This window comes from Helianthus annuus, chromosome 1 (assembly GCF_002127325.2).
Source record: "Helianthus annuus cultivar XRQ/B chromosome 1, HanXRQr2.0-SUNRISE, whole genome shotgun sequence".
Lineage (NCBI taxonomy): Eukaryota > Viridiplantae > Streptophyta > Magnoliopsida > Asterales > Asteraceae > Helianthus > Helianthus annuus.
In genome coordinates, this window is record NC_035433.2 from 53,969,903 (window position 1) to 54,041,991 (window position 72,089).

Here is a 72,089-nt window from a genome sequence, read left to right on the forward strand (position 1 = left end):
CCCCTGAGAAAGCTTCACTTTCTTTTCTTGAACTTTAGGTTCTTGGACCTTCTGTTCTTTGACTTTCTGGTCTGAAACTCTCAGTTCATTTGGCTTGACAGTGACTGGTTTCTTTGCCAATTTCTGAGAATTAACCCTCAATCTTTCACTTGATTTCCTTGGGAAATCTCTGGCAATGTGTCCTTTGATTTGACAATTATAGCATCTTCTTGTCTCAAATATTTGTCTCTAGCAGTTAACAGCAATGTGTCCTTGATAGCCACAATTGTAACACACTCTGTTATCATACCAATCACCATTTTCATACCAAACGCTCAGATCAAAGCACTGTTTGGCTTGGTGATACTCTTTCCTCTTCTTGATTGTTGGATTTGTCTTTTGAGCACTGTGGTCAAACCTGCACCACTTATTACCAACATTTTTTGAGTTTTCATTTTTTACTTTTTGTAATTTTTTATTTTGATTGGATGATCGATCTGATGAACTTTTATTATCTTTTTGTTTCTGTTCCACTTTCTTCTTCAAAGGTCTTTGTTTAGAACATTCACCCTTTTCAGTCGATTGTAGAACAGTTTTCTGAAATTTTTCTTTTAATTTTAAAAACAATTTTTGTTTTTCAATTTTTTCATTTACATCATCAGATTTCTCATCACAATCTTCAACTTTGACATTGCCAAAGTTTGTGACATCGTCACTTATTGGAACAGAATTGATTGGTTTTGGACAGGGAAAATTCAAACTGTCTGATTTAGTCACAAAACCTATCAATTTCTTCTCAAGTTCATCAATTTTGTTCCTCGAATTCTCAGCTTCACTTTCAAGCTGAGATATTCTCCCAAAATGAGACTTGATTGTTTTTTCATTATCATTCTTCAAATTTTCAAGAACAGATTTTTCATTCATCAAAACTTTTATCTGTTCCTGAAATTTTGATTCATTCGCTTTCAGATTCTTGTTTTCAAGCTTAATCCAGAAATCTAAATCTTCTGAAGATTTCTATTTGCTTTCAAGCTCTTTTTCCAACTCTTTGATTTTCTTTTGAGCACATTCACCTTCTTTTTCAAGTTCGATAATTTTCTGAAGATGGGAATTTATAATTTTCTGTTTTTCAATGTTGTTTTTACTGAACACATTTTTCCCATCTTCAAGAATTTTCATTTGCCCTGCCAATTCTTGATTTTTCAAAGTCAAACTGTTAAAATCATTTAACAGTTTGTCATTTTCTGCTTTTAGTTTCTCACAATTTTCATGTAACCAAAGAATCTGGTTTTCAGCAGCGTGCTTCTCGTCTTTCAACTTTTTGACTTCAGATGCCAAACTTGCCATGTCTTTCACAAGTTTGTCATTATCAGTCTTGACGTTATCGCATCTTGAGCACATTGTTTCATTCTTCACCGATTCTTCAGCTTTTGGAGTTTCTTCTTCCTTTGCCCTGAATGTACCTGCACAAAATATTTTAACGAAATCAAGAGGATTTTCATTCTCATCTATATAACAACCTCTCTTGATATCGTATTTCATCACATATTTTGCCCTAACACATTCAACAATCCTTTTGATCATCTCCTCAATCACATCTAAACCCAGATTCAACACATGATTTTCCAACACTTTAATCATATCTTTTCTTTTCTTTTTATTTTCAAATTCATGGGTTTTAAGTTTGCTGATGAATTTGTTTAGGTGTAATTTTGAAAAATTTGAATCCTTCCTTAAATTTTCCAAACATTCACTCCATTCAACAGGTAATGCATCTGCAAACTTTTCTATCTTTTCAGCATCTGACAGAACAATCTCATGATTTTTCAAGTAATTAAGTAAGACGCTATATCGGTTTTCTAGATCTTCCAAAGTTTCATCTTTCAAACATACAAAATATTTAAACCTTTTGACCCATCCATCCTTTTTCACATTTTTATAACTCTCATCTATAAATCCTCGATTCCAATCATTAAATCTCTCAAAATAATAATTTTCTTCTTCATCAAACATTTTGATCTCACTTTCTTTGTTAAGTGACATGATTCAAAAATTGTTTTTCGTTCAAAATTCACACAATTTCAACTTCTAGATATTTACACCTTGTAAAAATCCCTCGAGTCACCTGCAAACACACAATCAAACGATTAGTTTGAAAATATAAAACTCTCAAAAACTCAACAAATTGTGATTAGGCCTTTTGGGCTTCAAAATGGACGGTGATGTTTCAGCCAATCAACACCAACAACACATAAATGGGCGGTGTATTAATGAACTGTTGATTGGGCCGAATAATGCTAACCAATTATCTTAGTGGGGTGGCGCAAGCTTTGTGATTGGATCTAAGTGGGGCGGTGACAACTTTTAAACAAAATTTTGATTTTATATAACCTATAAAGTGGCCGACACTTTCAACTAAGCTACATACAACGTAATTAGGCCAACTTGATAGTGAGGCGGTGAACAAAGTCTATGGTTGGACCGTGAATATCAAACAATAAAGGATCACATGCCCTCTGAAATATCAATTAATGAATCTGATGACTTATCGATTATGTTGGCATTTCAAACCGCATAAAGCACATTCATTTAATCGATACAACCTGACACAATATCACATGAGTTAGGGGCGGCAACAAACAAGCTGATTGGGCTTTGTAGTTGTTGGGTGGTAACTTTATAAAAATGGCCGACAACCTCCTTTTTTCAGAAACTCACATAAAGAAGATGACAAAAGAGCGATCTAAAACTCAAACCTTATAAGCGGACTAGAAACTGACACAAAAGCGGTCCAGAAGATTGTCTTAAGAGCGATCCACAGTAGTGCACAAAAGCGGTTCATACATGTAACTTGGAGCGAACCAACTCAAAACCAAATGAGCGAACTCCTTTTTTAATCCCTATGAGCGAACCTAGTCAATACACTTCGAGCGATCCTCAGTTAAGACCAAAAAAGCGATCCTGAGCTGAAATTTGACGCGAATTCGGACCGAAAAACCGCGATATCTCCAAAACGACTTGGAGTTTCGAGCTGAAACTTGGTAGGGTTGTAGATCGGGTCTATACGCACAACATATCCAAAAATCAGACGAAACGGACCGTATTTACCTGTTCAATTTGATGAAAAACGATGAAAAACGATGAAAAACGTGAAAAGTAGGTAGAAGATGAAGAAATCGATGAAATCGGATCTGAATCGGCTCTGAAATCGCTGAAATCTGTACGAGAACGATGTGTTTGATCAAGCAATCGAGCTCCTAGCTCTGATACCAATTGTAGGACCGGTTTTGGACACCGTTCGATTGCGTAACGAACGTTTCACGTGCGGAATCCGTGAACGTACGTGACCGAACACACAATAACGTACTACTTAACGTGATTCCATTGCTAGATTTGACGTGTACGGTACAAGAATCACAAATACAATACTTTCTCTCTACTTTCTCTCTCTAGAAAGTCTTCTCCTCCAAGTCTCCTCCAAATCTTCTATCAAAATCTAACTAAACTAGTGACATAATCCCCTATTTATATGGTCAAGGCTATTAAATGAAAGTTCACACTAATTACAAGTTTGCCACCTTGCCATTTCTAACTAAATATGACATTATGCGCTTGATTCCTTCCGGCTTTTCACTACGACTCGGATTGACAAAGGCGATAGACAATAAATGCATCAACACTGGACATGTTAGTAATCCACAATGGATCTATCATTCGAAAGTTCTCTGGACTGTCTTGGAATAAGATCACCGCTTCTCCAGTATCTGCATCATAAACCCAGCAACGAAAGTTACCCAGAAAATCTGTCCTCATCTTCAACAACGGTATTTTCTTCATCAACTTCGGAGGATCATAAACCAATCGATAACGAGCAGTATTTGTAGCTGGATCAAGCGTAAACCTGATCTGCTCGTATCGAGGGAACTGCGGCTTATATAGCGGATCCTTCCAACCAATTCTTCATTCCAACCTGATCTTCTTGGCGAACAGATTCACCATTCGGTCTTCGACTCGATTAATAACCCTCAGCTGAGCCAAAACCGCAACATCATAATAAGGAAGTGAAAGAATGCTGAGAAGAGACCTGAAGTACTGAAGGCCGCATTCTCGCTTCACAACCATGCAGTGAAGATCCTTCATGAACATCCAGCTGATAATACGACCCCGAGCCTGATTCCTTTCCAGATTCATGTAGTTGGTCTGATCCAACGGAGCGAGCGGAGGAGGATTCCTAGCTAGGAAATCCGCTCGCCATTCGTTCACGGTCTTCTCACGACTTTCTTGAGCTGTAGGAGAATCTGAAGAAAGATTAGTAAATTCTGCTGTCTTTGCCGCCACAAACTCATCATCAAGCACATTAAACTCCGTATTATCTTGACCAACATAAACAGGACGTTCCGGATCCGAACCGATGAAGATTTCTTCAATCGTAGAGAAATCGGTTTCGTCCGGAACTAACGGAGTAGCATCGATCGTCTTTAAATCAACTTCAGCCAATTTCTTCAGAGCTAATATACGTTCATCAGACATCTCTGTAACGTGTTCTCCCTCTTCTAATAGTTCACCCGTGACTGGATGATACTGTTGAACAGTTGAGGATTCAGGGAGATCGGTAAACGCTTCCGGTTCAAGACTAACATGTTCAAACTCTGCCGAAGCTTCCAACGTTTCAGTCTGCTCAGACGGACCAGTAGTAGCTGTTGGAGGAGCAGTAGGAGCAGCTTGAGACGTACCAGACCCACCTGCAGCACCGGATGCAGTTGCACCGGAACCTGAGGCAGCTGGTTGATCAGGATTTGCTGTATCATCGTCTTTGTCATCGCCACGCTTTGAGGGAACGATGCCTAATGCTTTGCGCCTTTCATTCCAAAGCGTAACTACTTTGTGATCCATTTTCTTGAAATTTGCGTGAACAGGCTTGAAGGCTTCTATTAATCGCTCATCACGATTTTTATAGCGATCCGACAGCTCTTCATGCTTCTGCTCTAACACTTTTGCCTCATGCTCTAACACATTGCTCCGCCCTTTCATTATCTCAACTTCCCTATCACGAGCCCTGTTTGCTTCTTTCAGCCTTTCAATCTCTAGAGCCTGTTCGTTTATCTTAAGATTCTGTTCGTTTATCTTAAGATGCTGAGCATTAACAATTGAGACTAGCTTGTTGTGTGCCTCCACATCCTGTGTTCGCTGTTCACGATACTCTTCAATCTTTCTAGTATGCCGACCGACTAAGTTACCCAATTCACTGACTTGTTCGATCAGGAAGTGAATTCTCTCAGCTTCAGACAAACCAGACAATGTTTCTGCTAGAGTCGGCCGTGAAGGCTCAGGTCCTGAGGAGCCAGACTGACCAGATGGACCGGAAGTACCTGTTGGACCAGTAATAATAAGAGGAGGACGTGCGTGTGTACCTGAGACAGGAGTTGCAGGCGGCTGTTGATCAACAGTCGCCGTGCGTGTCCCAGTAGACGTCTGCGGAGAAGAGACCAGCGCCAGCATCTCTGATGTAGTTAATTGATCACTGACAGGTGGTAGCTGATGCTCTGGAGGCGTTGAATGCTGGATCGAATCAGGTATAGGGACATCACCAGCAATTTCACCCATTGACCCTGATCCGTCCTTTGATTTCTTTGAAGTACGAGTACCCTGTTTTCTTGCTTTCCTCTTCTTTCTAACCAAACCAGGAGCAGCAGGAATATAATCATCATCTTTATCAGATTCTGCGGCACTAACCGGTTTCTCTATACGTTCAATACCACGAAGATTCCCGCGCTGATCATAAACCTTTCGCATCCCTGGTGGAGGAGGATTATCATCCTCAGAAGACGAATCATCATTACCAGAACCTCCTTCATCATCAGAAGACGAACTGCTTTCATCCACCAACCTCCTCGGCTCGTCCACCTTACCTTTACCTTTGTCGGTCGCATCATCCCTGACCGACTTGCAGGACCACCAACATTACCACGTACATCAGATTCGACGAACACTCCTTGAACTTCTTCTGCAACAACATTCACATCAACTTCAACATGTGTTGCAGCACTGGAACTGCCAGCAGACTTCTTGCTCGATGCTTTAACTCCGTGCTTAGCCCCGAGTTGTGTGTTAGCCAACGCGATTAACCTGGGCTCTTCGTCATCAGAATCACTTGCATCTCGACGCCACTTGTGGTTCTGTGGTGCCTCGTAGGTCACATCATCGAGGTGGTCAATAAGCTTTCTGACTGGATTGGATTCCTCATACTTAGACATAGACTTGAAGATCAGCAATGTACGCTCGTTCATCGGATTAACTGGTAGAATATCTGCATCAACCTTGGGAAGATTAGGAATCTGATCATCCATCATCATTTGCAAGAATCTTGGATATAACCGAAACTTGGTTGACGTCCGTTGATTTGCTGACGGAAGTGGCCTGCGGGCATTCTCTTTTAGATTGTCAAAGATGTAACGTGATATGTTGAACGGCTTGTTCAGAATTAAAGCCGTAAACAATCCTGTCAATTCAATAGGCGACAAATCGTATCCAGACCGTTTGTTGCTCAGACAGTGAATAAGAATAAGCAATAAAAACTTGTATCGTAACGGCATGAACCCTTTGTTTATCTGATTTGCTAGCACATTCTCGGTGTAACGTAGCCTCATCAATAAACCACGCTGACACTGTAAATCAATAGAAGTCAAGTCTTCTGGTTGATCTCCCAATTGCAAACGCGCTCTGATGGTGTTCTCGGTGATCACCACGGGTTTCTCAGTAACGAATCCTCTAATCACTTCTTGGTTATTCACTGTATCAACCACAGCAGAATTCCAGAATTCCTTGATCTGGGACTGGTAAACGGTGTGTTGTGTAGTAATGGCATAGTTGATTCGTGCCCGGTGAAGATACTGCATTATCCCATCGTATTCCGGACTAACTTTGTCTTCCGGTTGCAGATACGCGGCCATGTTGTGTCTTGGCTCGGACATAGATTCAACTTCAGACTTTTCTTTCTTAGTTGGTTTTGCCCGTTCCTTCTTCTCTTTCGGTGCCATTTCTGTTCATGAAAACAAGGACACGTAATGAGAAAACAGTCAAACAGTCAACAAAGATTTCACACTTAGAAAGATTTCAGTTTCTTGAAAAATTTCTAAGTGTTGTTTCCTCGAAGGATTCCATTTAGACATCGAAGGATTGACACTTGACTCGAAGGATGACAATTTGATCAAAAGATGTTATTTTCCTCGAAAGATGAAAGGCCTTATCGAAGGATCAACTTACGAAAGATCATTAATTTTGAAAGATATCTTGGTCAATCGAAGGATCTGGTCAAACGAAGGATCTGATCAATCGAAGGATCTGATCAATCGAAGGATGATGTTTGGTTGATCATGGATCCTTCGAAAAGCTTAGTATCCTTAGAGTCTCAGTTCGAAGGATATTTAGCAGTCCATCTTTCGAGGTTAAGAAACATCATCTTTCGTGATCGAAGGATGTTAAACAATTATTCATCTTTCTTTGTTTCTCAGGTGGCACTGTTCATCGGCGTGTTTTCCGGTGATTGTTTTAAGTGTGTTTTAAGTGTGTTTCAAACCATCAACATCAAACCATTTAAAAACATCAACATCCTAGTGTCAAATACATTACATCTGGTGTCCGATTTAAACCAAAATCCCCAAAACAGAACTCTGGTTAACCCAAACCCAAAACCCTTGACATCAGGAACTACCATCCCATGTTTCATCTGAGTATTTCAACCAAAATTGTCATCAACATCAAAACCAACCCCGGACACTAATCCTAACCCGGATACTAACACAGACACAGGTACCGATTAACCCCAAGAACACACAAGACCTTTTCAGACCATTAAAATTCAACACAAACCTCTGTAACACAAAACATCAGTCAAGATAAAAACCTTATGATCATCAAAACCTACCACTAACATATTTACAACACATTCACATTACATATATATCACATTTCATCCCATCATTTTCATAAGTATGAGAACAAGAAAAATAAAATCACATGATCAGATGAGGTGTTCATGTTGTTGTTTGTTAAGTGTATTAGAATTATCCTACCGTGATTGTTGTTGTAATCCTGATAGCCTAACTTTTGTTTCGATTTTGGCAGAGTTTTGGTAGGATCAGAGGTTTTTGTGATGAAATTTGAACTGTTATGTTGAACTGAAGAAGAAGGCCCCCTTTTATACTCTGTCCTCGAAACGCGAACCGCCTCGAAGGATCATTAACCTTTCGAAAGATGAAAAGGTGTTCGAAAGATGAGACTTTGGGTCGAAGGATCCAGATCTGGATCGAAAGATACCAGATATTTGTGGGGACCCTCAACAACTTCGAAAGACGATCCTCGAAGGATATCTTTCGACCTGATCCATCTTTCGAAAAGTCTGATCAGCTCGAAGGATCCAATTGGTCAAATCCTTCGTTGACCAATTCATCTTTCGAGCATCAAGATTGACTTTCATTGACCATCTGATCTTTCGAGGGCCATTGCTTCCTCGAAGGATCAGATTTTCACCAACACTTTGGATTTTGGGAATTTGCAATTCAAACCCTTCAAATTCTTAAAAGTTTTCAGAAACGACCGTTTTGAAAAATTGCCCGTTATGAAGTTCTGTAAAGGTCAGTTTTATGAAGTATCTCGGCTTGCCAGGTATCGGATCGAGCACCAACATCGGTTAATCAAAAATAAGATTAAATTGAAAATCTTTTTGGATTTTGATAAAATAAAAGACAACAATTTTAATATCTTTTGAATGTTATCAAACGACATCACCGCTAATGTCGTGCTGATATGCACCAAACGACAAAACTGTTTAAAATAAGACAATAAAAGTTAAGCAGTAAAGTTAAGCAGTAAATAAATATGTACAAACACAACAATATTTTTGCGAGTTTCTAGCGAAGAGAATCATATCAGTTTGCGGTCTTTTGTCAAAACACATTTCCTTTTAATATTCTTTTACAGATGTGGATAAGTATTCTACCACAATTACCGATATTGTTATCCACTTAAACTCAACGATCAAGTGTAATCATAATACATTGAGATACATTTAAGGTATGATTTATACTTACCGACCTGTGTTCATCCACTCACGACACATTCCCGTATCAAGGTATGCACGAGAGTTCATCTTACTGGCGAGTATACCATTTATCATCCGTTTTTAACGTATATAAAATGTGAACAAGTCACTTATTTGAGTTTGAAAACCAAGCCCTATGTGATGAAATCACTTATTGATGAGGAACTTGATTTTCTATGCATGCATGAATGTGAATAAATTCACTTATTGGGTTGAGAGCAAGTCCGTGAACAGGTCAGTACTTCCGTACAGCAAAGAGACGAACTTGACTCTCGAATGATATGCAATGTGATTCATTGATCACTTATTTGATGGCTGTGATATTTTATCACTTTATTTTTTTTTTTGCCAAATGCAGTATGAGATATGTACACGTATGTATGGTATCATGGAAGAACTAGACTTTGTCTTTTATAGAAACAACCATGATACCCAGATGATAAACAGCATAAACCCCGAATATCTCAGAACCTCGGCAATCTATCAAACGAAATTTCGGTACCAAGACCATATGCCAATGAGCGGTTCCCACGCGGTTTTCAGTTCGTTATGTTTATATCTCCTGCATACTTTAAAATGATCGTGAGTCTACCGGTACATCATTAGTAGAGCTACTTATCATTTTTTTTTTCTTTTGATTTCTAGAAACATGTTTCGACCGACCTCTGATGTAATATCATTTTCTCTTATATTACCAAAAAACTCATTTTTGTTTTTCTATTGTTTTTGTGTTTTTCTGAATTTTCTCCCCCTTAAATGCAGAAAGTAAATAAAGTAAAGACATATTTTTGTTTTTTTTTTTTTTGCGGTTTTTCAATGTTTTTGTATTTTCCTTGAAACTTTCTCCCCCTAAAATTCAAAAATAAAATAAAGTAAAAACATATTTTTGGATTTTTGGTTTTAGAAAAATATTTACAAAAACGATTTCCCGATGTCGGTTACTCTTGCTTCACCTTTATGCCGTTTACCAAAAGTAAATAATCGAATCTTGATTTATCAAATGCTTTGGTAAAAAGGTCGGCACGTTGGTGATCGGTATGAATGTGAACCACATCGATAAGTCTCTTTTCAAAGCAATCACGTATGAAGTGATATTTAATATCGATGTGCTTCGTTTTTGAGTGTTGTACAGGATTTCTAGTGATCTGTAAAGCAGCTTCATTATCAACATAAATAGGAGTAGTTAGGAATTCAAAACCGTAGTCCCGCATCTGTTGTTGGATCCATAGAACCTGGGAGCAGCAACTAGACGCAGCAATGTATTCCGCTTCACATGTAGACGTAGCCACACATGTCTGCTTCTTGCACTGCCAAGTGACTAGGCGATTGCCTAAGAACTGACATCCTGCTGTAGTTGATTTGCCATCTTTCTTGCAGCCGCCGAAATCAGAATCACTGTAAGCCTTGAGATCGAAGTTATCATCCTTAGGGTACCATAACCCGGTGTCAGGGCAACCCTTCAGATAACGAAAAATCCTTTTGACAGCAGCATAGTGAGAGACCTTCGGATTCGCTTGGTATCTGGCGAGAAGGCACGTTGGATACATAATGTCGGGTCTTGATGCGGTTAGATACATTAAAGATCCAATCATAGCACGATAAAGTGAAGAGTCCACAGCTTCCCCTTTTTCATCCGGAGTAATCCCGTGATTCTGCGGAAGAGGAGTAGAAATTGGCTTCGAATCGGACATCTGGAACCGGCTCAAGATGTCTCCGACGTACTTGGTTTGATGGATAAAAATTCCAGATTCGGACTGATTAACTTGCAAACCCAAGAAGAACGTCATTTCACCCATCGCACTCATCTCGAATCGATCTTGCATCACCTTCTCAAATTCCTTGCATAACTTATCATCGGTAGAACCAAAGATAATGTCATCGACGTATACCTGTACCAACAGAAGATCTTCACCTTTTTCCTTGATGAAGAGGGTACAATCGATCAAACCCCGTCTAAACCCGTTGTTCAGCAGGTAGGTAGACAGTGTCTCATACCAGGCTCGGGGTGCTTGATGAAGACCATATAGCGCCTTGTTAAGTAGTAAAACTCTGTCAGGATGTAATGGATCTTCAAACCCCGGTGGTTGCTCGACATATACTTCCTCTTCGACTACTCCGTGAAGAAATGCACTTTTAACATCCATCTGGTACACCTTGAATTTCTTGAAGGATGCGTAGGCTAGAAAGATTCTAATAGCCTCCAGACGTGCAACAGGTGCATACACTTCATTGTAGTCAATACCTTCTATCTGACTGAAGCCTTGAATAACTAACCATGCTTTGTTTCGGACAACAATCCCACGGTCGTCCTTCTTGCACTTAAACACCCAACGAGTTCCGATCTTCTTGTAGTGGTCGGGCCTATCAACCAATTTCCATACGCCCAACTTCTCGAACTGCTGAAGTTCTTCTTGCATGGCTTCCACCCAGGAATCATCTTTCAATGCCTCCTTCCAAGATCTAGGCTCTTCTTGGCTAACATAGCAGGCGAAAGACCAATCATTTTGTTGTCCCGATTCTCGTATCTCAGCATACAAGCCAGCATTTTCGTTATTTCTGATTTGATTCCTTGTCCTTACACCACTGAGAACATCACCTATAATATTCTGCTGAGGATGAATGTTATGAATTCGGGTTTCAGGAACTGGAGGAATTTCAACATTGGTCCTCAAGTTATTGATATTTAAATTCCCGATATCATTCTGAAGCTGTTGAGTTGTAGAAGATGATGCATTTTCTTCTTGGACAATTGGCGCAGACACTGGATCCGTTGCTTCTGAAGTACCTTGAACCGGACGCGGTGCTTCACCATCATTTGCATCAACATACTCCTCATCTTCCGATGACAAATTGTAGTCGACAGCATCATTAAACACCTCATTTGAAACGAGATTGTTGACAGAAGAAGATGCTTGTGAGTCAACAATGATTGGGCGAACTAACTGAGAGCCAGTCGCATTCTCGCTTTCAGACAACATTTGAGCAATTGCATTGTCATCATCAAATGTCGGCAGATTGAATGAGTCGAAAAGACCATCATAATCGAACATCCATGGATCTCCAGAAGGCTTCGGTGGATTAGAATATCTTTGAACTTTTACTTCACCCCACTCTTCAATCTTCTTGGTAGTCAGGTTCCATACTCGCAGATTAGGAGTAGCATACCCAAGAAAGTAACCTTCGATAGCTTTGGCACCAAACTTCCCGTCAGGCTCAATCATGGTACATGGTGCACCAAAAGGTTCTAGATATTCCAAGTCCGGAGTCTTCTTGTGTAGGAGTTCGAAGCACGTTTTGCCATGTCTTTTCACTGTGAGGACCCTGTTTAACGTGTAGCAAGCCGAGGCAACAGCTTCAGTCCAGAATCGAACTGGAAGCTGAGACTCAACCAACATGGTTCTTGCAGTCTCAATTAAGGTTCTGTTCTTTCTTTCAGCGACTCCGTTTTGTTGTGGCGTGTACCGAGTGCTGTATTCATGTAGGATTCCTTTTGCAGTGCAAAATTCATCCATAACCCTGTTTTTGAACTCGGTTCCGTTGTCGCTTCGAATTCGCCTCACCTTTAGATTATAAAGATTTTCTAACAAGGTGATCAAATTCTTTAGAATTTCTAGAGTCTCGCTCTTGTGGACCATGAAAGCAACCCATGAAAATCTTGAATAGTCATCAGTGACTACCAAGCAGAAAACCTCCCCGTGCACACTCTTGTGTTTGATTGGGCCGAAAAGGTCCATATGCAGACGTTCGAGTGGCATGTTTACAGTGTTAACCTTCTTCAATGGATGTGATTTCTTGATCTGCTTCCCTTTCTGACACGGCACACAAACATCTTGAAGTTGAAAATTCTTCACATTGACACCTCTCACCAGATTGTTTTTGACAAGGTGATTCATTTTTCTGAGGTGAATATGACCCATCCGTCTGTGCCAAGAGATCGTCTCCTTTTCAGTGGCTTTTGAAATAAAGCAAGTAACTTGTTTGGACTTAGTTATTGCTTGGCTCATATCGAGGACATACAAATCATTAACTCTTGGTGCTGATAAGAGAATCCATTCTTCGGGAATCTTGAATCCTGGCTTCAGCACATAACAACCGGCATCATCAAAATGCACGGTGAACTTCTTGTCGCAGATCTGAGAAACACTCAGGAGATTGTGATCCAACTGTTGCACATAATTGATTTTGTCGAAACTCACAACTCCATTTGAGATCATTCCCTCGCCGGTGATATACCCTCCTTTGTCTCCAGCAAATGCGACATATCCTCCTCTTATACTTCGCACATCGAAAAGAAGACGATAGTCGCCCGTCATGTGCCTGGAAGCCCCACTATCAACAATCCAATGACTATTAATAGTTCCTCCTAGAGCCGCCTGCACATGCAACTAACTTATCAGTTTGAGAGGGGGACCCAAGCCTTTGTGGACTTGGGTCGTCCTTGATCATCAAGGAAAGTGATTTCAATCACTTGATGATTAGGAAAAAGAACCTGTGGTGCTCCCCCTGATTGAATTACCTGCTTTTGCTTCCAAGCTGTTTGTCTTTTACCAGTATTTGAATTTATTGTTTTAGCATTTACTGGTTTTACAGTTTCAGGTTTTGCTTGTACAGGTTTTTCTTCTTTGACCTCTGATTTTAAGGCCTTTTCAATTACCTTTTGATTCTTTTGCTTTAACTTCTTTTCCCTTTCTTTCAAGACACGTGGGTCTTGTTTCGGGGAAACTGATCGTTTTTGGTAATCGATTTCTTGGGGAGCACTCGTTTTTGACTTCAGCTTTTGCACGTGTGGGCAATATCTTACAATATGCCCAACTGTGCCACATTCAAAACATGTTCTCCGCTCTACAAACTTCGGAGAAACATGTTGATGACCAGACGGAGAACCAGACAATGAACTTTGTGATCTAGACGTGCTTGGACCTAAATCACATCCGTTGGTGTGTTGGGTGTAATTATTCTGATCATTTCGTTTTAAAATTCTAACTTGTTTCACAAAATCAACGTTAGATTTATCCTGAAATGTTTCAAGTTTGTCTGAACCCGTGGATCCAACAAAGTTCATTTTCGGTTCTCGTTTCTTAACAGGAGCTCTTTTGTTTTGCACTTTTGTTGTTGAACCTTAGGTTGCTCAACCTTTGATTGTTGAATTTTAGGTTGTGCAGCCTTAGGTTGAGTAGCCTTAGACTGTTCAACTTTAGGTTGTTGAACCTTTGGTTGTTCAGTCTTAGGCAGCTGAACTTTAGGTGCTTGAACATTCTTGTTCTGAGCCTTCTTTCCCTGTACCTTACCCTTTCCGGAGTTGACTTGTTGTTTTCGCTCAATTGGTAGTTTTTGGTTTCCGTATTGTTTTCTAATTTGTTCACACGGAATTGGATCACATTGAGTGACGGTAACTTTGCCACTTTTGTTCCCCAAAAACTTATCAGTGCATCTTTCAAAAATTTGCTCAATTAAATCTTGATTTACATTTTTAATTGGAAAATCTTTGTTGGGTAGATTTTGCTATCTCCTTTTAGCGTGTACAACAAATTATTCCTTTCAAGGCTAGATACAAGGGACTCCATTGCTTTTGACATTTCAGTCTTACTCGGTTTCACTGGTGGATCACACAGGATGTGATTCTCGATTGGAATATCTGTTGTAACCGAGTGAGACTGTTGTTTCACAATTTCTTCAGATTCATCGTCCGAAGAATCAGCATCCTCAACAATGGGAGGACTCTGTTCCTTAACACACGATGAATCTGTCACATTCTCAGATTCTGATTGACCCGAGGATGATGTACCAGTTGTGAACCCGAGGCCTGCTGCAAAATCATCTAGACCAAGTGGCACAGTAGGTTCAAAACGGGGCATATCCTCGTCATCAGGCAATTTGGAGTAATTGTGATTCATTGGGGGAGGACATGATTTGAATCCAATACATTTTGCATCCCCCTTTTTCTTTTGAACGTCAATGATGTGATCCAATACATAGCGGGAATTGGAATAGCTTTCCAGTTTCTGCTTAATTGTCTCACATTCACATCGAGCTGTTGCTAACTCTACCATTTGCTTTTCAATTGTGTCAATAAGATTATTGTTAGCATGTTGTTTTCGCAAAACAGCCTTTTGTAATTCTGAAACATCATGTCTTAATGACGCAATTGTTGCTTTAAATTCCTTTTCATTTCTGGTTAAAAACAAGTTAGCTTCGGTTGCTTTAGAAAGATCTACAATCAATTCTTGATTGTGTTTGTGTGTGATTTCAAACTGACTTTCCTTTTCAGCATATTTTAAACACTTTGCACATTCAATAGGAACAGAAATAAAGTTAGAATTAGTATCACATACCTGAGAAGTCTGACCTTCTACGTGAGCCATAAAGGCTGTATGAAAAGAAAAAGATCCATCTTCAGAGAAGAACTGAGCAAGCTTCTCGGAAGTTGCAGCAGATTTCTGGCAGAGAATAGATCTCCTCTTGCATAATGCTTCAGCTTCAGCCAAAAGCTCATCAACTTCCAAATCTAAAGCATCACTTGATAAATCACCAGCATCAAGTGATTCCCCATCCATGCTCCCACTATAACCCGAACTATCTTCATCTTCTGAAGATTCACCAGCAGACACGGGTTCTACTACCTTCTCAATCACTTTAGCATAACATGCTGTTCCACCATTTCCTCCTTCTCCAAGCTGAAGGTTCCAGTTGCAGATTTCATCAGCTTGAACAACCAATCCTCTGTGGGGATTAGTGTTTGTGGATCCAGATGCATTTCCTCCAACGGGAACTATTGATCTGACAGAATTGTTGTTCAGTTGTTGTTGTGGCTGTCCTTGATTCCTGAAGGGATTCTGATTTCCTTGCTTAGGTGGCTTCTGACACTCCCGCTTGAAGTGACCCTTTTCACCACAATTGAAGCAAGTGACAGCATTCTTATCAAAACCATACTTGGTGTTGTTGTTGCTATCCAAGTTGGTTCTCCCCGTCCTTTCCATAAACTCCTTTGCTCTTCGAATTGCACTAGCAAGAGCCCATTTGATATCCATCATTTCAAACTCTTCTCTATCCACTTGCTGATAATCTTCATTGGTTAGATTGATATTCCCAATCTGACCTGCGACCAATCCACAATAAGCACTAACCAAGGTGTTCAACATCTCTATATGCTCCTTGGCTATTTCGACACTGACTTTGGAAAAGTTGGAAGTGTCTAATCTGACTGTGTTCGGATTGGAAGTGGCTTGAAAGTTTGAAGAGCTTCCATAAAACCCTTGCTGTTGCGGTTGTTGCTGCTGAGCTCTGCTTGGGTCTAAGAAAGGCGGTGGTGTGAATTGCTGAGCTGTCGGTTGCACATACTGTTGTTGAGAAGAAGAATCTGGTCTTGAATACATCGTGTATGCTGAAGGATCAAACTGATTTGTTGTGGAAGGTCCGGTGTTTGAGATGAAAGCTGTTTGAAGCTTCGCGTGTTGAGAGGCTGGTTTTTCTCCACTGATACCTCCTGCAATCCCATAGTACATCTCTGGATTTTGAGGAGTTAGTGTTCTTTTTGCCTTAAGCTTTTCTTCTACATCCTTGTTCTCCAATTATTGAATTAACTCATAAACGGTGATTGTGTCTAGAACACCATTTTGTTTGAGAATTTCAAGAAAACTGCTCCACTTTGCTGGTAAGCTATCAGCGAATCTCTGCACCATTTCTTGTGGAGTGGCAGTGACTCTAAAAGCAAACATCTCACTCAACAAGTGATGGAACCTTGTAGATAACTCTGCCAAAGTCTCATTCTCCATACACGTGAATCCTTCAAACTCTTTCTTCAGTAATTCTTGCTTGATCTTTCTAGATTGAGCATTTCCTTCACATTGTAACGTGAGCATATCCCACAAGCTTTTAGTAGTCGTGCAGTAAACAAACTGGTGGTAAATGTCTCTGTGAAGAGCTTGTGTGAGAATCATGAATGCTCTCTTTTCTAACTCAAATTTCTTCTTATCATCATCAGACATAGTGCTGTAAGTTGTTGGATTAGATCCTGCAACTTCCAAATCATTGTCAAATGCGGTGAAGAAACACATCCATAGATCTTGACCTTGCCCCTGAACATAAGTTCTCAGCCTTTCTTTCCACCATCCCCAATCATTGATGTGATTTAGCTTTGGTTGTTTTGTGCTTGTACCAGTTTCACTGTCGTTCTGCATCATTGCTTGAATGCTGATGCTTTGATTTGTGACCAATGCCCATTGATTTGCAGTTATCATTGCAGCTTGAGGTGGGGCAATAGCCTGCATCCATGCAGTTTTGTTGAAATCTGACGCAGATTGCGTAGCTGATGATTGTGGAGTCAAAGTTGTTTGAGTCCACGCGGCTGGATTAAAATCTGACGTTGTTGATTGATTTGTTTGATTCGTTTTAATATTCTGTGCCCAATCCCACTGACCGTTTGTTCCCATTTTATAAAAATTAATATATTAAGTGAAAATTGATTTAAAATTTGAAAAACAAGTTTTCCCTTTTTAAAAATTTAATTTTCACAAACTATGTTAATATCTCGAATGATAACAACCAGCCGAAGGATCCCTGATCGAAAGACCTGAAAAACACAAAATTGTTAAACTTAAACAGACTAGGATCGAAGGATCAATACTTGTTCGAAGGATCAACAGTGTTCGACAGATCACTGTTGAATTTCGAACAATGATTTCGAAAGATTCTCCAATCGAAAGATCCTTATCTTTCGAATAAGAACCGTAGATCGAAAGATATATCCTTCGAAAAGATTCCTTGGATCGAAGGATAAGTCACAGACTTCGAAGAATGTTCGAAGGATGATTATCTATCGAACTTCCTTTGATCGAAAGATGATCTTTCGACTTCGAAGGATATCCTTCGATCTGTACTCACACAGCTGACACAGTTGACAAAAAGTGACAGGTTGGTGAAAAGGTGATTGGTTGGTAGAAAGCTTTCGGCAGAAGGTATGTTCAGACCATACTTTTTACCAAACCAGATTTGACCCAATAAAATATTACTTAAAAATGAAGGTTCTTATCCAGAAAACCGGTCACCGGAGTAAGCCGGAATTTGGCCGGAAATTACCAAACTTCTTAAAAACAAGTTTTTAAGTTACCCAACCCGTCCTTTAACACACCCGGTTAGTTTAGAACACATTTTTACGTCTAGAAATGCGAGAAAAACACTAAAAACGGGTGCTAAACCATGTGAGTTTTTGTTCAAACACTCCAAAGTCTTGTATAAACTCGGTTTTTAACAAGGAAAAGAGCCACGGCTCTGATACCACTTGTAGGTCCCCCGGAGGTTGAGGTTAAACCTTATCCTTGTTATGTTTAACACACTAGCAAGTGCGGAATCCAATCTAGAATGCAAACCGGTAGTTTATATGAGAACACAAGCTACAAAGAGAAAGGTAGACACATGAGATATCAAAGTTTTCTCTTGTATTTCAGTGGACACGGTTACAGCCCTTGACCAAACTGAAAATACGCTCTCTACAAGACTAAGTTCACTCACACTCTGAAGTGAACACATTACATGAGTATATATACCCATCACAGTTCGTCTGGTCGAAGGATCAGATAGCCTGATCGAAGGATCATCTATCGATCTGAAACCTATCGAAGGATCCACATATACCTCGAAGGATGATATCCTTCAAGCTCCATCCACATCCATCGAAGGCTTATCCTTCGAGCTCATCGAAGGATCTAAACAATCCTTCGATGATTCATCCTTCGACACAAACATATTACAACCATGTTCCAACTGTTTGGCCAAGTCAAACCAGGAGGATGGTTGACTTGGTCAAACTTACATCAAACACATATATTAACCAACATAAGACGTAAACAAGACTAACAAAAGACATCGTTTTATATCATGACAAAATACAGACAAAGTACAGACACAAGTGCACCAACACTCAAGCCCCAACTCAGCAAAGGAAGTTCGACAACAACAAAGGCCCTCAGCAACAGGGTGGTTACCAAGGAAACCGACCCAAGTGTAACAAATTTCATCGACATCACATTGGGCTGTGTACAAGAAACCCGTGTCAAAGATGCAACAAGATGGGGCATGAGGCCAAAGACTGCAGAAGCCAGCTTCTAGCTAGACAGAACCAACAACAACCACAACAACAGCAGCAACAAGGGAACAACCGTGGATGTTACAAGTGTGGGGCAATGTCTCACATGAAATAGAATTGCCCTCAGCTGAACTAGAACTGCAACAATAACAATCAGAGCGCTGGAAACAACAACAACAATGGTGACAACGACGCAAGGGGAATGGTCTTTGTGATTGGAGCTGAAGAAGCGAGGAATGACCCCAACATTGTAGCGAGTAAGTTCCTACTTGATGATCGTTATGTTTCCGTACTATTTGATTCTAGAGCCGATGCTAACTATGTATCCCTACGTATTAGTAAGAAGCATAAGCCTACGCCTACACAGTTAAACTCTAAGCGCGTCATCGAATTAGCTAATGGTAGAAACATCTAGGCCTCACACGTTTTCAACAACTGCAAACTCGTGCTATCTGGTCAGACTTTTCTCGTCAATCTTTTTCTCATCGTTGTTGGAAGCTACGACATCGTTATTGGTATGGATTGGTTATCCAAATATCGAGCCGAAATCCTTTGTCGAGAGAAAGTCTTCCATATTCCTCGTCCTTTTGGTGAACCTCTTATCGTTCAAGGTGACAAATGTGGAGCTGTCACAGGCATTATCTTGTTCTTAAAGGCCCAGAAGTGTTTGCGAAAAGAGCGTACCGCTATTCTAGCCCTCGTTACCGACACCCAGGAAAAGGAAAAGAGGTTTGAAGAGTTTCACGTTGTACACAACTATCCCGAGGTATTCACTGAGGAATTACTTGGACTCCCTCCTCACCGTCAGGTCGAATTACAAATCGAGCTAACTCCTAGGGTGGCACCATAGCTCACGCACCTTATCGACTAGCCCCAGCCGAACTGAAGGAACTCTCCACACAGCTACAGGAACTGTTGGATAAAGGATTTATCCGTCCTTGTTCATCACCCTGGGGAGCCCCAGTACTATTTGTTAAGAAGAAAGATGGCACATTCTGTTTGTGTATCGACTATCATGAGCTGAACAAGGTTACCATCAAGAACCGCTACCCACTTCCACGTATCGACGATTTGTTTGACCAGTTGCAAGGGTCGATTTACTACTCCAAGATCGACCTGCGATCAGGATATCGTCAGTTGAGAGTCCACGACGAGGACATCTCTGAAACTGCGTTCAGGACTCGTTATGGCCACTACGAATTCCTTTTCATGCCTTTTGGAATGATCAACGCAATTGTGGTCTCCATGGATCTCATGAACCGAGTGTGCAAGCCCTACCTCGAAAAGTTCATAATCGTTTTCATTGACGGCATCCTGATCTACTCGAAGAGCCAAGAGGAACATGAACAACATCTACGACTTATTCTTGAACTTCTTCATAACGAACAACTATACGCCAAGTTTTCAAAATGCGACTTCTGGCTTCGAGAAGTCCATTTCCTTGGGCACGTAGTTAATCAAGATGGGATTCACGTCGATCCAGCAAAGATTGACTCCATTAAGAATTGGCCTACACTGAAGACTCCGATCGAAGTTCGCCAATTCTTGGGGTTGGCTAGATACTACTGTAGATTCATCCAGGGATTTTCGAAGATAACCCAACCCTTAACAACTCTTACCCAGAAGGGTATTGCTTACAAGTGGAACGATGCTCAGGAGTCTGCTTTTCTGAAGTTGAGGGAGAACCTCTGTAGTGCTCCTATCCTTTCGTTACCAGAAGTTACCGACGACTTTTTCGTCTACTACGATGTGTCTATTCAAGGGCTCGGTTGCGTGTTGATGCAACGCAAGAAGGTTATTGCCTACGCTTCTCGACAACTCAAGATCCACGAACGGAACTACACGACGCATGACTTGGAACTCGGAGTAGTCGTCTTTGCACTCAAGATTTGGAGACATTACTTGTATGGTACCAAGTACACGATTTACACCGATCATAAGAGTCTCCAGCATATACTGGACCAGAGGGAGTTGAACATGCGGCAGCGCAGATGGGTTGAACTCCTTAATGATTATGAATGCGCAATCAAGTACCACCCGGGCAAGGATAATGTTGTAGCTAACGCCCTTGGCAGGAAAGAGACCAAACCTAAGCGTGTTCATGCTTTACAGCTTACTATCCACTCGAACTTTCCTAACCAGATCCGAAATGAACAAGTTGAAGCCTGAAGGTGGAAAACCTCCTAGCTCAATCCCTACAGGGCATGGAGAAACGACTTAAACTCAAGGACGACGATATCACTACTTTGTGGATCGCATCTGGGTTCCATCTTATGGAAATCTCTAAGAACTTGTGATGGACGAAGCGCACAAATCTCGCTACTCGATACATCGTGGTTCTGATAAGATGTATCACCACCTCAAAAAACGGTACTAGGGATCTAACATGAAGGCTATCATTGCAAAGTACGTTAAAAAATGCTTGACATGTGCTAGTGTTAAGATCGAATACCAGAAGCCATCAGGCTTACTGCAACAGCCAGAGTTACCAAACTAGAAATGGGAGCAGATTTCCATGGACTTTGTTGCTGGCTTGCCAAGGACTCAAAGCGGAAACGATACCATCTGGGTGATCGTAGGCCGTTTAACCAAGTCTACACACTTCCTCGCTATCAAAAAAACTAACAAGTTTTCAAAACTTGCTGCCATCTACTTGAAGGAAGTAGTCGCTAGGAACGGGGTGTCGACCTCCATTATCTCTGATCGTGATCCTCGTTTCACCTCCGAACTATGGCAGGCTATGCACAAGTCTTTTGGCTCGCAGTTGGACATGAGCACTACCTACCACCCACAAACGGATGGTCTGACTGAACGAACCATCCAAACGCTCGAAGACATGCTTAGAGCATGTGTTATTGATCTTGGAAATAGGTGGGAATGACATCTACCACTGGTAGAATTCCCCTACAACAACAGCTACCACACTAGCATTCAGGCAGCACCGTTTGAGGCATTGTACGGACGTAAGTGCCGATTGCCTTTGTGTTGGGCGGAAGTTGATAAAAGCCAGATTACCGGCCTAGAACTTGTAATTGACACTACGGATAAGATTGCCCAGATCAGACAACACATGGCGACAACCCGTGACCGTCAGAAAAGCTACGCCGATAAGCGTAGGAAACCTCTAGAATTCCAAGTCGGGGACCGGGTTCTAGTTAAAGTTTCACCCTGGAAGGGTGTGGTACATTTTGGTAAATGGGGCAAGCTTAATCCGCGATATATCGGGCCATTCAAGATCATCGAAAGGATCAGTAAGGTTGCTTACCGATTAAACCTGCCTAAAGGGCTGAGTGCGATGCACACCGTCTTCCATGGTGTCTAATCTGAAAAGGTGTCTGTCAGATGAAACACTCATCGTTCCTTTTAAGGAACTCACTATTGACGACCAACTACGCTTTGTTGAGGAATCGGTTGAGATCATGGATCGAGAGACCAGGACCCTCAAGCAAAGTAAGATACCTATCGTACGAGTTCGTTGGAACTGGCGCCGTGGCCCAGAGTTCACTTGGGAACGGGAGGACCAGATGAGGCGGAAGTAACCCCAGTTGTTTGCAAACGAAACTCCCAGCACTGAAACTACAGCGTAATATCGGGACAAAATTCCAAACTAACAGGGGGATGATATGACACCCCGCGGAAACACTCTCGTACACACTAACATGTCAGTGGCTGCGCTCTAACTTTCGGGACGAAAGTTCTTAGAACTTGGGGATAATGTGACACTTCGGGTTTTCCCAAGCAACCTTATTATATAATACCGTTATATATACATTATTAAATGAATGTCTGTTGTTTCTGTGAGTTATGTATTATGTGTATATATGTATGTGTGCTAACTATGCGACTCGAAACCACTGATGTGCTACTCGAAACCAGCCAACACACTTCAGGAGTCGAGACCAGCATGGTTGCGACTCGAGATCTCACGGTTTCGACTCAAGCATGCACTACTCGAGACCCCTTGTTCGCAACTCAAGACCGCATGGTTGCGACTCGAGACCTCTTGGTCTCGAGTCGAGACTACCTGGTTTCGACTGGACGGTTTAACTTAGTTATTGGGCCGCACTGTGTGATGCCACGTTATGGACTGTGTGCCACTGTTCATGATTAACTGCTACTGTTCAGGCGTTAGGACAGGCCCAATCACGTATAGGATACTAGAGTAACGATGTGTGTAAAATGCAACATATTAATTACATCAAATGAGGCATAAAACTAACCCTTTTTTAGTACTAATGTTGGAACAAAGTGTGTTTTTGCCTTCCTTTTGTATTTTTAGGACCAAATGAGCTTAAATGAACAAAAGGAACAAATATGCATAAATACCAAGAAGAGGAATAAACGTGGAATGCCCGACCCCTCGAGAGCATCTTCCCAAGCAAAAACAAGAAACAGAAGGCTGACCACGGCCCCGTGCCCAGCGGACACGGGGGCATGGTCAGGTGTCTACAGAAAATGACAAAGTTGTAGAAGCTTCTATTCCCAGCACGGGGGCGTGCCCAGCTCAACACGGGTCATGGTCAACGCTAAGATTCGCAAAATCTTGCAAATCTTGATAGTACAGATGCGCTTCTACACACGGGGCCGTGCCCAGCGAACACGGGGGTGTGTGGAGCCTAATACAGACAATTGCAATTAATGAATAAAGAGAAAGAGGAAGGCCACGGGGCCGTGTCCAGCGGACACGGGGCCGTGTCCGGGCTTCTGTTCAGGCTATAGATAGGGGTGCTTGGTTCACTTCAAAGGCATCCCTTGGCAAACCACCTATCTCCCACTTCACCACCACTCCACCACCACTTCAACACCCACATCCACCACCATCATCATCATCCACTTTAGAGTGTGTGTAGTAGTCTCGGGATCCGAGATTGATAGTAAGAGTTCTTGTCAATCAAAGGCCATGTTTGGCTAAGTCTCTTACATCACTTGGTGAAGACAAGCATTTAATGTAATACTTTTGATTTTTAATATTTTCGCACTTTTTATTTGGTTTTGTATTAATGACTTTAATAACTAGTTTCTTATGTTGAAGGTAAAACTTTCTTATCATTTGTCCGTGGTGTCTTGGTGTTATTTTACTGTCTATATAAACTAAAAGACTTTCACCATTCATATATCTATGGTCTATATAGAGATATGTTGGCTACCTGGTCGGGGGTTAAGGGAATGGTTTGGTAAGGTACTTGCCTTGTTCAGTGTATAGATCCTGCAAGGACCTGGGTCAAGCTTACTAGGACCTCCTTCAATACCCACTGGTATTGGATGGCGGGGGTGCGAAAGGCTTGATCCCCTCATATGTAAACTACTATAAATACATTAATCCGGCTACTTGGGATTGTATCCCTGCTGACTCAAACCACTTAGCCGAGGGTAACGTCGCCTTCAAAAGAGGGGCCTACCACTTTACGCATTAATAACTTAATTAATTATCTTTCAATATTCCTACCCTTTGGGATTGTATCCCTGCTTACTCAAACCACTGGGTTGAGGGTAACGTCACCTTCAAAAGAGGGGCCTACTACTATAACTAAGGTAATCTCTTAAAAAGTGCAAAAGTGTGGAAATTATCAAAGGTTACATTAAAGGCGAGTCAGATACAAGTGATTCATCTTGTCTATCTGTTTTATTTTATTTTCATTTTTCAGCATTTTAGTTTTTATTTTCATGTTTAAAACCTTTTCTAAAACTTTTGATTTGGTTAGACGTTGAGGATAAACCGGTGCTAAAAGCTCTTGTGTCATTGGACGACCTCGGTATCTTACCAACGCTATACTACGCTCACGATGGGTGCACTTGCCCATGTGTGTGTTTAGTGCTAGTAGAATATCGTGTTTTATAAATTTAAAACTTGACTAACATGTTAAAAAGGGCTTAAAATATCAATAAAAATATATCACACCCAACACACACCAAGTTTTTGGCACCGTTGCCGGGGACACAAGGAGTCTGAACACGGGGTTGTGCTCACTAAACACGCCCCCGTGCTGCATAATTTTTACAATACTCCCAGATAAAGAGTCTGAACACAGGGTCGTATTCGCTGAACACGCCCCTGTGCTGCACAAAACCAGTCACGTTTTTCAAAACGCCCAGATACAGAACCTAACCACAGGGCCGTGCTTACTGAACACGGGGTCGTGCTCAGCCTCTGTTTCCATTTTTATTTTTGTTTTCTGGTCCCGAGACTCTGTTGTGATATGCTGATTGATTCTTATGGATCAATACTCAGGAGATTACAACTACCACTATGAGGAGGATGATTATAGAGAAGATTATTGTACCATTTGTGGTAATCCGCATTCAGTACAATATTGTGACCTCTTTGAACCATCCCCTTCATACACATACTATGAGGAGCCCAGTTACGAGCCACCCACTTCATACACATCCTATGAAGAGCCAAGGTATGAACCTTCTCCCTCATACTCATATTTTGATGAACCAAGGTATGAGCCTTCATACTCATACTTTGAGGAACCAAGATATGAGCCATCACTTTCATATGCTTACTATGAGGAACCATGGTGTGAACAACCCACCTCATATGAGTATTATGAAGAACCAAGTTACGACCCTTATCCATCATATACTTACAATGGGGAACAATGGTATGAACCATCTACCTCATATGAGTATTATGAGGAACCAAGGATCGAACTTCCGAATTCGAGCTTTGAGTATACTTATTCAACTCACTTCGACGAACCACCAACTATCTCACCCGTAGCCGAAAAGATAATTGAACACCTTTAAACTATCGAGCGCTATATAAAAGAAGCCCGCGCAAGGGAAGAGGAGTCTTGCGCAAGAGAAGAGGTAACTTATACTAAAGAAGAGAAAGTTGAAGAGTTAAAAATGGAAGAACAAGTAAGTGAAAAAACAACACATGAGTTAAACAACGAAAAAGGTGAGTCCGATAACGTTAAAATTCAAGAAGAGTCTAATTTTCAAAAAATTAATCTCTTGTCACATTCTTTCGAAAATCATTGTTTAGTACCTACTCATGCTAAGTTTTTAAAAGAGTTAAACACTAACACTAAAATTGACGAGACGGTAAACATTAAGTTAACAAATGATCAAACTACGCTAATAAAAGATGATCCATTTGAAATTAACATTACACCGGTTCCACGTTTTTTTCAAAATTCCTTTATTAGTAATATTACAATTGATAAATATCTTTGTGATAATATAATGCCAAACTACATTTTCGAAAATTAAGTATTGGTGATTTTTCTCCACTACATATACCCATTTTCCAATTTAATCGGAAAACAATAAAATCAATGGGAGTAGTTGAAGATGTGTTAGTCCAAGCAAATCAAATGGTAATCCCAACCGACTTCGTCATCCTTGATGACGCTCCACTAATGTTGGGACGACCTTTTGTAAAAACCCACGAAGTTTTGAAAAATCGGAAACACAACAATCTACCCATTCAATTAGGGGCGTTCAAAAGAAGTGTCGATCTTGAGCATTCAATGAAATATCCATTCGGCAGTAATGACCCCCTAATTAAAGATAAAGATGAGCCACCCGATACAAGAGAAGAAATTGACCACTTTGTTGAAGAAGAAGTCGCCATTGAACAAACCTTTTTGGTTCTTGATCAAAATGAGCAACGAAATAAGGAGTCTCCTAAAGACCCACCACTTGAGCTAAAGAACTTCAAAAAGGTTTGGTATATGCTTTTCTCGACAAAGATGGTAAGTTACCTATAATTATCTCGTCAAAATTAACTATGTAGAAAAAGAAAAATTAATCACACTTTTGAGAAAAACACAAAAACGCGATCGCTTGGAAGCTTGTAGATATTAAAGGAATAAGCCCTTCCATGTGCACTCACAAAATTCTAATGAATGATGACTATAAATCGGTAATACAACCACAACGTAGAGTAAATCCAAACGTCCAAGAAGTGGTTAAAAATGAAGTCATCAAATTACTTGACGCCGGACTCATTTACCCAATCTCTGATAGTCCTTGGGTAAGTCCCGTTCAAGTAGTTCCTAAGAAAGGAGGTATGACGGTGGTCACTAACGAGAAAAATGAATTAATACCAACAAGAACCGTCACAGGATGGAGAGTATGTATAGATTATCGTCGATTAAACGAGGCAACAAGGAAAGATCACTTCCCTTCACCTTTTATTGATCAAATGTTAGAACGATTATCCGGTCACAAATTTTATTGTTTCTTAGATGGTTTTTCAAGTTACTTTCAAATACCGATAGCACCCGAAGACCAAGAAAAGACAACATTCACATGTCCCTATGGAATTTTTGCTTATTGACGCATGCCTTTTGGTCTATGTAATGTCCCCGCAACTTTTCAACGTTGCATGGTGGCCATCTTCCATGATATGATAGAAAAGACTATGGAAGTCTTCATGGACGACTTTTCTATCTTTAGAGATTCATATGACCAATGCCTCGATAACCTTGAATGAATGCTATCTCGATGTGAGGAAATTAACCTCGCCCTTAATTGGGAAAAATGCCATTTCATGGTAACGGAGGGAATAGTACTCGGTCACAAAATTTCAAGCGAAGGAATGGAGGTTGATCAAGCTAAAATAGACACTATTTCTCGATTACCACCCCCATCCTCTGTTAGAGCCATCAGAAGTTTCGTAGGGCATGCGGGGTTTTGTAGACGATTTATCAAAGACTTTTCAAAAATCTCAAGGCCTCTAACAAAACTACTTGAAAAAGATGCTCCTTTCATCTTTGACAAGGATTGCAATCAAGCATTTCTCACACTAAAAGAAATGCTAGTCAATGCACCTATCATGATAGCGCCTGATTGGAAATTACCTTTCGAAATCATGTGTGATGCAAGTGACTTTGCAGTTGGAGCCGTCTTGGACAAAGAAAAGATAAGCATTTTCACCCAATATATTACGCTTGTAAAACACTTAACGATGCACAAGAAAATTACACGACAACGGAAAAAGAATTACTAGCTATAGTATTTGCTTTTGATAAATTTTGTTTTTATCTTGTTCTTTCTAAAACGATAGTTTATACAGACTATGCAGCCATTCGTTATCTCTTTAAGAAACAGGATGCTAAACCACGTTTAATAAGATGGATTCTACTCCTCCAAGAATTCGACATTGAAATAAAAGACAAAAGAGGAACAGAAAACACCGCTGCAGATCATCTTTCTCGCTTGGAAGATCCAACTTTGGAGGCAACTAGGGATGAGCAAATCAATGAAAAATTCCCAACGGGGTCCCTAGAAATGGTGGAATACCAAGAAGAGCCATGGTACGCCGACTATGCTAACTACTTAGCTAGCGGAATAGTCGCAAAAGGATGGCCACATCATCAAAAAAAAATTCTTTGCCGATGTAAAGCATTATTTTTGGGAAGATCCTTATCTTTTCAATATGTGTGCCGACCAACTTATCCGCCGATGCATACATGGAAGTGAAGCAAGAAGAATTCTCCGCCATTGTCATGAAGGTCCATACGGAGGACATCATGGTGCCGCTAGTACCGCACGAAAGGTATTTGATTCAGGATTTTATTGGCCAACCATTTACAAAGACGCCTAAAGTCTTAATAAAACATGTGATGCCTGCCAACGATCAAGTAATATTTCTTCCAAAAAACGAAATACCACAAAATGGCATTCTTGTTTGTAAAATTTTTGATGTGTGGGGACTCGACTTTATGGGACCTTTCCCACCGTCAAAAGGAAACACATATATACTTATGGCAGTGGATTACTTATCTAAATGGGTCGAAGCCGAAGCTCTTCCAACAAATGATGGAAGAGTTGTGGTAAGATTCCTGAAGCGATTATTTTCTCGTTTTGGAACTCCAAAAGCATTAATAAGTGATAGGGGTACCCATTTTGGTAACCATCAACTTGAAAAAGTTTTAACAAGGTATGGGGTCTATCACCGGATCTCAACAGCATATCACCCTGAAATAAACGGACAAGCTGAAGTGACTAATCGAGGTTTAAAAAGAATACTTCAAAAAACCGTAGGATTAAATAAAGAGGAATGGGCCGATAAATTAGACGACGCTTTATGGGCTTTTCGAACTGCATATAAAACCACAATAGGTACCACCCCATATAAGCTTGTCTATGGAAAAAGTTGTCATTTGCCGATAGAAATAGCACACAAAGCCTACTGGGCAATTAAAAACGTAAACTTAGACATAGAAATTTCCGGTAAAAATCGATTTTGTCAATTAAATGAATTAGACGAATTAAGAAATAACGCATACTCTAACTCCGAAATTTATAAGGATAGAATGAAAAATTTGCATGATAAACACATTAAACCAAATAAATTTCGGGTAGGAGATCAAGTTCTATTGTTTAATTCACGACTTTGATTATTTCCCGGTAAATTAAAGTCTAGGTGGATGGGTCCTTTTTCTATCACCCATATTTTTCCACACGGTGCAATTGAAATTAAATCTCGGAATGGAATTCCATTCAAAGTCAATGGCCAACGGCTTAAGCTTTATCAAGGATTTATTGAGGATGAAGAGGAGGAGATCTCGCTACAAGCAGCCAAAGAATAAACGAAAGTTTGTGCATTAACATCATATCATGTAAGTAGCGAATGACGGGAAAGCTTCTAAATCGGTAAGATTTCTAAAACCAAGTTTTGGGAAACAGGTCACTCACACGTGCACTAAAAAAAATTTACCCGCCAACGGGGCCGTGTCCAGCTGGACACGGGGCCGTGCTCGGCTAACTGACGGGGATAAAACCCCTTTTTCCTTTCATTTCTCACTTCAACACGACCCGTTTCCCCGAAAACTCTCTGGTTCCACTGGAAATTTCTTCAGATTTTCACGTTCTTCCACTCTTCAACAACGTCAAAGTATGATTCTATCATCATAGTTAGTTAGATTAATCATTTGCATGTAGTTTAACATAAAAAATTTGGGAAAAAAATCTAGTGTTCTTCAACTTAAACCGAATCAAACCTCAAATTTTTGCTTAGATCTGTTAGTAGTAGTATAGTTGCATGTTATAGGAAGTAAATCAACTTAAATTGTTTGTAGATTTGCCCAATTTCAAACAAAAACCTCAAACCCTTGTTTTTTAACCGAAAAAGATGAAATTGAAGGGTAAATGGTTTGTTTTTGGAAAACGGCACTTGGGGTTTCATTTTCGGGGAAAACCGCCCCAACTCAACCAAAAATTTTCAAGTTTTTGGAACCAGGTCGAAAAATGGGATTTTTGGGAAACAGCCGCCTGAGCACGGGGGCGTGTCCAGCGATTTTTCAGCGAACACGAGGCGTGGCCAGTGGCCACGGGGCCGTGTTCAGCTTACTGTTTTCGGTTTTCTTCAAAAATTTACTGTTTCGTGCTAATTGTTTTGTGGTTTCTTTCAGATGGCCAGGAAATTCACACGCTTTAACCAGAATGAATGGGCTGCTCAAGCCCGATTTGAAGTTCTTAAGACAAGGCCGGAGGAAAATCCGCGACATGTGTGCCTAGACACCCTGGAAGCAGTGGGGCAGATTGACCGTTTCAACAACCTAGTCACTGGTCCACTTAGGGTGGCTCTGTGCACTAGACTCCATTCGGTCCAGGAATACAACATGGAGTTCTATAGCACGTTTGCATTCAAGGGAAAAGCGAAGCCGTTTAATGAAGAGGGGGTTGAGTTTCGTTGTGCTAGAAATGTGCTTTCAATCTCGATTGCACAATTTGGGTCAATCATTGGGTTGTATGCTGAAGAAGATGTCGAAGACGAGGAAAACACGGGTGGTCTCCGTGAACTACCGCAAAACCAACGTCAATCAGCATGGGCTCAATTTGGGGAAGGAGCCTATAATCCAAGTCAAACCAAAAGCTCAAAGTTGTGGGACCCTTTATACCACTACATTTATAGGGTCCTTAGCAACGCCCTCAACCAAAGGCATGACAGTACTGGTGTTGTTGGCTTACGTGATCTGACGGTCCTACACTGCATTCACAACCGTGTGCCTCTCGATGTTCCACACCTGCTCCTCCGCAACATGCACTTGAACCAACTAGCCAATCCCCTGACCCCTATCCATTTTGGAGGGTGGATCTACCACCTTTTCAAGAACTTCATGCAAAGGATGCCAAGGTCCTTCCATAAGGGCCCATGGTCGGGCAAGGTGGACCTCGTCATATGCCGCTCAATGGGAATCATTAACGAGGCGAATAACGGGACGATTCGATTCCAAACGGTTCAGGGACATGTTTGGAACCCACAAGAGGCTCTTGTCCTTCACGCCCCACAAATCCGTCCTCCTCCCCAGTACCAGTATCAGTATCATGGTGATCCGAGCCAATCATCCTCTCAAGGGGGTGGTTTTCCTAATTTTCAAAGCTTACATGATTTCTTGCAGGAAAACCTTTTGTGTACCCGCAACACCTACAACATGGCCAGCAACACGTACACCCGGGTCGGAGCACTAGAGAGGAACATCGCCGACATACAAGATGACATCGGCAACATCCAGGAGTACATGGTGAATCAACGAGGAGATGATGAGGATGAAGATATGGATTGAGGCGGAGGCGTTGGAGGTGATGTGACACGGTTGAAGATCTTACCAGGTTAACCCCTTATCTCAAAAACAATTATTTGGCCTGTGTGCCAATGTTGAACAATTTACTTTCCATTAACACTTCTACTTTCCTGCATTTTTCTTCTTTTTTTAGTTTGTGATGTGGATGATAAACTTGTGGTATGTTAGGATGTTTGTTGTTTGTGTGGTGTGGTATTTAAGCATAAACAGGTACCTAGGAGGCTTGGAAGCACTAAGTATTAGTGCTACATAAGCCCGGAAACCAGAACCGAAAGCCAAAACCTATTTGAAAGATTGCAAATTGTCACCACGAGGCCGTGTCCACCAGGCACGCCCCCGTGGCCACCTTCTGTAATTTTTCGTTACTGGCAGTCTGACCACGGGGCCGTGTTCACCCAGCACGGGGTCGTGTCCAGATGCCCAGTAACACCAAAACCTTGTTTTTAACACATTTTTACACATTCAGTCAGCCTAAAAACTTATTTTTGGGACACAATGAGGACAATATGTAATATAAGTGTGTGTGTGGGGGGGGGGGGTGCTAAACCTTGAATTTATCAAGTCCTAATAACAAGCCTTACACAAAACTCTATTGGAACCACTAATCACCCTAAATTTTTTTCAAAAACTTTTCGTTTTTTTACTTGTCTTGGTTTAATTTGGGAATAACAAGTTCTAAAAGGTTATATTTTTACAAATTTACAACTGATAGCGTTGTGATAAAAAGAACCAACATAAGAAAATTATGAAACGACATGACAAATCTAGTTAAAATTTGATTATATATACTTGATCACATTATAAACCCATTCTCACAAAAAGTGAGTTTTGAGCCTTTATTGAGCATACAAGCATACATCTTTAAACTAAATGCTCATTTTTCGTTTCTTGTGTGAATAGCCGCTTGGTTTCTTTCGACTCTATAACTTGCCACGACAATACATTCCCCGTCCTTACCAACTTAAACCCAAGTAAGTAAATGATAGAGGCATTAGGACTAACCCATTTTTCTTTCAACACCATTATTTTTCATTTTTTTTATCACCAACCCAAAATTCCCCTAGTTAACCCCTTTGAGCCTAAACCTTTTCGTTTCTAAACCCACAAAACAAACACTCTTTACCCACCAAAACCTTTTTCTTTTAAACCCTTTATTTTAGTAAAAAGCTCGGTTTTCTTGTGACGTTCTTTATCAAAAAAAAAATTGAAGTCTAGCAATAAACAAGCAAGTTCCTCAAAGAAACTTTGTTTGAAAATGCTTAGTTTGAATAAAAGTCACAAAAACAAAAAGTTTTACGATGACCGACGCTTTTTACGATTTTAGCCCTTTTTACTAACCACTAACCCAAAACCACCTACTTTTAACCCAAGCCTAACCCTTCCCCAAGTCCTCTTGATATTTACAAAGGTTTATAGTTAAAAAGGAGGATGATTGATTGCTTGACAAGCATATGGTAGAATTAAGTTCCATGCCGGTCTCGAGTGTTTCACAAAAATACATCTTCGACCGAGTGTTGAGTGATCTTCCGTGAGGTATGTGAACTTGTATATAAATGGAATTTTAAAGAGGCATGTTATGCCCAAATAAGTAATTTCTCTTATGAAACGTTCTAAATAAATCATAACGAATAGGATTGTAAATAGTATAAAAATAAAACCCAATAAAGATCTTAGATTCCCGACACTCAAGACAAGCCCAAGACTTCTTTTCTACCCATTCCATTTGGATGTGTAAGCCACATAATAAAAAGTTTTGCTTGAGGACAAGCAAAAATTCAAGTGTGGGGTATTTGATGTGTGTAAAATGCAACATATAAATTACATCAAATGAGACATAAAACTAACCATTTTTTAGTACTAATGTTGGAAAAAGTGTGTTTTTGTCTTCCTTTTGTATCTTCAGGACCAAATAAGCTTAAATGAACAAAAGGAACAAATATGCAGCAAAACTAACATAAATATAAAGAAGAAGAATAAACGTGGCATGCCCGACCCCTCGACAGCATCTTCCCAAGCAAAAACAAGAAACAGAAGGCTGACCACGACCCCGTGCCCAGTGGACACGAGGGCGTGGTCAGGTGTCTCCAGAAAATGACAAAGTTGTAGAAGCTTCTATTCCCAGCACGGGGGCGTGCCCAGCTCAACACGGGTCCTGGTCAACGCTAAGATTCGAAGAATCTTGCAAATCTTGATAGTACAGACATGCTTCTGCACACGGGGTCGTGCCCAGCGAACACGGGGGCGTGTGGAGCCTAATACAGACAATTGTAATTAATGAAGAAAGAGAAAGAGGATGGCCACGGGGCCGTGTCCAGCGGACACGGGGCCGTGTCCAGGCTTTTGTTCAGACTATAAATAGGGGTGCTTGGTTCACTTCAAAGGCATCCCTTGGGAAACCACCTCTCTCCCACTTCATCTTGTTTATCTCTTTTATTTTATTTTTATTTTTCAGCATTTTAGTTTTTATTTTCATGTTTAAAACCTTTTCTAAAACTTTTGATTTGATTAGACGTTGAGGATAAACCGGTACTAAAAGCTCTTGTGTCCTTGGACGACCTCGGTATCTTACCAACGCTATACTACGCTCACGATGGGTGCACTTGCCCATGTGTATGTTTAGTGTTAGTAGAATATCGTGTTTTATAAATTTAAAACTTGACTAATGTGTTAAAAAGGGCTTAAAATATCAATAAAAATATATCACACCCAACACACACCAGTGACATGCATGCTTTGTGATTAGATACGTGTAGGATATACGTGACTTATCTGTATCCAAACCAGACCTATACTGGTAACCATATTAGGACGTGGTTGACCAATATAGTTGACCAAGTAAACTGTCTGCCGAGCAACCCGAGGTGAGTTCATAACTTTTACTAAAAGCATGCGTTCCCGGTGGTTGGGGAAACAGAACGAACAACGCTACCTCCTTGTGTGGGGTACAAACATATTTTCCTCCCTTGTGTGGGACGTACAGTTAATTACTATTTATATTAGATGCAACAAGTGTACTAAACGAAACTCTATCACGGAAGTCCCCACTTACTGTACCGATTAGTCGCCTGGCCTGGCGAACGGGTTGTTAGTTGATAGCGCTATTAGGTCTCACCAACCTCACACCATGCCTGGGTAGGATCGGGCGTGAACTAATTGACCCTGGCAAACTGTCAAAGATGATAGAACATTGACAGATGGGGAAAAACTCACGTAATGTGCGGTCGCAAAGTATTCGGTATTACGCAGTTTAGTAGCTTACATATGGGGTAGCTCCCCATCGCATGATATAAATGAGTAAATTAACTACTGAAACAAGTTTTTGGAATTAAAACTGGACAAACCTCCTGAACTCGCCAACTTTATGTTGACACCCTACTGCATGCTTTGCAGGTACTTAGTTACTCAGGAGCTTGCAGCTTTGGGATGTGTAGTGGACGTCTAAACCCGTGTGTTGGGTTCTCAAAATAATCTTGAAACTTGATCTTTTGTTTGAACTATTTTACTATGCTTCCGCTACTCACTTAAACTGTTGTTTTGAAACTTAAAAACTTTTGGACTTTAACTATGGTAGTCACTAATCTTTATGGTTGGTGAACTTTACTATTATTATCTTAATGGTTCAGTATGATTAGTGGCTGGATCCTGGTCAGTCACACGCCTCGCGGTAGTACTACGCATGTGGATTTTGATGGTGTGACACCTTACTTGCACCAATCAAGTTTACAACAAATGCATACATATCACACTGAATTGAACCAACGCGTTAACCCGTCAACTGATTGCCATCGCTTCACACCTATATAACCCCATCGCCACCAAGAATAATCAAAAACTGGTATCAGAGCCGATACCAAGAAGAATACAAATCAGGCTTGAATAACAAAATCAAACTAGAAAAAATGAAATAAAAAATACATACTTAACAAAGGATTGTTGAAAATCATATCCAAACACACATCAAACGCAACAATGATTCCGCAAAGGAATGCCGGAACGAAAGAGCGAAAACCAAAATAAAGGTGATGGATCTGAAAGAAGTATGCAAAAATAAAGGTGGAGAGTGTTGTGTTTTCTTGAGAGATCAATAAAAAGTTAGTTATGGAAGATAGAGAGTTGTAAAAGAAGACAAACAACAACGGCGACGGTGAAGGGACGATGGTGGTGGTCCCGATTACGTGGCGTTGATGGGTTGTGGGGGCCAGGTGGTTGTGTCGTGGCGGCGGTGGCGTTATGTGGTGATGGTGTGGGTAGATGAGTTGTGATGGGGTGTTTCGAAAAATAGAGAGAAAATTGGACGGTTGTTTTTCACAACACCACACCATCTCAAGTTTAGAAATGTCAAATGAACATGTTGCTCCAAGGTTTATACCTTTGGGTAGTGGCGAAGCTTGTTGCTCGTCTACCTGCCATTAATCTGTAATCGTCTCTATTTTAATGGGAACAATAATTATTGCGAAAAGAAAATTAATAATCAGAAATAAATTAAATGAATTCACGTCCTTAACCATCAAAAATTTTCTTTTCTAGCTATTACCGTATTCGTTAATATGGTTAGATGGGCTTTTATGTGAGTTCTAAGTTTAATAGTTCAAATTGTTAAATGTCATATACTTTTTTATATAAAATTATAAGTATATTACTTCTTTTATTATGCATCGATTCAGATTTTACACAAATTAAGTTATCATAGCTTTTTCAATATCCCGCCGCAACATGCGGGTTGCATCATCAACTCGTTAAACATACAAAGAGAAGATAGTTGCCATATACATTACTTACTTTTCTTAGTGTATATCATGTTTATTTTTTCCTAGAAATGGTTGAATTTTTGTGTTTTTGTAGATTAAAAGCTACTTCATCAGATGTTATGCTTGAATGCTTCTTTTTGGTTCGTTTTAATTGGCGAAATGTATGATCATGACAATAATATTCATTGTCAATGGAGAAGGGTCTAAGCCCTTGATCGTCCTCAAGTGTTCATGGCACTTCTGATGATGTAATGCTTGGTGATAAGTATGCAGCTTTAATATCATGCTGATGCAACTATACTGGTAATTATTTTCCTTACTTCATGAACCAAAAAAGGAAAGAAAAGAAAAGAAAGAAAGAATAGAACCTGGAAGTGAACTCAGGTTTATAACCATTTAAAATATTCCTTCATGAAGCATTGAAGCCTGATATGATCTTTCTTCATCATACTAAAAGCTGGATGAAGTTGTTTTTTTTTTATTACTTGATATGTTCCAAAGCTTTCATGTTGCAGTGCTTTATTTTAGGAGAATGGATGCCCCAATACAAGTTCAACTGAAGTCTGAATATATAAAGATCCATATCGTCTGCCTCAAACACGTCATGCAACGATGGCACCACCGCCGCATCACCACCACTTCATTCATAGGTGGAAAGGTTCCAATCTCTTTAAATATATCAGTGCGCGTATCGTTTATGCTTGCTTTGTTGGGGGATTTGGTTTTAAAGGGGGTATGATGTTTATCTATTAATATGTTTACACCTAAAGCAACTAGACATTGAAAACTATGGATTAAATGACATGTTTTTGTTTTTAAATGGTGTATGATGTTTATCTTAACTGGCTTTAACTTATTTAATATCATATATGATAAAGATCTTGCCTACGGTTACTCAGAGTCAGAGAGGCGTGTTCCAAAAGAAAAGGTTGTACCGAAGAGCATGAAAAGATGTCGGGCGGCCAGAAATGATGTCTCATACACTATAAGGATGGTGAGAATAATTGGAGATACCATTGTTTCTGGTACAGAAGTTTCTATAAAAATGGGAAATGCCCTACCTTTGAGTGTGGTTTAAACTATTGATTTACGTAATTGGAAGTAACCAATTAGGTTTACGACGAAACCTAGAAATCGTTCACTGATCCAATTTGACCTCAACAGAAAACTGAAGAGTAACGTCAACAAGTGATTTGAGTTCAGTAGTTCCTCATATAAAATTACTGACTCTAGAGGGTACGCAGGAAAGAGCTGCCATCAATGCATGTTTTCAATTCTTCAATTTCTTTGCTTTTTTTTGTTATTGAAAGGTTGCCCAATAGCAATATGTTTAGTAAAGTATAATGCTCGTTTTGATTTCTAAAGTGTGAGTGCTTAGTAAAGTATCATTTTTCTTGTCAATTGACTGCGGATTTGATCTCGATGAATGTTGCAGATTTCGTAATCACAAGCACTTATCTAGAAATTCTGGGAAGGTTAGATGTTTAAAAACCGATATTAGATATATTGTAAGAAAATTGAATACATCTGATTGTTTTGGGCTCGTTTTTTGTTCAAATACAGTAAGCAAAGGTCCGGACAACATGAGACTCATGCGGCATGTAGTATGCCTGAGTATAAATGGGCGGGTCAGACGGGTAAAATAACATGTCTAAATGGATGGGACATGCCATTTTTTTAGGATAGATGGGTTGGGTACTCGGGCGAGTATATTTAATAGAACAAGAATGAATATATACATATGTAGTCATATAAATTCGAATTTATGTTAATTTGAGATCATAAAATGATTATACTGTGTTGGTCACAGGATTCAATCAACGATACAAGAAGTTACAAAGATCGTCAATTTTTGAGGGAAGTAATCATAGTTCCAGTTGGTCCCGGCTTAGGGGTTTGGTATCGATTTCGAGGTAAATCCTTACTTTAAGTTGAATTTATTGTTTATAATATATCAGAATTGGGTTTCTATTAGATTTGCTGTTTGTTCTTCTAGTTTAGAGTTGTCGATTGGTATCACTTTGACACCATTGATGGTGAATTGAACAGAGGGTTTGTGATCTATATCTTTTTAGCTTAAAATACCAAAATTTTAATAAAATTACCTCGAAATTGAACCAAAAAAATTAGCTTATAATACCAAAAGATGCGGGTCTAGAACCGCATCTCTTGAACCCGCATCTTTTGGTCTTTAGCCATGAGCCACAAAATATAATGAATGATTATCTTATCTTTTTATGTTATAAATTTGTTGATTAGTGCATCCAAACTTTTAATAGCATCTCTTGAACCCGCATCTTTTGGTCTTTAGCCATTAGCCACAAAATATAATGAATGATTATCTTATCTTTTTATGTTATAAATTTGTTGATTAGTGCATCCAAACTTTTAATAAAACAAATTTGAACCTTAATTCCATGTATTGGTTGTTTTTTTAGAAAGAAAAGCTGAACATGAGCATTCAAGAGATTGTGAAAGAATAAGAAGAGAAAGGACTGTTAGTGGATTATAGCGGAGCTGGTGATGGAAGCAATGTTAAACGTTAGGTCTCAAAATATCTAATCATTGAGTTATGTTATAAACACTTTATTTTGCATATGTATTAAGTTAGGATTACTTGGGTTTTTGATTTTTAATTTGTAAGTTTAAGTGGAATATTTTATATAACTTTGAAAATTCGATAAAGGCTTAAATTTTAAAAATAAGCTGGTTTGAAATAGAGAACAACTGAAAAAGCAAAAATAATTAGAAAACACCTTTGCGACCGCTGCAAATTTATAAAATACAAGCGGTTGCAAAAGGGTCGCAACTTTGTAAAAACAAGCTGTTGCAAAACCGGTCGCAGATTTGTGAAAAAGTTACGTAACCAAAACGGTCGCAAAATACAGACGCAAAGTAAAGCAGCGTGGTCGCAATAGGGCAATTGCGACAAGTGTTTTTCCAACCACATTTTTTGTTGCAAAACTGTCGCAACAGGTTGCGACCGTTTTGCAACTGGAAATGCAGTCGCAAATACCCAGTTTTCTAGTAGTGCTATCCCTATCCGTCTTGAAACGCCACCACCACTTGGCTAATATAGCCAAGTTTGCCTCCTTAAGCGACCCAATACCAACCCCTCCACATTCCTTCGCGATGGTAACATTTTTCCAACGAACCTAATTGATCTTGTCGTACTCCAGGGTGGAGCCCCAAAGGAAGTCTTTTCGGATCTTCTCAAGAGTATTGATAACCTGCGCTGGGGCCCGGTTTCCAATGCTTAGGGCTATATTATAAAGTTATATAATTATATACCATGTTCTGCATTTGTTGATATATGAATATTTATTGTAACAATGTATTATTATATACATATGTTAAGCAGTTATATAAATATAACAGGTAAGTATGTCTTATAGCTATATACATACTAGCCGGTCCTGAGATTTCTGGTGCTTTGTCTGTGCCCGGAAAAACGTGCTCTTTAGGCATAACGAAATAGATAATATAAACTTTAAATAATGATTAAAGTATAGCTTATGTTATATTGGGCCAATACCTAATGAGCCTAGTTATAAATTTTGAGATTTAGTTTTAAACGAGCATAAGATAAAAGTTTATTTAAAATAAAAATAACTATATGACATATAGAGAGAGAGAAATTTTTTTTATATGTGTCTCCATTAAAATGTGTCTTCTTCTCTGCCCACCCTAGGGCCGGCTATGTATATATACATTGCTCCCTTAAAATATATGTGTCGGCTTGTATACTCGCTCCCCAAAAAATATTGTGTACAGGAACACACCCTTAGATATAAGGAAAAAGAAAAACAGTAAATTACATCAAAGGATACAATCCTGACTTGTGCTTCTACATTCTTTTCCGAAAATTTAGAATATAAAGTATCTAAAAGCCATGCACTCTCACACTTGCATTACATAAACTAGTTTATAAATACGATATTGGTTAGAAAAGCAATCCACTACCTTAATATATAACATAAAAAAGACCTGGACTTTGGTCAATAAACGCGACCAAACTCCAAACTCTTATCTAAATTCAACCTTGTTCTCTTTTTTGAACCTGTAGATAAACGCTTCAACTCGTCGATCTAACTCATCTTGACTCAGTATCCTAACATACCTCTCCCTCCTACTTACCGGCCGCGATCCGCCTTCGTGGAACGTCTTCGACTTCCTTAATTCCCTCTTATCAACCAAACTTTCCGGCACAACATCGTTCGGTACTTTGTTAAACTGTAAATCATCATTAACATCTTTAAACGAGTCTTCCGGCGTATGAAACTTAGTTTCATCTTCAAATAAAGACCCGACTGGAGGATCTGCGGATGCGAGTGATGATTCGATGAATGAGTTCGTATAGGATTGGTTATGATCATTTGCAGGATTGAAAAGAGTGGTATTTGAATGGATAAAAGATGATGCAAAGATGAAGAAGATGATGAAGTTGATGAGTAGATAGACGTATGGAGGATATAACCATGGGTTGATTGAAGACCACAGGGTTTTGGAGACACTAAAAAGCTCCAAATCCATGAAGTTGAATGCCAAATATGGTGTTAAAACTGCAGCTGAAAGAACTAGCAGCAGCACAACTGTTTCAGACCATTTTGTAATAGTGTTCTTGCCCATTAACAAACACAAGATTTACTTTGCATTCAAATTAAGGTTGAATCTTCGGAAGAAGTCTGTGTGTGTGTGTGTGTGTGTGTGTGTGTGTGTGTGTGTGTGTGTGTTGGTGGGTGGTGGATGGGGGGGCTGTTTGAGTTGTGCTGTCTACAAAGCACTCGAAGTTCTTTTGATGGGCCTTTTATAATTAACGAAACTGGATGACAGATGGATAAGACTTAAAAGTTAAGCCTGGTTCTAGTTGTTTTTTATTAGTATTTTGAATAATTTAAATTAAAAGTGTATGTTTTGTTTGTTGGATCACCTATTAGACTATGTGTAGTGGTAACTTGTTATAATGCCCCCACCATGGGTCATTATCCGACACGTGGCAACCCAGTCAGCATGGGGCATTATAGCATAAAGTGGTGTAGTGGGGATAATGCCCCTTTCAATCCTTAAAAAAAAAAAAACAAAAAAACAAAGTGATTTCTCATTGGTGGGTCAACTCAAGTCATACCTCTAACAAGTGCAAAATGGCGTTATAATTATAATGCCCAAGCAAATTTTTTTCCCCCATAATGCCCCATAATGCCCTATGTAATGGAAGAGTAGGCGTTTTTTTTGTTATAATGCCCCCATAATGCCCCATAATGCCCCACTACACATGGTCTTAGTATTTTGAATAATTTAAATTAAAAGTGCATGTTTTGTTTGTTGGATCACCTAAAATTGTATTGGTTTTGATTAATAAAAAACAGGTGTATACGTGATATATTTTTAGCGTTGTCGTTTATGGTTAAGTATGTATTTTATTCATATAAAAAACTTCAGGCTTAAATTAATAAATCCTGTATATTTTATAAACGAACCCTAAAACAAGCTTTTATTTAAAAAAAAAAAAAACACCATGAGCTTCAATTAACAGGTTCAAGTTGACGAGAGTAAACTTCATTCATATAAACTTTTTTTAACATATTGAATTTGTTTTAGTATAATGTTTATTATTATATATAACTATATGACAAAAACAACTAAATACAGATCATAGTCAGAGGGTCAATGTAGTTAAACGTTGAAAACCCTATGAATCAATGGGTTGAAGGTTTGGTGATTAAACTCAACTGTATAAATGACCAAACCATGTAGAAAAACACAAAAATTAACTCTAAAGATAATTATACATTGTAAATAATTAATTGATAAATAATAAATAATAAATGAGCTGGTTCGAATTTTAGATTTAGAGGTCAAAACGAGTTTAACTCGAGTTCAAGCTCTCGTAAATCAAATAAGTTGAGCTCGAACATGATCTCGAGCTCTCATAAGTTAAAGAAGCTAAGCTCGAACTCAAGCTCTCGTAAGTTAAACAAGTTGAGCTAAAGCTCACGTAAGTTAAAAAAGTTGAGCCCGAGTGCAAGCTCTCATAAGTAAACAAGCAGAGCTTTAGCTTGAGCTTTTGTCAGTTAAATAAGTCGAGCTTAAGCTTGACCTTATAAGTTAAATAAGTCAAGCGTAAGTTTAGATTAGCTTGGCTTGATTTGACTCGGATAAATTATCCTAAATTAAATGAGTAATGAAAAATTGGATAAAAAAAAGGTTGTACGTAATACGTCCCCTCTAGTCAAACAATCAAAAGTTTCTATAAAGCCATTTCTATTATTAACATATCCACTCACCACCCTTCAATTATTTGCCGACGGCCAGTAGTTGACTTGGAAGAGTCAAAAAGGGTCTTCTAGTTTCATTTGAAACTCCTCTTTCTAAGACCGTCTGTAGTGGGCGTTTTTTTTTTTAAATTGCCCAAACACGTTCAATAACGCCCCGAAGATGTCCCCTGGATGTGATCGAGCGTTTTTTGCGAAAAAATGGTTGTTGGCGTTGTTTGAAACACGCCAAAAATGATGCCTAGGGGATCGAGTTTACCAATCAACGGTAACTTTATTTAATGTTTTTTTTACATCCACATTTTTTTTTAAAAAAACCCCACTTTACATCCACATTTTTATAAAAAAACTCACCCTCAATCAAAGTTTGTCTCTACTTCTTTTACATTTGATAAAAGTATGAACTCATTCCCACCCCCATTTGGTGTTCCCTCAAGACCCGGGAACCCGAACACCACCCAACCGCAACAAAACTTTAGCCTTCAAGACATAGACCCGAACATGTTATCGTACGCGGCTTACTTGAGTGGCTCTACTCCTTTCATGCCACCCACTTTCGGTTTTGGCCAAGCCGGCGGCTCGCAACCATCACAACAACAACCCGAACCCGATGTGGATATCGTGCCGGAGACGCAACCCGAACCGGAGCGAGAGACATCGAAACGCGGTAAAAGGTCGCATAAAAAGAAGGAACCGAACCAACCTCGTCGTAAGCATACTTACGTTATTTGGACGAAGAACGAGGAATTCACGTTGGTTCGGTCGTGAGTCGATGTTTCGGAGGACCCCGATGTTGGTAAGTTTTATTTTTTTTACTTTTTTTCCTACACGTCGATTTTATTTTATTTTTAACATACAACTTTTTTTTCTATTTGTAGCAAACTTTCAAGGGTTGAGATCCTATACAAACAGTGCTAACTGTAAGAACCGTAAGAACAGATCTGAACCATTGATAGTTTAAATAAAGGGTTGGGGTTGATTATAAATAAAACCCTTATAATTAAAAATTAGTACTAACAATTTAGGGGTAATTCGTAAACTTGCTAGTCATTTGACCATTTTCAGTGAAATACAAATTCCACCAAGGTTTTTTAAACTAAAATAACTTTTATATACTTCATTATTTTTTTTTAAATATACCATAAAATCAAGTATTTTTTTATCTTTAATATGAGTACCATATTGATATACCTTTTTTATTTATAAAAGTAACTTTTAAAAAAGTTACCAAAAGTTGTTTTATAATTGTGCTGATAATGTGTTGATTATGTGTTAATTACAATATAATACAAACAAACACCAATAGTAGATATAATCAGCATATCTGATGTGCTGATAATGGAGAACGATTGAGGATGTTGTGCTAATGTCGTTTATGTTGATAATGAAGAACGATTGAGGACGATGTGCTGATAATGGAGAACGATTAAGAATGTTATGCTAATTATATAGTGTTGTGCTGATTATACTTTTTGTGGTGGTTCCTACAGGTTGGTTCGATCATGGAGAGTAACTAGATCATGGATATGCTAAAAAATTCTCTAGGATCGTTCGACTGACCCGAATGAGTCGTTCAGAGAGGTTCTTATCTATTTCAGGTGCGGAAAACAAGAAATAGACTTAGAAACAGCTAAATCTTCACTATAACTACTGATTGTATTGATCTGACACTGATAAATCTCACACCGGCATCACTTCAGTATGGAATACATGAACTGATTACCTGATTTCGCTCATAGTGACCTATTTATAGGGTCCTGATTCCGCCTGAAACATACAAGAGCTATTTGGAGCGGAATTTGAATCTTGTGATTCCGCTCGAAAAGACACAATGACAGTTTGGAGCGGAATTAGACTCAGGAGCGAAATCAGCATTTACAAAACATAAAACTTCCTATTTCTTGAATAACGTGCCCTGATCTCTACAATCTAGTCTAAGACTCGATACAAATCGACAGTTGTATGCACCAACAGACTCCCCCTCAGATGTTGACGAGTCTTCAGTGTCGAGTCTGACTGTGTCGTGTCTTCGCATCTTCAGTCTTGATCAGCCTCTGGGCTTCACTTTCTCTTTGCATCAACAGACTCCCCTTAACAATGTGCTGGCATTCCTTTAGTTCTTCAGTATCATCTGCTTCAGGATCGTTGTCCAGATTTCACACTTTGTCCATGATCGTTTCCTGATTCAAACTTTGTCCACAGAATCGAAACCTGGCTCATGCTCTATCCACAGAATCCTCAGGTATTGTAACCTGACTCTCTTAACACATAAGCTTTTCAGGATCGATTAAACCTGGCTCAGACTAGCATTTGCACAATCATAAACTCTCCCTCAAATTAAAACATATATGATAAACCACTAGTAAAATTAGGATTTAAATGTTTTGGTTTCAAAAACAGACTCCCCCTCACCACATAGTCATCATGTTTAGCACTTGAAATTTTGAAAATCAGTACTCCAACATCAGTTGTCGAAAATCTTTTTGAGTTTTCAAAAGTTTATGCTAAAACACACTAAAAATCTTTTTGGATTTTGTAATAAAGAAAATGTAATGCAGTAAAGAAATATTTACAGACACTATTTTTGTGAGTTTGTGTAAAAGGATCATATCAGTTTTTGAGACAAGTCACCAACACCGTTAAGCTAGATTTCATTTTGAGTTCTAAACAATTCACCTAGATTATCAGTATATTTGTCCTCTTAAATTTTCACACAAAGTTCAATTGTTTCGAGATACGAAATTAATGTCTTAAGAACTTAAACTTATTCGCGTGTCCCACTACTTGAATATACTCCCGTATCCAGATCCCAATATTCAGTCTTACAGGTGAGTATACCTAGATGATATCTGTAAGGGGTTAGGTGCGAGGGCCGTGAGAGCTCAGGTCGATACTTCCGTATACATAGAGAGATGACGGCTTCGACTTTTGGTGTGTCCCCTTTAGAGGATCTTTTGTTTCAACAGCAATGACTATCAATTTTATTGTTTCATCAATTTGCTGAGGGTGAGCTTATATTTCAAAGCATTTGCGGAAAGTATTATACGGGGACTAGGTCAGAATTTCCATTCAGCAGAAGTCCCGGGATAATACCCCAGATATCACTGAGTATAAAGACCTAGTATCTCAGAAAGAGTGACCTTTCAAACAAGATTTCGGGGGTTACCCATATATCCAAGAAGTTGTTACCCACGAAGTAAGCAAGTTTGAATTTTTTAGGTTTATATCTCGTCACAATCTACTAAATGTGCAAAAACCTACTGGCATATCCACAGTGAGATTGTTTATCACATTTTTACATTCCAATTCTTTAGCATGTTGTGACAGTCCACTGATGTACTATCATTTCCTCTTTTATACAACAGAACTCATTTTTTAAATTTTATCATATTTTTGGATTTTTTCAAATTTTCTAATGTTTTTGGATTTTCTGAAATTTTCTACTCCCCCTAAAATGCAAACACATTAAAGAAAAGTTTGAAAACTATCTAAGCTCTTGACCCAATTACAGAGAAAACTCAAAACAAACTGTACAAAAATAATGACAACTGATATCGAATCGCATCAAATTGCCACTCACTAGGCATAAACAATCAGAACTCCCCCTTTCAACGAACTATTTTCTCATTTAGATTTCAAAATACTTAAGTTTGTTTTAATCATAATGATTTTTCCGGAAAATAAGTTTGTTATAACCAGTTGTAGGTTCACTTGTAAGTTAGGGGCATGGTTCATCATATTGTTCATCAATCAATTTTAGTAGATCAAGTACAAATTAATGTCCCTGATTTACTATATGCAAGTATGCACCCTCTGTACCAATTGAAGGAACACAAACAATATCAATTGTAGGAATATCACATCTACAAAAACCATTTTACCAATCAAAGATGCCGATTCCTGCTTCGCACTTACCATCCTGGAAGCTCCGGCGTAGTCCTTCAACCTGTAAAATTTAAACTCATTCAAAATCTTTCAAACAATCTATTCAAAAACTAGAATGATGCCAATTCCTGATCCACGATTACAAACTTGGGATCTCCGGCGTAGTCAGATGTTCAAGGGAAAAGAATTTCCACCCAAGTCTTTTCAGACTTAAGTGTTTTCAATTCTTGCTCAGTAGGGTTGTAAGTTTCCTTTTTAGTTGCATAGAAATCTTTAACCCCTTTAACTTTCCCATCAAGAATTTTCCCAAAAATTTTCTTCACATTTCCATTAAAAACTTTCTCGACATCAAACTCATTTTTCTCGGAGTAAAACTGATTCGAGATGTCAACCTTACCAATTTTCTGTTTAACCTCTTCAAACTTCAGTGATGGAAATTCATCGTCATTCACTGAATCTTTTACCTCAACCTGTGGCTCTTCTGGCTTTATGGAACCAGATTCATCGCCGACTTTCACAACACCCTTTTTAACAACCCACATTTGGTTGTCATGCTTAGCTCTCTTTTTGTAAACATTCTTTTTAGAACACTCACCAACCTCATAAGTTGAGTTTTCAAAAATTTTGAATTTTACGGTTGGTGGTTCAACATCAACAACTTTTTCTTTCAATTTATCAGAAACTCCCTGTTTTGTCTTAGCATTGTTCGGACATTTCCATGCAATGTGACCAGCTTCATTGCATTTGAAACAGGTTCGAGTCTCTCTTGGATGAAACACTCCAGTTCCATTCCTTCTCTTCTCAGCAAGAAACTCCTGGTTTGATTGTTTCCAGAACGGTTTCTTCTGTTCTTCCTCAACACTTCCACCTGAAACAAATTCTGTTTTTGTTTTAGAATTTTTCTCATTTTTATAATTTTCTGGTGGAATAAAACCTAAACCTTTCTTTTTGTAGCTACCATTATGGTTTGGTTTCTTTTGAAAACCAAAACCAGAATTGTAACCCTTTTTCTTGTTTAAACGTTGTTGAACTCTTGAAGTGTATTTTTTAGGTTTTCCAGTAAGATTTAAATCTTTTATTTCAGAAATATTAATTTCTGTCATTTTGAATACCTTTTTGATCATGTCAAACCTAACACTTCTTATTGGAAACTCTTTGTCAAAGTATAATTTGTCAGAATCATTTAAAGTGTATACAACTTCAAATGTTTCATCATCCAAATTCGATTTTGATAATAAAAATTCTTTACTATAGGACCGTTTGACCGACAACTTTTGACTGTTGACTGACGAACTTGAACCTCCAGACTCAGACTTTGACTCGGACTCCTCATTAGTATCCAACACCTGATCGACCACCTTTTTAATTAACTCAGACTCATGATCAGTGTCAGACGATGTGTAAGTAACGTCAATGTTTTCTGGTAATTCATCAGTTGTATCGGTTTTTAGCTTTATATTGACTTCCTTTTCAAGTTGCTCCTCGTTTGGTTTTCTAGGAGAATACCCTTCCCAGATTGGAGGCGGACACTTGTTATAGCTAACAGTCAGTTTCATACCAGTATCCTTCTTCTTTTGCTTGTCATCTTGGAAAGCTTCGAAACCTGCAACAGTTGGATAAATTCGATCAATGAGATAATCAGAACTAGAATAACTTTGTAATAGACGTCTAATTCTCTCATTCTCAATTTTCTCTGTTTCCAACTCTTGCTTCCACTTAGCACTTCCTTCGATGTAGAAATTTATAGCTTTCTATTTTGTTATCATAACAGCATTCATCATCGTTAGTGCTTGTTCTCTCTCAGAATTTGTCTTTTGAAGACCAATTACTGTTTTGTTCAAGACATCATAAGATTCTTTCACATAGTTGAGATTGAACAGCAACTGTTCCTTCTTCTTCTCATACTCAGCTATCATCTCATCTTTGACTGCACATTCTTTGCAAGGTTCTAAACACTTTGTGTATGGCTTGATGACTTCCACTATCTTTTCAACTTCTATAATCTTCTCAACTTCAACAATTTTCTCAGCTTCAGTCACCTTCTCAGCCTCAACAGTCTCTTCAGCAGCAACATTAACTTCTTCATTTTCAATAATCTCATCTTTTTCAGCAACACTCTCAGACTTCATCTGTGTTTGTTCTTTTGCAGCTTGTCTCTCTTTTAGTTTCACCAAGCGATCTGCAAAATAAAAATGAAAACTTTCAGGAGAGAGATGAGATTTTGCAATATTAATATGTTTCTCTTCTTCATCATCACTACTATCATCAGTTGGTGACTGATCAAACTCGATTGATTTTTCAGAATTATCATCCGAAGAACCAGAAACAGATGGTGTTTGATCAAAGACAACTTCTTTTTCTGAACTTGCATCTGAGCTTTGTGCGCTTTCATCTTCACTCTGTGAACTTTCATCAGATGCAACAGACTTTACAGTTTCACCAATAGATTTCATCCATGCAGTAAACATATCTGGTTCTTTCACTATCTTTGCAATGAAAGCTTTGAAATTTCCATTTTCATCCATAAACATATCCCAGCTAAAGCCTTCAGGTAGCCTTTCATCATCTTGATTGACTAAACAGACTTTGCTTTCAGGTGATATGTATTCATTCCAGTTAAAATCCACCAAACATGCTCTCTTCGAATCTTCGATTTTTCTACCATGAGCCACCTACGGTTCTTGCAGTTGTTGCCGACCAACTTGCTGATAAATGGCTTTCCGGTAGTAATCGTCTTTTCCGAACGGATTCTGAGCTCCACTAGCTTCCCTGTTCTTGCACTCTCTCTTGAAATGGCCTTTCTCCCTGCATCGAAAACAAGTAACTTTAGATTTATCAAAACCTAAAGTAGAAACATGTGCATCAAGAAAGTCATTTCTCCCGGTAATCAGCTTGAACTTTTCAGCTCGTCTAAGGACACTAGCTAGACACCATTTGATGTCCATCAGTTCCATCTCTTCGGCATCTATTTGATCGTAATCCTCTTTTGTAAGCATAGGATTTCCGATCCTTCCAACCACTAAACCTTCATAGGAAAGCAACATTGAACCAAGTAGAGCCATATGATCTTTCGCAACTTCTTCAGAAAAGCTTTGTCCATCTGGAAGATTCAAAGCAATGTTACACTGGATCACATAACCATTTCCGGTCTTTGTGCTTTGAGAATGGTAACTTGTAGTTGACTCTTTTGGATTAACACTCGGAAATGATGAAAATCCACTGCTTTTGTTTGAACTCTGATCAACTTTTTCTGTTGAATCTGCAGCACTAAATGCAGTTTGTATTTTCGGACTTCTCTCAGCTTCTGGAACAATACCTTTGTAGTACATTTTTACATCCTGTTGACCACTTGGACTGTTCATCCTCGCGATCTTTTGCTGTTCCAGATCCTGACTTTCAATCTTCTCGATAAAATGAGAAATCGTTAATCCATCATACACTCCGGTATTTTTCAAAATCATTAAGTAAGTTCCCCACTCTTTCTGCGGTAACGCATCGGCGAACTTGTCTACCCACTCTTCACGATCTTTTGTAATACTCAGCATTGACATGGATCGCACCAAGTGGCAGTATCGTTCAATAAGCTTCTTCGTGTCTTCTCCCGGTAGACTGCTGAACAGATCAAACTCTTTCTTGAGCAACACCTTCTTGCTCTTAATCATGTTCTCACTACCCTCAAACTTAACACATAGAGCATCCCAGATTGACTTTGAAGTCTTGTCATGCTGAAGCAAAATAAAGATGTCTTCTTTGATTGCCTGCCGTAATAGACTAATCATCATCTTTTCGGCTTTGTACAAATCCCGTTCTTGATCACTAAACTCAGAAATCGCTTTCACAACTTATAACTCAGTACGTGGCAAAACATATTTCTTCAGAATACACTCCCATGATCTCAGATGATTTGCCTGAACCCAGTTTTCGAATCTGTCTTTCCACCCGTAGTATTCTTTGATACTCATCAGTTTCGGGGGCTTTTGTAACGTTCCGGTCCCGTTTTCCAAATTCATGTTCTGAGCAATGGAAGCCGGAGTAGTTGGGGATGAAGCGAACGCGTTATAGAACTCTTCACTCATGATTACGTATCACGTTTTTCAAAAACAGTTACTTTGGAGCGGAATTAACCCAGAACCAATTTCGAGCGAAATAGTAAACAACTTTCTGGAGCGGAATCACTAAGTGCAGTCTGGAGCGAAATCACAATGCATACTGGAGCGAAATCTGAAATTTGTAGCTCTGGAGCGAAATCACCGCTGATTTTGGAGCGAAATCAGATAAGTTCCTGGAGCGGAATCTCTGGTTTTTATCTTGGAGCGGAATCAGTTTGGACGTTGGAGCAGAATCACTCAGAATCTGTACCTTGGAGCGGAATCAACAGATATTTTGGAGCGAAATCTGATCAATTCAGGCGGAATCAGAAAGTATCCAGTCGAGCGGAATCAGCTCGAAGGTCCATTTTGTCCATTTTTAAGCCGTATTTTAGTCTCAAACTTTCAGGGATTTGTTAATAGTCAATTTTATACAGTCTGTGAAAATTTGAACCGGTTTTGACTGTTAAATCTCGTTCTGATGAAGAAAGAAGGTGTAGAAACAAGAAATCTTGATAAAATCCAGCTAATCTCTGCAGAACTCCTCCTCCTGAGCTCTGATACCAATTCTAGGATCGTTCGACTGACCCGAATGAGTCGTTCAGAGAGGTTCTGATCTATTTCAGGAGCGGAAAACAAGAAATAGACTTAGAAACAGCTAAATCTTCACTATAACTACTGATTGTATTGATCTGACACTGATTACAATCAAATCTCACACCGGCAGCACTTCAGTATGGAATACATGAACTGATTACCTGATTTCGCTCATAGTGACCTATTTATAGGGTCCTGATTCCGCCCGAAACATACAAGAGCTATTTGGAGCGGAATCTGAATCTTGTGATTCCGCTCGAAAAGACACAATGACGGTTTGGAGCGGAATTAGACTCAGGAGCGAAATCAGCATTTACAAAACATGAAACTTCCTATTTTCTCGAATAACGTGCCCTGATCTATACAATCTAGTCTAAGACTCGATACAAGACGAAGTCGACAGATGTATACACAAACAAATTCAACCTTTGATTTGAATTAAACTTGCATGGATTTAGGGATGTTTTAATAATTATTTTTAATTAGTTATAAATAAATATGGTAAAAAGGTCTAAATTACCCCTAAACTAATTTTTTATTGAGGGACACTTGTCAATTATGTGTTGTTTCTTACGGTTCTTACGAACATAAGTGTTTGTATTTGATTACAATCCCGAATTTTGGAATAGGATTCGTGCACTCTTTTATAGCACGTGGGGTAAGGGTGAAATACGGACTTTAGATCATCATCTTTTTTTTTTACTTTATCTTTTTTTTATTTCCGTTTTTTTATTCGGTTTTTTATTATTTCTAGTATTATAATTTTTTTAATTAATGAACTATTTTAAGTTTTAAATTTAAAAAAATAAATAATTATGTAATGATTGGATGGGCGTTATTGGGCATTATTCCCACTACGCCACTTTTACCATAACGCCCAATAATACCCCCATGCTGATTGGACTGCCACATGGCAGAAAACGCCCCAGGGTAAGGGCATTATTCAAGTAACGACTACACATGGTCTAATAGTAATTTATAATTATAGATCCGCTGCAAGTTCGGCTTAAATAAATTTTCTTGCAAAACTGTTTTAAAAAGGGGTTTCTGTTGGTATCAAATTATCAATATTCGAATCCAAAACATCTCATTTCTTCTAAGGCTATAGGGTGTGGTCATGATCCATATGATCATCATGACCCTTCATATCTTCACCATGTCACCCACCTCTAATTCACCATCTAAAACCACTATCCTAAGGGTGTGGTCATGACCCAAACACTATCCCCTTATTTATAAACTTATTTAACCTCTTTTATTTGTAAGATAATTTTTGTTTTAGTTTTTTTTAATACTTTTAAGAAATAAATATACTTCTTTTCAAATGTTTCTTTGTCATTTTATTGTCACTGAAAATGTTTTGGTACAAGTAATGCCACCAACAACCTAATCTTTTATCATAATACAAAACAAGATAAAGAGTATGATTTATTATGAGGAAGAGTAAATTACTATTTTTGCTCTTGTCGTTTAGGCAATTTAATCATTTCAATCCAAAAAGATAATATTTTGACATATCAAACCCTAAGGTTGTATTTTGTAATGGTTTTGATAATATTAACTCTTTACTTTTTTCTGGTTAGGCGTAAAGGTAATTTGGTCTTTGTACACCTTAGGGATTATTTACGTAAATTAAAAGGTTCTTTTAATATTTAAGGGGCTATTTATATAATTACTCTTATTAACAAATATTAACCCCAAACCTCATACTTTCTTCCATTTTAAATTATATTTGGGTTATTGGACTTTACAAATTCTAAGTTTCACCTGTTGGTCGATAATAGTCCCAATATAAAAAATTCTCTCCTACGATCCCAACTTGTAAAAGATTGGCCCCATTAATCCTTTTCTAACATATAAGAATTTGGTCTTCTCAATAAATTGATTAGATTTAAGTACACTTGCAGACTCCTTCATTAATTTAAGTGCACCTATGTTAGAAAAAAGATCAATGGGGGTCAAATTCTTACAAGTTTAGATCGTTAAAGGGTATTTTTAAATTTGGAATTATTATCAGCCAACAGATAAAAGTTAGGATTATTAAAATCCAATAACCTATTATTTTTTATTTGTATACATATAAAAAAATTATTTGTTTATTGTTATTTTTTTATTATATTGTTATTTCTATGATTATTATTTAATAAAACTCGTTTTAAATATACAAATAAATATAAATATGTATTTTCTTAATATGTCTACAATCCATAAAAAGCAAAATTTATTTCAATCGTTTATTTTTCTATTTCATCTAACTCTTCTCATCTCCTTTTATGTCTACTATCTAAATGCATGATAACCACTAAATAAATTAAATTGAATTAACGCGTTTTCCTTTCAACTTAAAAGGATAAATGGTTTTTAGGTACTTAAGCATTATACTATTATAATACTTTAATCCAGTCATAAAATGAGGAGATTTCTTGAAAACTCCTGAGTGAAAACAATAATTACTAATCATAGTCGAACAAAGATGGAAATTTTACATTTCTATTATTTGGCTTGTTGTGGAGCTTGGGGTGTAACTCACTTATCACTTGCTACCAATGTTTTAAAAACCGGTAAATACCGGCCGGTTATACCGGTATGACCGTTTTCGGATGTTAATCCGGTCCGAAACACCCTGGTAAGTAGGAGAACCGGCATAGACTTTGTACCGCCGGTAAAATCCGGTATACCGGTTTGAACGGTTATACCGGTATCATCTCAGGTCTGTTTTTGGGTTAGGATTTTACTTTTTTATCGTCTCATCTCCATGTTTACTCTTAGCTTTAACCTAACAACTTTTAATATTTTATATCCATCGATCAACATTTAAAACTTACTTCATCACTCCATCATTCGTGACTTGTTCCATTTAATATTTTATCTCTATCGATCAAAATTCAAAACTTGCTTCGTCACTCCATCATTCGTGACTTGTTCCAGACTTCCATCACCCCATCGTTCGTTCCAAATTTCCATTTTAATCCAATTTTGGATTATTTTTGAGTTAATGTTGTAATTTATAAAATTATACAATTAACTAGTCAACCCGGTTGAACCGCCTGACACAACCCGGTTCAACCGGTTAAACCATTTTTATGCCTAATCCGGTATGATTAAAAAACCGGATTTTAAAACATTGCTTGCTACTGAAAACATGAATTTACAGATTGCTGAGTTTTATGAAGATGAGAGAGATGGCAAACTTTTGATCCCGGTACTTTTGCTTATTCAATCTGAAAAAAAACTGAAGTTAATCATATTTATACAGATTAGGAAATGGATCTTGTGATATTTTAATCCCATTACTTTCTCATGTATTGTTCCAAACTTCAAATCCAAATCCTTGATTGTAATTTTGACCGTGTATAGAAGTCATATTCAATTTTTCCATTTTTTAAACGTTTTTTTTTTTTTGTAAATTTCTTGTTTTAAAATCTTTGTATTTTTAAGTTCTATTTTCCTAACGGATATAAATAAATTATAGAATACAATTTTGAAAACGAACGGTTTCAAAAAGAATGGTTCTAAAATGAACACTTTAAATAGAAAAAAAATTAATTATTTTAAAAAACAAATTTAAAAAAAGTTTAAAAACAATTAATATAAAAAGAACGGTAAAAATGATTTTTCAAAGAAAATTAAAAGTGAACGACTTTAAAGAAATGATTTTAAAAAACAACCGGGTTAAAAACCGACGATTTTAAAAAATGGACAGTTTTAAATAGGTTTAGACCATGAATTATTTAAAAAAAATTATAAAAAACAAACATTTATAAAAAATACATGTTTATTTATATATTTATAATTTTTTTAAGAAAGAACGATTTAAAAAAACTTTTATAAAAGACAAACACTTTTAAAAAGACACACACACACACACATATATATATATATATATATATATATATATATATATATATATATATATATATATATACTTGTACATTTGAAACGTGTTTAATTAAATAATAATCATAGAAATAAAAATATAATAAAAACATAAAAAAACATTTTTTTTTAAATATACAAATAAAAAATAATTTAAGAGGGAGGAAGGTATGAGGTTGGGGGAATATGTGTAATTATATAGATAATCCTTTAGATATTAAAAGACCTTCCTAATTTACATATCAGCCCCTAAGGTGTAAAAAGACTAAATAACTTTATACTTAACTAGAAAAAATAATAAAGTTAGTATTAAGGACCAAAACCATTACAAAATACAACCTTAAAGTTTTATATGTCATAATATTTTTTTTTTTTTGATTAAAAGGGTTAAACTACCTAAAAGGGCAAAAGTAGTAATTTAATAAATACTTTAAGGACTTATATCCTAACTTCTTCCTATATTTTTCTTTAATAGGTTTGAAAATATATCAATACAAGAGTAACATTTATATATATAACAATTCACGTAAGGCCTTATCTACAGTACATACGTACATCTCATTGGACCACGTGTGATGTTGCTACTGGACCACGTTTTTTTAACACGTCGGAAAAGCTAAAACCCACTCTTTAGCCGTAGCCGTCTATTTATGACCGGAGCATCAGTTGCTACCGGTTTACACCCCCTGTGAAATCCCATTTTATCCTTAATCATCATCATCATCATCATCATAATGCAAGGGCAACACCAACAACCCTCACCACCTTCACCAACACCAACACCACCATCTACCACCACCCCACCACCATCCACCACCGTTCATCATCTTCCTCACCAAACCCCCACCTCATTCACCGTTCACCAAATCTGCAAAGGGTTTTCAAGAAATCTTGATAGGTTTAAAAATTTTGAAAGTTTTTTTTTTACACCTATTGGTTTGACTGTCAACCAAAAAGTCAACAAAATGCGAATACCGTACCAGGCAGTGACAGAGCTGAAACGCCAAAGATGCGAATATTATCCCCTATGGTTAGCTTCTTTGGCTAAATTGTATGTGTCTAACAAAATTAGAAGACGAAATTAACATCAGCAAACTCACTGTAATCCTAATCCCCTTTATTACAAAATTAGCCCGCCTTTTGTAAAATTGGCAAAGATAAGAAAAGCGTAGTGGACAAGAAAGTAAAAGTGTCACGCATGCCCGTTCATCCCCATGCACGCCCATGCTCCTACTAAAGACAAATCAAACAAGACAAATTAAAAACCAAAAGTACACCTGCTCTTAGCCCTATCGGGATACCTCACCGTGCAAGACTGTGCATGGACATGCATGCCCGTGCCTAGTACGTTCCCGGGAGACAAAAAGGACAAGATCTCGAAGCTTCCAACGAACACAAGAACGACGCATAGTTGTGCCACCCCTAGCACGTCCGTGCTTACCTGCCTTCAACCAGCCTATAAATAGAGGCCTCATTCACTCATTTGAGGCATGCTCTTCTTTGATTTCTTGTTCCCTGGTTTACTACAGCCCAAGGTTGATAGACTTGTGTCTTCTTGGCCTTGTTCTCTCTTCCTTGAAGACTCTAGTGCCTTAGAGAAAGTGTGGATGATCCATGGAGCTTACCTAATCCATAGCCAAGTATGCCATGATCATGATGCTTCCTAAGCACTCTTTGCTTGGAAGTTGAGAGGTTGATCCATAGGGAAGGCCTTCATGCTGACCAGGCCTCTCCAAAGTTATATTAGTTCACTAAATGTATGCATTAAATAAGAGATGAGAGACACTTTTTGCACCCATACTTGCACTTAAAGATCGTGTAGGGTGCTAATCGCCATTGGTAAAAGTGTAAAGACCTACATATGGTTGTAATCTCTATGTATTCTCATACTCTTGGATTAGTTAATCTTATAATATAGTGTTTTATTTTATTTAATGTGTTTATCTATTACTAATTCTTGATTAATTATCTTTTTTTGACAGGATTATATGACCTCTTGGAAACTAAATTAAACTAACCACTTAATTTAACTATATTAATCTAACTTAACTTAACTTAACTTGACTAAGATGTGTATACGACTTATGGTCCCTTAATCAGCTCTGGTGTAAGCTTCTTATATTGAACCAAATATTACAAGAGTTTTTTCGTATTGAACAAGATTCAGGTGACAAGCTTTTGGTTTGAACTAGATCTTGGGGTAATAAAAGGCTTCTGATATTACTTCGAGATCCTCAGGGAACGCTTCTAGTAATGCACTAGATTCGATTAGGGGATCAAAGTTAAGTAGGTAAATTAACAGGGGAATATGGTAATTCAACAAAGTAGATGAGACCGTTGAAATGGAACCACCTTTGTTATCGTTAACTTAATGAAATTGAAAATGCTTTGTTTATCAGTTGAAAATCACTACGGTAATTTATTAAAAAACTCTTTGTTTATACGTTGAAATGGAACCACCTTTGTTTATCCGTCAGCAGGGAAACGCCACTCGAGGCTGGAATATATTATTAATTAATTCGATAGTTTAAGGAGTTTAAATTACTTGTCCCTATTAGTTCGTCAGTGAGTTGTCAATTCCTCTAAGGTAGTTACTTTTATATAAACTAAGTCCTTTACACTTTGGTGTTATCTCGCGCAAAGGCAAGAGCTTACCCAACCCGAAGCCCCATCCAAAACCTTTAACCTCCGCTAAGAGCATTAACATCTCTACATAGACATAGAAAACATGAACAACCCAAGTAATGGCATCACAAGATTATTGGTAGATTTTAAGGATTAGGCTGAAACTCTAATGACCCAAGTTAATGGCAACACTATTATTTCACTGACTTTCAATAAACTATTTAATTAGTTAAAGTCATTAACACACACACACCTTGTTCACCCATGATCTTCCTTAGTTAACTCAACAAGGGGGTAAGTTTCCCTCAAACAGTCTCAAGAATCTAGCCAAGAATGGCCATTGAACTAGATGTTACCAGACTTGAAAATATTATGTAAATCATGAAAAGCTTGATTACACTGATGATTCTTAAGTATTTCCTAATGATTACAATGATTAGAGATAATGGGGTAGAAGAGAAGTGTGTGGTGGAGAAGAGGGGAGAAGATGAGCAAGTAAAAATGGTAGAAATGGCCTCTATAGGTTGTCTAAGCGCCAGGCACAGAGCGTGACTGGCTATTCCCAGTTCACAAGGAACGGGGCGTGCCTACGAGGCACAGCCGGTGGTCAACTTTATGGGTTTCTCGGGATCATCCAAATCTCCAAGAAGTTTTCTTTGTCTTATACTGCCGAGGCATAGGGCGTGCCTGGGCTTTTCTTCTCTGTTCTTCTTGCTGTGGTTTTCTGGATGTAGCTGGTAGTCTCTGTATCTGAGCCACGGGTCGTGGTTGGCGAGGTATGGGGTGTGTCTTGGCATTTTCTTCTATTTTCTTCTGTTTTTCGCCTAGTTTTGCTTCTTTTATTAATATTGGGTTAGTTTTGTCATGAAAATCAAATATAAACCAATTTAAGCCTATGTTGAATATCTCTTTAACAAAACATAATAAAAAGTGGGTATAAAATGATATAAAAACATGTACATTTTTTCTCGTACAAATAGATTGGACCTACAAATTCCGATATTACTACTGCTATAACTGATAATCATCATTGCCTCACAGTACGAAACCAACAATAACAAAACTTTCATCGGCGATTGTCCAACTAAAGCATCACAAATCCAATTAAAGACTGTAAACATTATTAAGCGGCTTAAAAGCCACCTTCACCAACTGAACACTCATCAATAGGGCACCATCTAACAATAGTGACAGAAGCATCGCATGATATACCCGCACACAAAAAGGTAATAGTCTCGGACAACTAAATAGTATACCCAACCAAAAAGTATAATGTCTTTAGTACAACGAAAGTTGACTATAAGCATGTTATTACGTAACATCAGCAACACATAAATCCACCAAAAGTAATGCGTCTAGAAGGACGTACAGAGCGTAAAGGAGGAAAAGGCGGTGAGGGTTCAAGCTTATAAACCACCAATTAACTAAAAAAGGTACAAAACAAAAGGCCAAACAAACAAAAGCTCAGAATTGCAGCAACGAAATTTCATCCAAATCTACCATGGCTGTAATGGTAGTTGCAAAAGTTGTAGAGAAAATCTCTAAACAACATAATTGGCATTTTCATTTCTCAACCAAGATATAGACCAGTTCTACAAATCCATATACTATTACTGCTACAATCGATGATGTCGCAACCCCCGACCCCTACCCCGGGAGCGGGCGCCGCGAGATCCAGATCAGTGGTATCGGTGTTTATTAATTTGGCAGCGGAATACATCAGGACCGTAGTTAGGAAATATTTTATCAGAGTTACACACCAAACTTTTATTATAATAAATCATTGGGATAAAACCCAAGTTCATTTGACAATACATTTGTAGGGAGAAACCCTAATATTGAAAACAAAAACTCGTTTTTATTTAGGTAACTTTTATAGCCACGTTTCCAAGCCTTCAGTGCTCTCCAGCTGGCTTCAATTGGCTTTCACATTTTGTTACCTGAAACGCGTTTTAAAAAAACATTTTATCAACAAGAAATACTGGCAAGTACATTCCATTTTGTAAAGCATTCGTTGTTACACATAACAGTATTAAGGGCGATTAAAATGTTTATATCTACACAATTACTCATTCAGTACTGTCAATCCTGACTTGTGGGTCATATTACTCATTGGCTAACTCTTTGTCCAATGGTAACGTCATTCACATTTTGTATACAAAACCCCAACACACCGGTAGCACTTGTAGAATTACAAAGACTTAATCAGTGTTAATGTATTTGAAAATATTTGAGGTTTTGGTAAAACAATTTGGCTCAAAAAAGTGTTTATAAAAGAGAAATGTACTCATAAACGGTGAGAAAAAAAGAATGTACTCACATTGTTGACTTAGGTGATACTACTATAGCCTCCTGGTGATTCTCCTGGTTATTATCTATTAAAATTAAACGATGCATGCGTGTTAGTAAAATAACCCAAATCACATTAACCGTAAAACTCGAGACAGAACTCCATTGACTGAGTCAGGCAGAGCCTTGACATGCATTACGGAGTCCTAGATCAATCGGGTGTAACATGAGACAAAACTCCAACGACTGAGTCAGGCAGAGCCTTGACATGCGTTACGGAGCCCTAGATCGATCGTGTAGGGTAATAGCAGGGTTATAATACTTACAACGAGGCAGAGCTTCGCTTTAAAGGGGTGTAATATCCCGAGTATAATAATAGCTATCAGAATTTTGAGAGCGATTTCAGAATTTTGAACAAGGAACAACTGAGCCTCGACCTTCTATTTATAGGCCTGTCGGAGGTCGGCTCGCGGCCCGCGAGAGATATAGCTTTGGCCTTCGTGGCTCGGGAAAGCCCACATGTCGTTTATAGCTTCGCCAAGTCAAGGGGTAGGGTTGCCGAGTCACTGGACACGTGGCACAATGCCTTGTCGGGCAATCCAGGCCAGTCGCGGCCCGCGACAGAAGTAGCTAAGGGAGTCGTTCGCGCCCCGCGAGCGACTCCCAAATTTTGTTTTTCTTGTGTTTTATAAGTATAAAGGTATTTCGGGCTCGTTTCTCGCATACGAGGTATATTTTAAGACGTTTAGGGTTACGTTAAGGGTTCTAGGAGGGTTGTTATATCCTCCCCACCTTGTTTTAGATCTCATTCTCGAGGTATACTAGAACAGATGTCGGTATTTCCTTTGCATTTCTGGTTCGAGTTCCCAAGTGTACTCTGGTCCTCTCTTGGAATCCCATTTCACTTTGACCAGAACTAGTCTCTAGTGTTTGAGATTCTTGATCTTTCTATCTTCAATCTGAATAGGTTTCTCGATAAACTTAAGTTTCTCATTTACCTCTATGTCCTTAAGTGGTATCACTAATGATTCGTCTGCTAAGCACTTTTTGAGATTGCAAACATGAAACACATCATGTATTCCTGCCATTTCCTCTGGCAGTTGTAGCTGATAGGCTACGAGTCCTATTCTTCTAATAATCTCAAAAGGTCCAATATACCTGGGGCTTAGCTTTCCTCTTTTAACGAATCTGACTACTCCTTTCTATGGAGAGACTTTTAATAATACCTTATCTCCTACTTGAAATTCTAAAGGTTTCCGTCTGTTATCTGCATAACTCTTTTGACGATCTCGTGTTGTTTTTAGTCTTTCCTTGACTTGAATTATCTTATCTGTTGTTTCTTGCACTATCTCTGGTCCAGATAGTTGCTTTTCTCCAATTTCTGCCCAACAGACCGGAGTTCGGCACTTTCGTCCATAAAGTGCTTCAAAAGGTGCAACATTAATGCTAATATGATAGCTGTTATTGTAGGAAAATTCTATTAATGGTAAATGGTCGTCCCAATTTCCTCCGAAATCAATTACACAGGCTCTAAGCATATCTTCCATCGTTTGTATTGTCCTTTCGCTTTGTCCGTCCGTTTGAGGGTGATAAGTTGTGCTTAGATTTAACCTGGTTCCCACTGCTTTTTGGAAACTTGTCCAAAAATGAGAAGTAAAACGGCTATCTCAATCAGATACAATAGATAAACGAATTCCATGTAATAAAACTATTTCATTTACATATATCTTGGCTAACTGTTCCATACTGGAAGTTTCCTTCATTGGTAAGAAACGAGCAGATTTGGTCAATCTGTCAACAGTCACCCAGATTGTATCATTTCCTTTTCTTGTCTTGAGTAATTTGGTAACAAAGTCCATTGTTATCAATTACTATTTCCATATTGGCATTTATAATTGTTGCAATATCCCTGAGGGTTTCTGATGTTCAGCTTTAACTTGTGAACAGGTTAACCATTTAGCAACATAGTTTGCTACATCCTTTTTCATGCCTATCCACAAGAAATTCTTTCTTAGATCTTGATACATCTTATCACTTCTGGGATGTATCGTATATTTAGACTTATGAGCTACTTCTAGAATTCTGTGGCGTAGGTTTCCTTGTTTAGGTATCCAGATCCTTTTCTTATGGAACTTCCAAATTCCATCTGTTCCTTGTTCTAACTCCTTAATCATTCCTTGATTGCTGTTTCCTGTACCTTTCTAATTTGATCATTTAAATCTACTTGTAGATTAATCCTGAGAGAACGTACTCGTTTCGGCTTTTCATGATACTTTCAACTTAAAGCATTAGCTACTATATTAGCTTTCCTAGCATGGTACTGAATAACACAATCATAATCACTAAGAGCTTCCATCTAGCGTCTCTGTCTCATATTCAATTCTTTTTGCCCAAAAATATATCTTAAACTCTTATGATCGGTGAAGACAACAAATTTATTTCCATATAAATAGTGTCTCCAAATCTTAAGGGCAAAAACTGTGGCTCCTAACTCTAAATCATGGGTCGTATAATTCTCTTCATGTTTCTTAAGTTGTCTAGAGGCATAAGCTATAACCTTTTGATGTTGCATCAACACACATCCGTATCCTAACTTAGACGCATCACAATAGACTATAAAGTCTTCAGTTCCTTCTGGTAATGCGAGTATGGGTGTGTCGGTTAACCTTTGCTTAAGAATCTTAAAAGCTTCTTCCGGTTCTGGTCCCCATTCAAACTTGATTTACAGGTCAGTTTGGTTAATGGAATGGCTACTTTAGAGAAATCTCGGATAAACCGTCTATAATATCCTGCCAGTCCAAGAAAACTTCTTACTTCTATTGGCGACTCAGGGACTTTCCACTTAGTAATCTCCTTGATCTTTGTGGGATCCACATGAATTCCTTCATGATTCACCAGATGTCCAAGGAATTGCACTTCTTGTAACCAAAATTCACATTTTGAGAATTTAGCATAAAGCTTTTCTTTTCTCAATAATGTCAGAAGTGTATGCAGATGCGCTGCATGTTCCTCTTTACTATTAGAGTAAATTAGAATATCATCTATAAAGACAATTATGAACTTATCTAGGTATGGTTTACATATCCTGTTCATCATGTCCATAAATGCGGCTGGGGCATTGCTTAAACCGAATGGCATGATGGTAAATTCATAATGACCGTACCTTGTTCTGAAAGTAGTTTTAGGAATGTCCTCTTCCTTTACTTTCAGTTGATGATATCCTGAGCGTAAGTCGATCTTAGAAAAGAATCAAGCTCCTTGAAGTTGATCGAACAGATCATCGATTCTCGGTAGTGGGTACCGATTCTTAATCGTAACCTTGTTCAATTCTCGGTAATCAATGCACATACGCATCGATCTGTCTTTCTTCTTAACAAACAACACTTGTGCTCCCCACAGTGATGAACTCAGTTGTATAAAACCTTTGTCAAGAAGTTCGTCCAATTGTTTCTTCAGTTCCTGCATCTCTGTTGGTGCTAGTCGATATGGTGCTTTGGCAAACGGTGTCGTTCCTGGTATTAGGTGAATCCTAAATTCAACTTCTCTATCAGGCGGTAATCCAGGTAACTGTTCTGGAAAGACGTCTGAAAATTAAGATATCACAGGGATATCTTTTAATTCTTTTCCTTTAGTATTGATGATTATAGAAATCATATATACTATTCCTCATTTCCTTTCATAACTTGTGGCTTTCATCACAGAGATGAATTTTCTCGATCTGGTTGGCTTATCTCCTTTGATTGTGATGTTTTTACCACTTGAGGTACTTACTTGTACTGACTTTTGATCACATAAAATATTGGCACGATTGGCTACCAACCAATCCATTCCTAATACAACATTGAATCCAGCTAGATTCATTGGGTATAGGTTTGCCGAAAAGTTATGTAACAACTCGTGTAATTTCCTGAACGTTTCGTTTTACGGTGTAATTTCATGTACGGTAAATGAATTGAATTTGGTGATTTATTTTATTTGAATGATGGTGTGCATAGTAATGTGTAATGTGAATTATGTGAAACCGAAACCCGAAAATGAAATATTGGAATACGTTATTTTGTGAATCGAAGTGTTGTATTATATTGCTTTGCGATGTGAAACGTTTTAATTAGTTATAGTGTGAAACTTGCGAACCGTCAATTAGCAAACCCAAACCAAAACTCCTCTCCTCTTGCGCCACCAATCGGCCCAAACCCCCACCCCATACCCTTGTTCGGAAATTTGAGCCCAAACCCCAAACCCACACTCTTTGGTTGCTTGTAGCCCATTAGCCCAACTTCCTTGTGTTTTAATTTTATGTATTTAACTTTGGGAATAAGAAATCAAAACGAAAACCCTAATACTCCCTTGTGATCGTCGACCAGAACACAGCCCCCCCCCCTACGAAAATCAAACCCTAGTTCAGCTTCTTGATTCGCCTTTCACTTCCTTGTAATCTCTTCTCTTGCTCCAAGGTTAGTATTCTTGATTTTGATTTTGATTCTTGGTGTGATTTTGTAGAAACATGGCTGTGATTTTTAGTTAACATACTAAGGTTTTGATATTGCATGATTTATTTCGGTTGAGTATGCGATTTCTTGAACTAATGGATGATATGCATGCGTAAATGATCGTTGGCTGCGTTTTTGGTAAAAATCATGATGTTTATAATTAGGGTTTGATGATTATTGATATCGTTAGATGGTAATTGATGATTAGTCTGCTGTTGGTTGCTATTAGGAAGAGTCGGGGTTGTTTACACGCGTTTTGGTGTCGCTTAAATGTAAAACTGCATGTTGATTGATGAAAACAGCCAACTTTAGTTGGCTGTAAACAGCCCATTATTAATCGAAAAATTGATTTTCTAAAGTCTAAATTATATGTTTTCGAAAAAACGCTTCAAATGGCACTGGAATCGTATTTTTTGGAGGTCGTTTGCTATTTTTAAAGGTCCGTTTTGTACAACAGCAAAAGCTGCGTTTTTTCTGCAAAAAAATGTGTGTTATGTGTTTTGTCATAACTTGAAAACTGGATAGATTTAGGTCATGAAATTCGTACAGTAGATGGCCACGGGTGTTGTTGTAATAACTAGAATTTCATTAATCGGACTTACGATGAATTTTAAATGAATTTTTCCGTGGACTGCAGTCATAAAGTGACTAATCTGTTTGCAGCCCGGTAAATTATTTTTATAAAATAATTGGTAATGAATTGGATCCCGAAATTTTTACACAATGATATTTGGACCGTTTAGAACATTCTGTAAAATTTTGGGAATTTTTGGAACAAGTTAACTATTTCATTAAAATACCCGAAAACAGCCCAGTTTCTTATGTTAAAGCTGAAACAATATAAGTAGTGATTTGCATGTCTAAATGTCGGTTATGTTATCTGATAATGATCCAACTTGTTATATGTCAATGAAAGTGTTATGTGAAATATCGTATGCTTGCTTTTGAGTAGTTATAGGTAGAATGTTATATGGGCGTGAACTATTAAAGTGAGTGCATGTTATGTGGTAGATGCGTGTCAGAACTTTGTGCTCTATTTGAAACCACTAATGGACTAAGTGGTAATTATACTAGGATGTGATTGACCAACCCTGACTGTTAGCTATTTTAAGAGTCCAACCGAGCAACCAAAGGTGAGTTCACACTTTTCTACAAAGCATGGGATTCCCGGTGGTTTGGGAATGAGTTAAATAAGGATTCCCGGTGGTTTGGGAATGAGTTAAATAAGGATATCCCGGTGGTTTGGAAATGGGTTAATTAACAACAATCCCCCTTAGGTGGGATGCAACCTGCGTATTCTCCTTGGGTAGAATACGTACCTCGTTCCTCCTTGGGTAAGACAACAACCTTAAACTTACTAGACAAAACTCTATCATGAAGTCCCTCATTTTTGTATCGACTTAATCCCCGGGCCATTGGCGAGTGGGTCATTAGTTAAATAGCGCTATTAGGTCTGACAGGCCTCACACCGTGCCGCAGAGGACGGGAGTGGACTAATGTACTTGGGCACATTGTCAATGATGATAGACATTGACGCAGGGCACATAAACATGACTTAAGTTAGTAGTCGATATGGTAACGGGTCTAGTGGTTTACAACATGGGGTAGCCCCCACGGTATATGGTTATGGGAACATGGAACTGGATAACTTTTGGTTTTCGAAACAACTTATGGATTTTAGAACAACATTAAAACAGACAACCAACTGTGAACTCGCCAACCTTTTGTTGACACGTTACCACATGCTTTGCAGGTCGTTAGGTTTTTGCTGGAGCTTGCATGGAGAAGGAGTCGTTGTGGGGCATGAACCGTTGTGTGTTGATGATTAACTTTATGTTTTGAAATATTTATGGGTTTTAGACTTTACGCTTCCGCTAACTTTTAAATTTGGTTTTGGATTTTTGGTTTGGTGAACTTTAAACGTTTGGTTTGCTATGGTTTTTTTTTTTACTTTACTTTACTTTACTTTAAGTAAATGTTCAGTATATTGGTGGTTTGATCCTGTTCAGGCACACGCCTCGCGGTAATACTCCGCTTGTGGATTTTGAGGGTGTGACAGATTGGTATCAGAGCCAGGTTTATAGTGAACTTGGTTTTAAAAAGGGAAAATCTTTTTGACAAAAACCAAACTATAACCTGTTCAGTGCTCAACGATCCATAACGACGCTTCGCTCCACGTGCAAGACTCAACACTCTAGGTTGTATGATTTATGTTTGTATTACCTACTTGCTAGTTTACATTTACATTGTGTGTTGCACATGGTATGCCCAGTTAGAGTAGTAGCATGTTATCTATTAGCCCGAATGTGCTCTTTATGACACCCAACTATTTACTTGAAATTTGACGCGTGGTGATCAAAATTCTTTTCCTGTTTTCTCCTCACCCCACTATGACAACTGTTTTATGCGTTCTATCTATTCATACGATTGTCTCGACATGACGTCGCCGTTACAGCTAGAATTCAGATTTGACCCTCTGTATATTCGGTTTGCACGACAACATTCACGTGGACCAGATTCGGCCCAAACAAACTCGGATATAGGAGAACAATATACCCATGCGTCCATGATGATGAACCTTATCATCTCCACCAGTCGTCGTCACCAGAAACGAAGCAGTCACAGTTACATGTGTTGTCATTGTGCAACTCGAAACCCTGTCATCCGAACTCTGTTTTGGACAAATGATGTACTCACGTAACCATGACGCAACGAACTTTCTTGCCGTGTTGTTGCCACCATCCACCATTATTGGAACCGCCTCTGGAGAATAGAATAGTTTACGAGATTCTTCGATTATTTGTTGGATTTTGTTTTCGCTTAATTCTTCGTATGAACATCACCAACCTCCTGTTTCTTCGATCCGCAACCGATATAACGAAACGCTAACAACCATACCATGATTTCCACCGATCACAAGATTACCGCCCCCCATTACCTTGTTAAGTGGTTAATTCTTATTCTACTTTGATTTACACCTTCGTATACCCAACATAGCAAGTGGATGCCTCCTAATGATGGGATAGCCTTCGGGAGATTCGAGGACAGAGATACGGATTACTCAACCTACAGACGGACACGATGAACCACACATTTACCTCATCTCTTTCCCCATTACACTACAAGAGTCGCATTTTGATCCTACGATAGTTTAACTTAATTATGTGAAATCTTTTCACTAGCCTTTGTACCGACCTATGTTTGTTGACTAATGCCATGCCTAATTTCTACAAAACCGTCATTCGTTTACCACGATGACACTATGTCCTCACTCCTCCATGCAGAGACACTAACACGAACCCACTCTAGTTTAGAGAATTTGGAAGGCTTGACTTTCGATCATTGGGGATCACTTCTTGAAACCCTGAGGATAGTGACGTGTTGTTGATACGATGTTACCCTCTTGAACATGTTTTAACGTCCTTTCTCTGAACTCTTGACTACACAAACATATTTCAGATTCATTCACACGACCTAAGGAAACTCCTCCGAATTTGGTTGCTTACCGACTCGATAAACCGCAAACTCATCTAAGTTCATGGACCAAGGTGAATTATTCCTCCTTCGCATGTGGGCGAGCCCAACAAGTTTGACAGAAGTTTCAGCGAACCTTAACACTACAAACTTGTGCGACAATAATTCTTCTCTGGTTAATTCTTGTTAGGCTTAATATACCAAGGTGGCACCTCTATTCGGCAAACAGCGTTCTTTGTTTTAACCTTATGTAACTTGTGTACGACCAGCTATACCCTCAACAGGTAAACCCCTACTACGGATTCTTAAACGTCTACGCATCGATTACGACTACCCTTTTTTCATGTTTCCACATCCAGTCGTGATAAACTTCTCGAATCCTATGATCCTCATCCGAACAACATTCTCCGCGAACTCTCGCTTGGAAGAGTTACTCTCTACGGACGTTACTCGAGGAGCAATGGGCCATGAATATCACAGATATGATGATATCACAAGCACTGTCCTTGGAACTCGATACGACCGATATAGATCCTCAGTCACGGCATTCAAATTTAGCCTACCTTGACGGGTATACCACTTGTTCTCTTCGACGAAATCCAAGACTACTCCAAGAACTAGTAGGAATCCGAATGATACCTACACCTTACCATGGAGCCCCTACAACACAAACAACCTTATGTTTAGCTTCCAACGAATGACTTTTGACGTTGCGAAGCCCGCTTTTCTTGATCGTATGCACAAACCCTCGCAACTCTAACTCGAAAGATTGCTCAGGAATCCGCGTTTCAACAATTGAAGGTGAAACTTTGTAGCACCCCTATTCTTTCGTTACCTAAAGGCCCTGAAGACGTTGTTGTGTATTGTGATGCGTCAATCCAAGGACTTAGTTGTGTGTTGATGTAACGTGAGAAAGCCATTGCTTACGCATTACGCCAACTCAAGGCTCACGAAAAGAACTACACTACCCACGATTTGGAGTTGGGAGCTGTAGTGTTTGCACTCAAGATATGGAGACATTACTTGTACGGTACCAAGTGCACCATCTACACCGATCACAAGAGTCTCCAGCATATCTTGGATCAGAAGGAGTTGAACATGCGACTTCATCGATGGGTCGAACTCCTCAACAACTACGAGTGCGCAATCAAGTATCATCCAAACAAGGCCAACGTTGTGGCTGATGCCCTCAGTTGTAAGGAAACCAAACCTAAGCGTGTACGTGTGTTACAGCTTACTATCCACTTTAGTCTTCCTACCCAAATCCGTGATGCTCAGGTTAAAGCATTGGAGGAAGAGAACCTTAAAGCTGAGTCCCTGTAGGGTATGGAAAGGCGACTTGAACTCAAGGAAGACGGCACCTACTATTTTGTAGATCGTGTATGGGTCCCATTCTATGGAAACTTATGAGAGCTTGTGATGGACGAATCGCACAAGTCTCGTTACTCGGTGCATCCTGGTTCTGACAAGATGTACCAAGATCTCAAAACTTTGTACTGGTGACCCCACACGAAAGCTAACATCGCGACCTATGTTAGTAAATGCTTGACTTGTGCTAGGGTTAAGGTGGAATACCAGAAGCCATCAAGATTACTGGAACAACCCGAGATTCCCACAAGGAAATGGGAGCAGATTTCCATGGATTTTGTCATTGGCTTACCTAGATCTCAGCGAGGAAACGATACCATCCGGGTGATCGGGGATCGACTGACCAAGTCTGCACACTTTCCTGCAATCAAGGAAACATATAAGTTTTCTACACTCGCAGACATCTACTTGAAAGAAGTAGTTGCTAGGCATGGAGTACCAACCTCTATCATTTCCGATCGTGACTCGCGCTTTGCATCCGATCACCCATATGCTGGGTAGAAGTTGGCGACAGCCAAATTACTGGCCCAGAACTCGTTCTCGACACAACGGAAGAGATTGCCCAAATTCGACAACGAATGGCGGCAGCTCGTGACCGTCAGAAAAGCTACGCTGATAAACGTAGGAAACCGCTCGAGTTCCAGGTTGGGGACCGAGTGCTACTTAAAATCTCACCTTGGAAAGGGTGTGGTTCGCTTTGGCAAATGGGGCAAGCTTAATCCGCAGTATGTTTGACCTTTTGAAGTCACTGAGAAAATCGGCAAGGGGGCGTACAGATTGAATCTGCCTGAAGAGCTCAGTGGTGTTCACAACGTCTTTCACGTGTCGAATCTGAAGAAGTGTTTGTCAGATGAGACCCTCATCGTTCCTTTCAAGGAACTCCTATCAACGACCAGTTGCGCTTCGTCGAAGAACCGGTGGAAATTATGGACCGAGAAATCAAGACTCTTAAATGAACCAAGATACCTATTGTTCGAGCTCGTTGGGACTCCCGTCGGGGCCCAGAGTTCACCTGGGAACGAGAGGACCAGATGAAAAGCAAGTACCCCCAGTTGTTTAAGAAAGGTGAGTCCAGTACTGAAGCTGCTTTTGAATTTCGGGACGAAATTCAAAACCAATGGGGGGATGATGTGATACCCAGGAAAACGCACAACACAACTAGCTTCTCTAGTGACTATGTGCAAAATTTTGGGACGAAATTTCTTTCAACTTGGGGATGATGTAACAACTCGTGTAAATTCCTGAACGTTTCGTTTTACGGTGTAATTTCACGTACATTAAATGAATTGAATTTGGTGATTTATTTTATTTGAACGATGGTGTGCTTAGTAATGTGTAATGTGAATTATGTGAAACCAAAACTCGAAATTGGAATATTGGAATACGTTATTTTGTGAATCTAAGCGTTGTATTATATTGCTTTGCGATGTGAAACGTTTTGAATAGTTATAGTGTGAAACTTGCGAAACTGTCAATTAGCAAACCCAACCCAAACCAAAACCCCTCTCCTCTTGCGCCACCAACTGGCCCAAACCCCCACCCCATACCCTTGTTCAGAAATTTGAGCCCAAACCCCAAACCCACACTCTTTTGTTCCTTGTAGCCCATTAGCCCAACTTTCTTGTGTTTTAATTTTATGTATTTAACTTTGGGAATAAGAAATCAAAACCAAAACCCTAATACTCCCTTGTGATCGTCGACCAGAAGAGAACCACCACCCCCCCCCCCACGAAAATCAAACCCTAGTTCAACTTCTTGATTCGCCTTTCACTTCCTTGTAATCTCTTCTCTTGCTCCAAGGTTTTGATTTTGATTATGATTCTTGGTGTGATTTTGTAGAAACATGGCTGTGATTTTTAGTTAACATGCTAAGGTTTTGATATTGCATGATTTATTTCGGTTGAGTATCCGATTTCTTGAACTAATCGATGATATGCATGCGTAAATGATCGTTGGCTGCGTTTTTGGTAAAAATCATGATGTTTATATTTAGGGTTTGATGATTATTGATATGGTTAGATGGTAATTGATGATTAGCCTGATGTTGGTTGTTATTAGGAAGAGTTAGGGTCGTTTACACACGTTTTGGTGTCGTTTAAATGTAAAACTGCATGCTGATTGATGAAAATAGCCAACTTCAGTTGGCTGTAAACGGCCCATTATAAATCAAAAAATTAATTCTGAAGTCTAAATTATAGGTTTTTGAAAAACGCTTTAAATGGCACTGGAATCATATTTTTTGGAGGTCGTTTGCTATTTTTAAATGTCCGTTTTGTACAGCAGCAAAAGCTGCGTTTTTTCTGCAGAAAATGTGTGTTATGTTTTTCGTCATAACTTGAAATCTGGATAGATTTTGGTCATGAAATTCGTATAGTAGGTGTTGTTGTAATTCTCCAACTGGAATTTCATTAATTGGACTTACGATGAATTTTAAATAAATTTTTCCGTGGACTGCAGTCAGAAAGTGACGAATCTAATTGCAGCCGGGTAAATGATTTTTATAAAATAATTGGAGATGAATTTGATCCCGAAATTTTTACACAATGATAGTTGGACTGTTTAGAACATTCTGTAAAAGCTTGGGAATTTTTGGAACATGTTAACTATTTTATTAAAATACCTGAAAACAGCCCAGTTTTGGATGTTAAAGCTTAAACAATATAAGTTGTGAT